This window comes from Mesoplodon densirostris, chromosome 3 (assembly GCF_025265405.1).
Source record: "Mesoplodon densirostris isolate mMesDen1 chromosome 3, mMesDen1 primary haplotype, whole genome shotgun sequence".
In the NCBI taxonomy this organism is placed as follows: domain Eukaryota; kingdom Metazoa; phylum Chordata; class Mammalia; order Artiodactyla; family Ziphiidae; genus Mesoplodon; species Mesoplodon densirostris.
Window position 1 is genome coordinate 115,811,753 of NC_082663.1, and position 70,699 is coordinate 115,882,451.

At 50.3% G+C, this 70,699-nt stretch overlaps 1 protein-coding gene across 1 annotated transcript; it reads left to right on the forward strand.

Annotated features, from left to right (window-relative positions):
• Nucleotides 1-19,577: 19,577 nt before the first annotated feature.
• TGFBI (transforming growth factor beta induced) lies at nucleotides 19,578-52,637 on the forward strand. The gene is made up of 17 exons (XM_060093388.1): nucleotides 19,578-19,775; nucleotides 24,415-24,513; nucleotides 33,966-34,030; nucleotides 35,259-35,419; nucleotides 35,735-35,899; nucleotides 36,146-36,292; nucleotides 38,353-38,494; nucleotides 41,047-41,259; nucleotides 42,101-42,238; nucleotides 42,803-42,948; nucleotides 44,019-44,155; nucleotides 45,000-45,130; nucleotides 47,743-47,867; nucleotides 49,339-49,441; nucleotides 50,026-50,105; nucleotides 51,497-51,521; nucleotides 51,996-52,637. Exons 1-17 carry the CDS (start codon nucleotides 19,642-19,644, stop codon nucleotides 52,034-52,036), a joined length of 2,052 nt encoding a protein of 683 aa, XP_059949371.1. The 5' UTR covers nucleotides 19,578-19,641; the 3' UTR covers nucleotides 52,037-52,637.
• The last annotated feature ends 18,062 nt before the right edge of the window (nucleotides 52,638-70,699 follow it).

The following is a 70,699-nucleotide window of genomic DNA, read 5'->3' on the forward strand; positions in this document are numbered from 1 at the left end:
CTTGAAATGAAACTACTATGAATTGAGATGTACTTTAAGTGTAATATCCACACAGGATTTTGAAGACTTGTTATTAAAAAAAAAGATATGTAAAATATCTGATTAATAATTTTTTATATTGAGTACATGTTGAAATGTTAATATTTTTTAAATATTGCTTTATAAGTTATATATTTTAAATTAATTTTGCTTGTCTCTTTTTGCTTTTTTGATACGGCTACTAGAAAATTTTTAATTTCATGTTTATTTTATGTTTATTACATATTTATAAATATAGCTCTTATTATATTTCTTTTGGACACACTGAGTCAGATCAATGAAGACTTCCTAGTTTTCTCCTTTTCCTCCTGCTTCTGTGGTTCTTTTTTTCCTTGCTCTGATATTTTGATTCAAAAACATGAAAGTTCCAATAAGTGGTGGGGCAGAAATGAAACTCTCCTCAGATGGAGCTGTCAAAGGGCAAAGGTTCTAAGAGATACAAATACATTAATCATCTTTGCCTCATCACACATAGGTTAAATAACATTAGGATCAAAATAGACATTTTAGGGGGCTTTCCTGGTGGCGCAGTGGTTGAGAGTCCGCCTGCCGATGCAGGGGACACGAGTTCGTGCCCCGGTCTGGGAAGATCCCACGTGCCGCGGAGCGGCTGGGCCCGTGAGCCACGGCCACTGAGCCTGCGCGTCCGGAGCCTGTGCTCCGCAATGGGAGAGGCCACAGCAGTGGGAGGCCTGCGTACCACAAAAAAATAGACATTTTAGGAAATAACTGACTTCACTGTTTATTGAACTTGCCATCATAAAACTTTACCACACAGAAAACAACATTGGATGGAGGAAAGACACTCAATTTTTTTTCCCCTAAAACTCTTACCAGTCCACGTTTTGCTCAAGTTTAAATTCTTTCATTCATAAGAGTGCTCCTCTCCAACTTGTGTTCTCTCCAGGCTCTGCCACCATCCCATACTTCTTAGCTGACACAACTAATATAAGACAGTTAGTTCTTTTGATTTAAAATTAGCAGGCAACATTTTCCTATTTCGTTTTTCTTCACTTGGATAAATGTCTAGTTCCCAATGCATCATCACCAATCACTTAAGACTGCCATTTATTCTTCACTCCAAGGAGACTGTCCCAAACATTGAAAGCAATGCCGCTATGACTCACACTTCACATAAAATATGTCTGGGTGTTTGGGAAAACGGCCAAAAGGATTGTTTAATTTAACCTTGTGATAAGAGATATAAAGTAGTTGGTAATACAATGAGAGGATTTGTTTTAAGCTTTGAAGTTTTTTTTTATTTGATAATCTTTTAAATCTCTTTTTTTTATTGAAAAGCAGTGCACAGTGACAGCTAACAGGAAACGTATCCAATATCTAAGTATTTACATGTGTAAAAAATTGAATGTGGAACTGAATAGATGCATTTGAAACAAATCATGGTCGAGAAATAACAGAGGATCTTTTATTAGATAATTATTCTCTCTAGGTTAATAAAGGAGCAATTTACTCTGGGTGGGTTGTAGCCAAAGATTTAAAAGCTAACTATTGTTATCATCCTTTGGTTTTGAAAATTAGAAGTGAACTTGGAAAATGGTTTTCTAGAATCTCCAAGGAACTCGGGGAAGGTGAGGAGTCTCTCCCTTGTCTTTTCTTCCTATAATGCCATATGCTTTTCTTTGCCCATAAAGAGCACACGTATATAATTTTAGGATTTATCATTTAGCATTTGCTGTGGTTTTGTGTATTTAATATTTCAGACAACTGCTTGTTCACATTAGTTGAAGAAGAGAGGAAGTGGAGTATTGTGTAATTAAACGGAATCTCGAGAATTAACGCTGGTATTTGGTAAGCCATTTCCTCTTCTTACTATAAGGGTCTAATTCATGCTTTTCTGGATAAATAGCAAAATTGCAGTTCTCATCAGAAACCTTGAACTCAAAATATAAATCTCTAAGTGCCTAGTGAACTTTGAGGTGGCATTTTCTTAAAAATTTTTTGGAAACAAGGGGGAGTTCAGAATTTAGATCTTTGGTGATTCTGTTACCTGTGAAGAGCTGAATGTAACAGACACGTGCAAACAAAAGTTTCTCAGTGTTTGGCCCAGAGAAAAAAGCTCATTTTTTCCCCCCTCTGGGCTGAAGTGTCTGTGTAGAGTGGAAGTTATACAGTGTGCTGAAAACCCTTGTTGAGATACAGGCACTTAAGCAAAAGTTGGAGAAGAACAGCAGCTTCACCTGGCTCTGGATGAGGCCAGCAGCACATGTCACAAAGTCCCTGGCTAGAAGCAGCTTTCAAAGCTTTCCCCACCCCTCTGCTCTCTGTGCTTGTCCTCAGCCAAGGGTAATAGACGGTTGTATGTTCCTAAAGATCTCCTCAGGACACCTCCCAGCAGCTTCTGCAATCCATTCCAAGCCTAACACTGAAGATAATCTTTTAAACATGTAATCCCAATTTGCCAGGCTCTAGCCTGGGGCCCTGGGGGTTGCTGCCTTAATACCACAAGTCTAGGTCAGGCACAGGGAGAGACTGACTCATTTCAGTCTCTGTCAAAAGTCCTCCTCTTAAGTAATATGCACTAAGGAACCAACACTTTGTAAAATATCTCTTGAGACCTCTGGTTTGGTGCTAAGAAGATAAGAATGCGAAAAATTGCTGGCTCTTTAGTAAATCCTACTGTACAGTTGCAACCTTGTCAGTACAAATTTGCATCTCAGAGACAAAGTGAACTTTGAGAAATCCTGCCATTTGTGAAAATGTGCATGGACCTCAAGGGCATTATGCTAAGTGAAATAAGACAGAGAAAGACAAATACTGTATGATCTTGCTTATATGTAGTATCTTTAAAAAAAAAACAACCAATTCCTAGAAACAGAATAGATTGGTGGTTGCCAAACAGGGGAGTAGAGGTAGAGGTAAAAGGGGTCAAAAGATGGGCAGGATTGGGGCGAGAAATAATACAGAAGATAGATCGAAGGGGGTCAAAAGGTACAAACTTCCAGTTGTAAAATAAGTAAGTCCTGGAGATCTAATGTACAGCACGGTGACTATAGTTAACAATACTATATTGTATATTTGAAAGTTGCTGAGAGAGTAGATCTGAAAAGTTCTTATCTCAAGAAAAAAAATTGTAACTATGAGTGGTGATGGGTGTTAAATAGACTTACTGTGGTGATCGTTTAACAATATATATCAAATCACGTTGTACACCTAAAGCTTATACATTGTCATAAGTCAAGTATAGCTCAAAAAAAAAAAAAAGTGGGTGCCTAGCAACGGGCAGGAGATGAAGGGTAGAAGGCCACCAACACTAAAGAAGCAGCAGCTTGGATCCCAGATTCCCTGGGGAAGAAAGTGCATGGTCAGCCCTGCTCAGAAGCACAGGGACGACAGTGATGTGAGGTGAAGTCTTCCCTGCATCCTGTTTCTAGACATTGAATATCTGGTTCCCTGCCTGAATTTTATAAGAGCAAATTACTAAATGATTCCCATAACATGAAGGGAAAACAGGAGAGCAGTCCAAGCCCAAATGCTAATGCAAGTTTCTGCATCAAAAGAGCATTTATTAGGGGCTTGAACCAAGGCCAGGCCCAGGCTGCCAGAGTAAGCTGGAGGGAGAGATGGAGAATGTTTCCTTTGAAGTTTGGTGGTCAGGTCTCTGCTGGCTGTGGTAGTGAACCTATCTTGTCCCACCAAAGAGTAAGGCTATTATTTAGAAGGGAGAGGGCCCACATTTGAAGTTCTGCATTAACATTGCTACAAATGATAGAAAACTTTTTATTTCTAGGCAACTTTTATGTTGCAGAGACCAACGCAACTTGCCTAATGTGGATTTTGCCCACTCCCCTTAGAGTAGTAATTTTAAAAGAGCTTTAATTTAGGGGAACAAATTGGCAAGCCAGATAATCCCCAGTGGTGGTGGAGATGGTCTGCAGCGCTACAGGGGCTCTCAGGCCCTGCCTGAATTTTCCAGGCTCTGGAGTTGTCCTGGGCCTGCCCTCTGCCTGGGGAAGGAACAGGGCAGGGGACGCAGTTGTGTGTGAGTAGCTCTCGTGTGCCAAGCTGAGAGCCGGGATAAACAAGGATACGTGGGACCCCAGTCTGCCCTTGAAGCCTTCAGCCTCAGGGGGCGGCTTGGAAAGGGGAAAGAAGATGCCCAGTGTGAGTCCAGAGTAGAAAACAGTAAGGGCCATGAGAAAGTCAGATAAAACATGATGGGGAGGTTACCACCAGGCGGAGGGGATCATATTTCAGATGTGCCTCAAAAGATGGGCAGGATTGGAGTGAGAAATAGTACAGAAGATAGATAGAAGGGGGTGAGCATGTGGGAAACTTTGAGGCGTGCTTGGGGAAGAGCAAGTCCTCCAGTTTGATTGGAAAGTGGGGGAGCCTTTGGAGCCAAGGTTGGGAAGAGTATGTAGGGCTAAGGTTGGGAGGATCTGGCTTAGGGAAAGGGCTAGGGGCTGCCAGAGTAGCCCCTGGGAGAGGAGGTGAGTGTGCAGCTGTGAAGGGGGTACTGAAGACATGCCGATGCGTCCGCGACAGTAGCTCTCAGCATTGGCTGCACACGGGATCACCCTGGGAGCTGAGAAACTGCTGCTGGGACCACAGGACTGGAGCTCTGGTTTAAATGGTCTGAGGTGTGGCCCCGGGCAACAGGATTTGTGAAAAGCTCCCCGTGAGCGGTGATTCTAAGATGCTGCCAACGTTAAGCACCTCTGGTTTGTGGCAGAGTCTGGTTCAGTAGGGTGGGGCTGAATCACAGTCTTTGAGTGGCAAAGGTCTGTAGGACTTGGCCATGCCACGCCAGCAGAGCACCTGCCTGCAACTTAACCCTTCTGCAAGGAAAAAGTGAGAAAACCTTTGGCCTTTTTCATCTGGTTTGCTCTGGGATGCTGGGCCCCTGCTGAGGGAGGGCAGCCTTGTTCACTAGTGGTCGCTGACCTTCAAGGGCAAATGGAGACTTTAAACTGAAACACACATACCCCTGGGGCTCTAGGAAGCCCTGCAGGGGGTGTGTGGACAAACAGTTTTTAGCAGAATCAGTTTTCTCAGCTTCCACGCATACGCTCTTCTACAGCAGATCTGCCTGAGCGACCCCTCCTCCATACTGATTCACCCATGCCACCTCCTCTCTCCCACTGTCCCGCATGTACTCAAAATACAGTATTCTGCATCTTTGGCAGTTACTTAAACGTATGATAGAAAAAATCTATATATCAAGTTTAAAATTTGGCTCCGTGACTATGCGGTCTTGGCCCAATCCCACCCCTTCTGAGGTTCAGTGCCTCCTCTGTAAAAACGGGGCCAACCAGTTCCACTCAGCAGGGTTGTTGAAAGATCAAATGAGGGAGCCCCAGAAGTAGCCTGGCCTGCAGCCAGCTCTGGGTGAATGGCAGATATTAATAACGGAAAACCGTCTTGGCATGTGGATGAGCTCCTTGAATGTGAATGCCCTTCCTCCTTATTATTGGGTCCCAGATTTTATTCCCATGGAAGCCCAGACCTCTCATGGAGGGTGGAGTGTGATGCAGTGAGGTTCTGTGCCTCTCTTGTCTTCCCTTCTCCAACTTTCTTGAAGAAGACCTCCCAATGCACCTCCTCCAACTGGCCTTCCCTGACTAATGAAGCCTCATGACAGATGACTTTTCTCTTCTTTGATCGTTTGACTGGCTCACTCTAGGTATGACATAAATGAGTTAATGCATCAATGAATGAATGCCGGGAATAGGGTAGTGAATGAGGCAGGCATTTTCCCCACCCTTTCCAAACTCGAGGTCTAGATGTCACCAGACAGTTACAACACTGACAGATGCCACAGTAGTAAAAAGAAAAGAGGCCAATGCAAGCCCAGAAAAAGGGCGTGAAGGAAGGGAAGGCTTCCAGGAGGAAGCGTTGTCTAAACTAAAATCAAATGGGCAACTGGAAGTCAAGCAGCAGGCTTGCCTCTGACCAGTGGGTTCAAGGGCCTGGAGGTAAGAAAGAGCATGCTTGGCTCTGAGAACAGAAAAGACTTAGTAAATTTGGCCATGGAGATGAAGGTTTCCCAGTGTCTTTCTTCCCTTTTCTTGGCCCTCCCAGATGATGGTATGCTCTGGAAAACACAAAGGATCTTCTACATCTTTTATGTTTATCCCCATATTTGCTCCACTCTGCAGAACCCACTACTGACACTTTAATAAATGCTTACTAGGCATTGAACTTACTAGAAAAGGAGGCCTCCTAGAGCTTCTCTGGAGCTCTTCTCATACCTCCCTGGCTCTGGGCAGCAGTGCATGGAACCCAGTCTAGCCAGGGAAAGGGCTAACAGAACCCCATCTGCTGGCCCTTAAGACATGAATCCCTGGGAAGCCATGCTCTGAAATATCTTTTCATGCATTATTCCAAAATCGGGATTATGGAGGAGCATTTCATCTTCAAGGGCTGTGCACCCCAGTGGCCCTGGGGCTGAGGCCAGGGGCCTGGGGGATGGATGAAATGTGTGGCTTGTGTCAGCCTGCCTTTCACGTCCGAGCCTAGGGAAGGGCAGAGAGACAGCAACAGGGACGGGAGGGTAGGGTCATTCATTTACACTCTGGCTCTGTCACTGGCCCATCGAGTCCCATCACCAGCAGACAGATTCAGCCTTGCTTGCTACCCCACAGTGGCCCTGGCGAGCCACATCCTCCACCTTCTCCCTCACACCCTTCGGGGCTTCCTGTTCAAGGGTACACAGGTTACTCCTGCAGATGACTCGGGCACAAGCTCTGGTCCCTGACAAAACCAACTGAGATCAGATATATCTTTTGAGGCACGAAAGCGGGAATTGTCTGTGATCTTTCGGCGCGGTATTTTCCTGGAAATCCACAGCTAAGTGCCGCTTGTGGTCTAGAAAGCAATGAAATTCATTCTTATGGTTGGCTCCAAGCTGGTCAATGACCACACAGGCCAGCTTACTCCCTATCTGATGTCTGCAGGACAAGGCCACATGTATGTCAAACCAGTTTATATGCTTCTAGTTTTAAATATTCAGAGTTGATTTTCCCTGTGGTTGGATGAGCAGATTGGCAAATAAAAATCAACAGAAGAAGGAGGCTTTCCCAAAAGGCGGAGGAGGACAGAAGCAGAATGTGAGAAGCCTGGGCTCCGTTGGCCTGACCTCACGGCCTTGGGCCTCTTGGAACCTGACTGATACCTTGACCACGGTCTGAGGTCCAGGGTGAAGTTCCCCATGTGCGGACACTGGCCACTTGCTCTGTGCCAGAACTTGCCATTTCCTAAGAGCACCCCTTTTTGCTACTGAAAGCAGGCCCAGCTGTCCTTTATGAGTCCTTTCATGGGCATGTTCTATAGGATGTCTTTCCTGACAAATCTCATCTGGCCCCAGTCACTCCTGGCTTTGTTTCATGCGTGTGTGCCCTGCCTCAGGTTGTAAGTGCCCTGAAGCCAGAAGCAAGCCTGCCTTCTCACCTCTCCTCTCGGGAACTGTAGAGGGACATTTCATCAATGGTAAGGACAGGGTCCTGGGCTAACGACTACACATGTACCATTTCCCTAGTGATGTGATGTTTGCCCCCAGTTCAGCCCCCATCTTTCTCCATCATTTAGGGCTACTGTTATAAGGATATGATTCTTTCAGGAGATGCCTTGCACTGAGGTTCTTGCGTTTGACTGGAATCAATTCCATGACCTGTGCCCACTAAACACTCAGCAAGGGCCATGCTTCCAGCCGAGCAAGTCCTCTGAAATGAAAACACAGAGAGGCCATTTTGCTGGGACCAGTAGCCACCTGCTGTTAGCTGGAGAGGAGGGACTTTCGGTGGTTACTGTCACCAGGCTGACACTGTGCCAGACCCCACATCTGGAAACAGCTATGACCCTGCAGTCTTCCTTTCTGCTCCTCCATTTGTTAATTTGCTGGTTTGGAATGATCAACTCAGGTCCCCGGTGTAAATTGTAGGAACCAAAGTTAAAAAAGAGGCCATGACTATCACAATACTCTTTGAAAACAGCCCAAGGTCTTTTTATGGGGTCTTAGATGAACTTTGTATCTAAATAAATATGTTTTTGAAGTTGCGTATTGTGTTGGACTTTAACCACCAAGCCAAGCCTTTATAAACTCTGCCTTGAGCCTCATACCCCTCCCCGACTCAACACAACTTGGCCCCATCTGTCTCAAGGGCTCCATAGGATTTGCACTTGGTGGATTTGGACCCACACAGTCCGCTGTTTGCATGTACATCATACAGACACACACAGAGATGTACACTTCTTGGCCTACCCCACCCCCTTTAAAATGTAAGCAAGTAGAAGGCTTGGAAGGAGCCTGAACATGTTTGCACGCCAGCAGCACGACATGCCATTAGTTGCTGATGGTGTCCTGCAGATGAAATAGAGCCCAAAAGGCTTAGGGGCCTGCTTCAGTGCTTATTGCTTTTGGAGTGGAAAGTGCTCACATAGAAGACCTGGGTCTATTTTTGAGAGAAACCAAAAATTAAGCCTTAGGATATTTAGTAGATTTCTAAACAATGGAGGAAAAAAACCCTGGATGATCTTGGGAAGATGGCGTTTTCCTTGGCCATGAAGAGTGGATGCACAGAAAAGCAATTCTTTCAGGCTCTTCTGTCTCGGGAACTATAAAGCCCTAACGAGAACCAGAAACACAGACCAGCAAGTATGTCTCTGGTACTAACCCTGTCTCCGGTTTCTGGTTTGATGAGTTGCAGTCTACCTTGCTGACTTGGCCTCTTTTTCAACCAGATGATGAATCACCTTTTCTGGGAAGAATCCCAGTCCCCCGTCACCCCTCCCACCCTCCGCTACCCACCCCATCCTCCCTCTTCTTCCCCGTTCTCCGCCCCGACACCCCCCCCCCCCCCCCGCAGCAACAGAGTTGTTGGGTACTTCCCTTTGGAGTTCCTTTCATATCAAGCCATGTATTCGGCGCTTATTTCATCGTATGTGCGCCTGGCTCCCCAACCAGACTCAGTGCCTCGTGTTTAGAGAATGACTGCCTCATCCATGCTGGGCTTATAGCATGAGCTTAGGGAGTGTTTGTATTAGAGTCCGTCCAGAACCACTCTCTGGAGCAATTTGGTTGTCCATATGTTGTTGGCAGTATTTTTGTAGATGATGTAGACCAGCAGGACTAACTCAAACTCTCGTTCAACTGTAACTTCAGAAATGTGCCAGTTAATGTAGGCAGATCTTTTCTACAGACACCGGGGGTCATTTTAATTCTTTCATCGTCCTGGAATTTTGTTGTATTAAATGTTAATTAAAGTGCCTATGCCATTCGTTTGAAGAAATCTTGGGCACAGATACTTAATATTTGATCAGTAATTTAAAAAGGAATAAAAGGAAAGTTTTTTAAAATGTGCCTTGCCAAGGTGTTGTCGCAGGTGGGGTCATGCCAATTACCAGGAGAAAATTACCTTTGACTTATTTTACGTCTTTTCATGGTGCTTTCAGAGAAACAATGACCGCCAGGTATAGATTAGTCCATCACCAATGTGAAATACATTAGAAAAGAAAGTGACCCATCTTGCCAACCAAAGAGTCAGACAGAGGTCACTGTGGAAGCACAGAAGGCTGTGAGAGGCTCCTAGATAGTTAAGGAGGAATGGTGGGACCTTGCCAGCTCCTGCTGCAGTATGTTGAAGAATCCCACGTGAGCTGAGCCTGTAAATTGGCCCTTGGAGCCCAGGGGTGTGAATGGGGTGTGGCTCGGGGGATGTTCTCTTCGGGAGGTCCCAGGCCCCAGGGAGCCCAGGGTCAGTGATGCGGACTCCCTCGGGTATCTACCCAAACCCCGGGGAAAAGACAGGTCTGTGCTTCCCACACATTCAAGGAGACAATTCCCCTCTTGCCCAGGCTAGCTGAGGAGCATTTTTATTTGTTTAACTCAAATTCTAGAGACTTCATCAGAGGGGGGTCCTGCAACTGGATGATTTGGAGGAGCTGAAAGTCAGGGCTGCCGAAGCATCAGTGGCCCTGGGCTCATCGTCCGACCCCCACCCCTTGTGCCTGGGAGGTACTGGCCCCCACAGATTCACTGAGCAGTCGATACAGAACATTCTATTTGCAGGCTGGGAGTGGCCATGGCAAGGTTGTTAAGGATTGCTAAATAAGTCTAGCTGATCCGTTCAAGGAATACTGATTTCCTGGTGAAAATAAATTGCGGTTCCAGCAGCTCAGTTCCCCCACCTGTCTAGGGTAGGGGGGCAGTGACTGTGCCAGCTGCTTTCCTCACCAAGGCTGCCTCGTTCTCCAGAGTGGCTCCTGGGGACTTGCAGGGGTTTGCTCTCCCTTGCTGTGCGAGGGAGAGAAAGTTCCAGGGCTCTCCAAAAATGAGCAGCTACACTACCTGGAGAGGGGCGTAGAGCAGTGATACAGGTAGGGCAGGCGCTGGGAGCTGGGCTGTTTCCATTCAAACCCTGACTCTTCTGCTTTCTGGCTTCCTCACTACTCTGGCAAGTTGCTTCACCTCTCCTGGCCTTGCCTTCCTCATCCGTAAAACAGGAAAAATAACAATACCCAACCCACAGGATGACTTTAAGGATGGAATGACTTAATGCATGGAAAGTACTTAGAATAGCACCTGCCGTCGGTAAGCTCTAGCTCTCCTTTCCTAGGCTCTGACTGTGTGTGTGCGCGTGCAGGAACACATCCGCTCTCTTCCCTGATGGCTTCCGTGCATCACTCTCAGGCTCACAGCCTTTCCTAGACACAGCCTCACCTGGGGGAACCACAGAGGCAGTTTGCTTTGGCTGTCCTTAGAAGCAGCCCTCCGAGTCCCTTTAAGTGCCTCCTCTTATTGCAGCATTTACCCCATTCATGTCCAGTAAAACATCAGGAGGCCTCTGAAGGAAAGAATGAGGAGGAAAATGCTGGAAGAGGCTGGGGAAGGGGTGTTGCACTAGCTGATGCTGACAGGTGTGCCCTTGGGCCTGCCTGCTGGGTGAGGGGGAGTGGAGGGTGCAGAGAAGTTGGGGTGGATATCATGGGGCACGCACATGGGTTTAATTTTGCCCTTTCGTTCCAGGGTAAAGGAGAATGAGCTTGTTCCACAGTGTTAAAACCAACAGGCTAAATTTTGTGGCTCTCATCTCACAAGCTCCCCAGCCTACACAGATTGCCTGCTATACCCTGGATTCAAATGTCCAGAGCTTTTTGGTAGAGGCAGGGTGGTGTCAGGTTAGAAGCAATTTCTTGGGCACTTTTTTTTTAAATAAATGTATTTATTTATATTTGGCTGCGTTGGGTCTTCGTTGCTGCACGCGGGCTTTCTCTAGTTGCAGAGAGCAGGGGCTACTCTTCGTTGTGGTGTGCGGGCTTCTCATTGAGGTGTCTTCTCTTGTTGCAGACCATAGGCTCTAGATGTGCGGGCTTCAGTAGTTGTGGCATGCGGGCTCAGTAGTTGTGGTTCACGGGCTCTAGAGCGCAGGCTCAGTAGTTGTGGCACATGGGCTTAGTTGCTCCGCGGCATGTGAGATCTTCCCAGACCAGGGCTCGAAACCTGTGCCCCCTGCATTGGCAGGCGGATTCTTAACCACTGCACTACCAGGGAAGCCCTCTTGAGCACTTTTTTTTTTTTTTTTTTTTGCAGTACGCGGGCCTCTCACTGTTGTGGCCTCTCCCGTTACGGAGCACAGGCTCCGGACGCGCAGGCTCAGCGGCCATGGCTCACGGGCCTAGCTGCTCCGCGGCATGTGGGATCTTCCGGGACCAGGGCATGAACCCGTGTCCCCCTGCATCGGCAGGCGGACTCTCAACCACTGCGCCACCAGGGAAGCCCCTCTTGAGCACTTTTAATGTGGCTCTCAGAATGGCTGCTACAGAGCCAGCAGCTTCCCCTTTCTGCTTTCTGATGCTGGCACAGCTCTGCAGCTGAGGAAGTGGAGCCTTTCTTTTCAGCTAACATGGGGGAACCTTCCGTGAATTGGGGAGTACCGGCCCCAGAGACGCTGACGCCTTCCTGCTAGGGAACTGAACACCCGGCTAGGGAGGGTGGGGAGACGAGCCAGGACCAATGTTCCTTAAGGCCCATCAGAGTCTCTGCCTGACCCGGAAGGCCACACAAGTCAGTCTAGCCCAGGGTGTGGGGTGGAACACCCACCTAAAGCAGTGCCAGTCTCTGTCTAGAATCCACTGGAAGAGGTGTGAATTGCACCAGCAGGGATTTAGGCTAGACCTTTCAAAACACAGTCAATTAATGAATCTATAAATGTTAACTGGGTTCCTTGCTGAGTTAGGATGAAGTTATAAAAGAAGCACAGGTATAAATACGTGGGCCAACTGTGATGGCAGACCCAAGGGCTAAAGGCTAGAGCTGGTGGACATGGCAAAGGAGAATCTCCATGAAGTGGGAAGGTCATGGAAGGGAGACCAGCTGAAAGAACAGTAGCCCAGAAAGGTTAAGGAATTTGCCTGAAGACACACAGCTTCTCAGTAACAAAGCTGGGTTTAAAGGGAGAGTATTTTACAGGTAAGTGGAAGCAAAGAGGTAGCCCAGGGCTCTGCACAGAGGAGGCAGAAGTGGGCTGTGTGAACTGTGTGTGGGGAGGGTAGAGGAAGCATGTGCCCTGCAGGAGCCAGAGCTGACCCTGGGACACATGGGAGAGCAGGCGAGATGGATGACAGAGGAATTCTACGAAGGACTTAGAAGCCAGGCGCAACAGAGGGAGGGCAACACCTTGGAAGTGTTTTGGTGTAGGGTGGATAACTTTTATGCCCTAATGTAGCCTTTTCAGTGTGTTCCAAGCTTTGTTCAGTGTTCATGTATTTCTTTTTAAATCAGTGGCAAAAAAAGATGTTCATTTAAAAAAAAGAAGAAGGGCTTCCCTGGTGGCGCAGTGGTTGAGAGTCCGCCTGCCGATGCAGGGGACACGGGTTCGTGCCCCGATCCCGGAAGATCCCACATGCCGCGGAGCGGCTGGGCCCGCGAGCCATGGCTGCGGAGCCTGTGTGTCCGGAGCCTGTGCTCCGCAACGGGAGAGGCCACAGCAGTGAGAGGCCCGCGTACAGCAAAAAAAAATAAAATAAATAAAAAAATAAAAAAAAGAAGAAGAAGAAAATAGGCAGAGAAGTCTGGATTTTCTCTCATAAACAATAAAAGCCATTGGTAGCGTCTTAGGAAAGCAGTGCTTTGGTGAAAGTGGTGTTTGGGGAAGATAAGACCAGTAGTGGTGGGATAGATGGATGGCTGCGGGTCAGAGGAAGGGTGTGGTCTGCTGGTGGTGAGAGGTGAGGCCTTGGGGATCTGGGGTATTTGAGTGGTCGATGGGGAAACAGAAACATCTAGGAGCGTTTTAGAAAGAGCACTTGTAGGGTCTTGGTGACCGATCGCATGTGGTGGGGTGAGGGGCGGGGGGAGAGGCAAAACTGGAAGCAGTCTTTCCAGCCTTGGGCAGTGCCATGCAAGAATACAGAAATGGAGAGGAGCTGGACAGAGGCAGTATGAGGACTAGTGGACTTGGGAAGGCGTTGTTTCTCTGAGGCCTTTGCTCTCCATGCAGGAAAACTTGAGGGGAGCAGAGGAAAGGCATGAGTAAGCTTGCTTCTCAGGCCAACAATCGTCTGGTAGGTTCCCCACAGTGGCCATCACTCCATAAGAGTATTTGAGGTCAGGCAATTGAAGCAACCTCAAAAGTGCCTCTGGATTCTTCTCTTGTAAGATATTTTATCTGAGCCAAATCAGTGCAACTTTCTTGTGAAAAATCAGTTTCCCTGGAAAATAAAGCTGGGTTCTAGCCAACAAGTAGCATTTGGCAAGCCCTGATTAAGAAAGCCAGTGTTCAGAGAAGTTGTGAAAATAGCAAGTCATTTAGGAAGGTAAACACTGGGTACCTAATGCCATTTTAGGGCTGTGACAGCTGTTCTGTCTCCATCAATTGTAGAGCCTGAAACTGCAGGTTTATTTTAAGTTCTTGCTGTTACAAACCTGTAGACCACCCACGCCCCCTTGGCAGGCTTTGAAAGGGGAGACCAATTGAAGATGACCTGGACTGAACACAATTTCCTTTCCCAGTTCAGTGAGTAGAAGCCACCAAATACCCAACAGCTGGACCTAGAGAAAAAGCCACTTGCCAGTCACCCAGGCACCTTGACTGTCACTCACAGTGTGAGCTGGGCTTCCATGAGAGCAAAGATTTCCAGTGTGGTCCTTGGTACAAATTTTCAGGTGTTTTTTTTTTTTTTTTTTTTTCGGTCAATGGCTATGTTTCTTGAAAAGTTTTATGTAAATTGAATCCTATTTTAAACTCATCTGAGCTTTAGGTATTTAACAGAAACCTGTAGGCCTGTGCTTCTCAAACTTTAAGGTACACACAGATGACCTGGTAATCTTATTTAAAATGCAGAGTCTGATTCAGTGCGGGGGGTGGGGGGGGCGGGGGCACGCAGAGGGCAGTATCTAAGATTCTGCATTACTAATAAGTTCCAGGCTGCTGCTGCTGCTGCTGTTTGCAGATCACATTTTGAGTGGCAAAGTTATGGAAAATTCTTGAAAAACCAAATCTGAATCCCCTAAATGGCACTATAATCACCCCTTAATTTTAATAAGTGGGGATGTTGCTTGCATTTGTTTGTTGGGTGGATGGAATAATTGCAGTGTGTAAAGTACCATTCTGAGTGCTGTGTATTGTACAAGGAATGGAAAATTTCTCCCAAATTTGATTCGAGTACTCTTAAAAATTGGATATCTCATGCCAAAACCCACCCTTCTTTCTCCCTGACAAGTAGTAGGGAACTGAATTGTAAGAGCTTTCTCATTCACTACATGGTAGCAGGTTAGAAAGGCCAAGTGTCCTCTGGGAATTATTTTGACTGTGTCATCTATCTTCACTGATGCCTGGCATCACCCAGAACACCACCCAGGGAGGATGGCAAAAGGGAGGCATGAAGTTGGTCAAGCGGCAATTGCCAGCTCTCCTGCCGGCAGACCCAGAACCAGTTTCTTTCTGTGTTTCCTTTGCGGAGAGCTTGTTGGAACTACTCACTCATCTTGATGTTGAAGCCCTGTTGTCAAGCACAACTGGGTTATTTTCAAAAACTAAACTGTTTTTGGTGATCTCGTAAGAGCCACAAAATGAGAAAGTAGTCATTTTTATAAAGTGTCTGAAAAAGTCTAGTAATTATTGTTCCAAACAAGCCTCTCTGTCCCTTTAGTTGGTCTAACATGGAAAGAAAAGGGAAATCTTTCCCAAATGAAAGTGAGCGGGGCTAGCCCCAGTTGGTGGCAGGAGATCTGGGATGGAGGACCCCTGTTCCCTTCCTCAGCAACATCTTTGCCTGTGGAAAAACACCCCTCCCACAAAGCAGCAATCTGTGGTGGAAGAACGTGTTTACATTCACAGAGCTCTGCATTTTCTGGTTTTGGAGGGAGGTGAGTGGTGGGACACAGAGGTGGAATTTTTTTACATCTAAACAGTAAATGAAGTATTACTATAATCTCTTTCCTGAGCTCATGGAAAAACTCAAGTCATCGAATGTTAGTTTTACAGATCAGGGAAGTTTTACAACGAGATTACCTGCCTTGTCCCGGAGCCTATAAATCTTGCTAGAGGGAGAGCTGGGCTGGGGAAGGCACAGCTCCCAGGCTCTTACACACACAGGGGTATCTTTCCTAAAACTGTGATGCAGCCAATGCTCCATCCCCAGGGGAGAGATCAAGCCCAAGCTTGAATCTCTTTGAGCCCTTCCCAGTGTCCTATGCCAAGCAGTCCTGTTGAAACAGAGAAATGTTTTGTTTTCAATCAATTAAATGATTATTTTCAGATGATTACACTTCTGTACGTGCTAACCTATCATATCTTTTCAGTGATCTCTGTTATATAGTGCAATTACTGGGAGAGGTAATCGACTCGTATCTTTTGGCCACTTTACATGAATTATATCATGTAATCTATGCTAGAGGCCTGTGAGGTTGGTTTTGTTATCAACTCTATGGGAAAAGTAGCAACTGAGGCTCAGAGGGGTTGAACAACTTGCCCAAGACCACACAGCTTGTAAGTAGTAGGACTGGGATTTGAACCCAGGTCCCCTGCCTCCAGAGCCTGCACTCAGCAGCTTTGTTTTACCAATGCCATCACTCTGGCAAGGCTGGCAATCTACCTGATGGATCCTGGCTTGGGCACCCAAGCTTTAAACCTAAACCATCAAGCAAAGTTGCCAAAGGCTACTTCCTCACTTCTCGGCATGTATCCTTCCCAGAAACTTCCTTTCATTGCTTACCCTACCCTTCTGGTCGGGACCACCTCGATTTTATAAAGGAGTTATTTTACAGCAGCTTAGACTAGACAATCCATGGAGGCTGCCGTGTTCTTAGACCTCAGCCCAGCTTTCCAGCTCATGATCTTAGCAGCCATCCACCTTGACTCACTGAGTAGTCATTGCCAAAGACACCTCTTTCTTTGCACGAGGACTGTCTGAGAACAAAGTCAGCAGATAGGATTTTTGATGTGGAAATCATCAAAACAGTTCTTCCCATCCCCTGGCTTTTCTTCTTGAGGCTCCAGAAAAAAAAAGAAAATGATAAACCCTACAGTGAGGAAAAGGACTCATAGATAAAGTGGAGCTAAATCCCAGGCGCCTGAATGCTGAACTTAAAGCCACTGGCGAGGCATCCTCCTCCCTCAGAAAGTTGTTTTCAGGAAAGTCCACTCATTCCAGACTGAAGTATGTGTTTGACAGTCCTCACCAGCCGGCAGAATGAGCCCCATCTGAACGGAGGCAGGGAAAGGGATCATCTCCCCCAAAGTGGCAGAAGTCCCAGCCCGGGGAGCAGCCCCCCACAGCTAGCCAGGGGAGAGACTGTCCCAACCCTCCCTCCAGAGGAGATGGGAGGAGAGGAACGAGCAAGGAGATCAGGGAAGGACCTGGCTCTCCCCAAGGTCAAAACCACCCCAGAACATCCCCTAGTCTTCAATGAGGAAGGTACAAGCTGGGGTTACAACGTTCCAGAAAACATTCCGTAGTCTTGTGGTCTTTAGTTTCCTGAGCGCCAACCGTAGTCTAGGAACCGCTCAGTGACAGCGTCCAGCTTGGGTCCTCTGCCCCACCTGGCAGTGATGGTGGCTCTCTGAAATCCTCCTCTCCCGTGGCCTCTCAGGGTCTCCCTGGGCCTCGGTTCTGTCAGGGTTCCTGCTCTGTTTCCCCTCAATCTCTCCAGATGGGTGCTCCCCAGGGCCTGCCATCTCCTCCTCTTCTCCAACACGCACGCCCGAGGGAGACTGCCCAAGTCCAGGGCTTTAGCCACCACCTGCTAGTGTGATGACTCCAATCTACATCTTCAGTGCTCACACCTCCCGTGAACTTCAGACCTTCAAAGGCAGCTCCCTCTTGCACATCGCCACCCGGAAATGTGGGTGTCTTGTCAGGCATGATATGAACGCACCTGGAGTCACGCCTCCCTACCCACGTGCAACCCAATGGGCACCTTCACCAGCGCAGCGTGCCCGTCCTGCATCTGATCATCCCAGCTAGAGACCTTGAGGTTGTCCTTGACTCCCCGCCCCCCTCCCCTCCATGCCCTCGGGTTTCCCAGTCTAGTCCCTGCTACCACTGAAATCTCCCTGACACCTGAGCCACCCTCTCCTCTCCCTCCGCCACACTCCCAGCTCAGGCCCGCAATAGCTTTTACTCCCTCTGCGCTCTGCCCCTCCTCCAGCCCCGGACTGCTCTGCTCCAGCCTCTCCTTGCTTCCCTTCCCCTTACTCAGATGATCCCCTCCTCCCTCCCTCCTTTCCAGCAATGTCCTAGCATGTCCAAGCCTCTGTAGACTGTGTCCCCTGTCTTCCACACTGACTCTCCCCTTCCTTTCTCATCTAATCTTCTTGGAAGAATCGTCCACGCCCTCTACTGCTCCATCACTTCATCAAACCACCATCATCTGGCTTCTCCCTCCTGCTCCCATAGCCAAGTCCCCAGCGCCTGTTTCCCACAAAGCAGATAAGCTACAGATCTGTGTGCAGCGGTACTCGCTGCTCACAGCCCCCCTCCTTCTGGGGTTGCCCATTGCCTCCTGCTCTCTGTCAGCTCTCCTTCACCCCTTGCTGGCTGCTCTCTGCCATGCCTCCTTTCCATCATCTGTCATCACCCACCTCTTGCTCCACACGCCCAACCAGAGAATCCATCCGCTCCCACGCCTTCAGCTGCCTACAGCTAAGGAGGACTCCCCTGTTTGGATCTGCATCCCAGAATCCTCGATGGAGCCCCAGATCTTTACATACAACTGCCCACAAGACAGCTGGATGAGTCGCAAGCACTTAAAGTCAGTATGTCCAAAACCACTGACCCTCTCCTGGCAAATCTGCACCTCCCTCCATATCCCTCATTCTGAGAATGGTGCTACCATGCAACAAGATGTCCCTGCCAATAGCACCTTAGATATCCCTGGCTCCTGCCGCTCCACCCCCCGCCACTCTCTGTTACCCCCTAGACACCCCCCGGTGTGCCACCCTTCTTCACGCCCACCTCCACTTCCACGGAGCAAGCTCTTGGTCCCCTCCTGGTCACCTGACCTTCCTGCCTCCAGCCTTGCTTATTTTATGTTGTCCTCTCCTAGCCTGCTCCTGCCCCTGGCCTGCTTCTCCATCACCTGCAGGACTCTTAGCTTGGGTCTGGGTCCTGTGACATGCCTTCCCTTCTCTCTCTCCTTGACTCTGCCTCCCCGGGCTTCAGCCAGCCGGACACTTTGAGGGCCCAGAACGCCCTCGCTTTGCCTGGCTAACTCCTTCTCACCCTTCCAGCCTAGAGCAGGTGTCACCTCCTGTCAGGCCGGTGCTTCCTCCAGGTTCCCAAGGCCCCAGCTGCCCCTCCCCACAGCAGCTGGTTTTCTGGCCCCCGGGTCTGTGAACTTTTTCAGAAAGAGCCTGGATCTCACTCACTCATCTATCTTTGTCTCCCCAGGCTAGCAGTGCCAGGTAATTGGTGGGTGAGTAATAGGTGCTTGAGTGAATACTTATCTCCCTCCCAGGTGACTATTTGTTTACTTGCTCTGAGCTCCTCCAGGGCAAAAATCTTGTCTTTGCTATCTTTTTGCAGCATCTTTCTCACAGTGCTATACTGATGTTAATTAAAAGAGACAATGAGTGTGTACCAAGGTGGCGGACCCCACGCTTCTCCATGGCTTCCAAGAGTAGCTTGGAGTCTAACAAAACCTGCTATATATATATACATATATACATATACATATACACACACATATACATTTATACATATACATATATATATATTGTCTTCTGTCAATCATAAGATTTATTCCCTATCCATCTTAAAGTTAGCAAGCTGGGGGAGGAGAGGGGTGCGCGTGGAATGCAAAGGCAAGTGTGATGGGTAGAATATTGTGGGAATCAGCATGGCCTGAGACCGGTGAGGCATGTTTGGGCTCAGGACCCTGCAGACCTCGAAGAGGGAGTGAAGGAGTGAGGCCCCGTAGGCCCGTTGGTGGACGCTGGGGAGCACGGGAGACAGGGGCTGGTTGTGAACCATCTTGGGCCGCGGAGGGGGAGTGGGCGGGGCGCGGGGCGTCCGCAGCCCGCCCTCCGCCCGCTCCCCGCCCCTCGGGCGGCTCCCTGCGCTCCGCTTATTTAACCTGCCGGCGGCGACGGCGCTCGCACTCCCGCACCGCTCGCCAGCCCGCTCCGCGCGTCTTCTTGCTCCATGGCGCTCCTCGGGCAGCTACTGCCCCTCGCCCTGGCACTGGCCCTGGGCCCCGCCGCCACGCCGGCGAGCCCCGCCAAGTCTCCCTACCAGATGGTGCTGCAGCACAGCCGCCTCCGGGGTCGGCAGCACGGGTAAGAGGGCGCCCCCATGGGGGGCGGAGGGACTGGGCGTCGGGGCCGTCGGAGCGGGCTGGGGGCACCGGAGACAAAGCCCGAGACTAAAGCAGGTTGTGTGGGAAGCTCGGAGGGACCAGCCTTGCAGGAGGTGGAGGGAGGGAGGCGGGGACGATGGAGGAAAGTCAGCAGGAGGCACTGTGTAGAGGAAGCGGATGGGAGAGCTGACCCGTCACCCCAACTCAGGCCAAGAGCGTGAGAGGGATCCCGGGCTTTGAGCTTCTCCCAGCGGAGAGCGCTTGGCAGCTCTCTGCCCCGAATCACTGTGGGAAGGTGGCCAGGGCAGAGAGGGAGCCCACCCAGCAGGGCACAGATTCCAGCCCAGCCAGGTCCTTGTCTAGTACCTTCAGACGTGTCGCTGGGGCCACACAAGCTGGCAGCAACCAAGGCCCCCAGGCTTCTGTTCACCTGTCCAGGCCTACACCCGCGACCTGGCACCAGACAGTGCTCTCCGGGCATAGCAAGGGCAGTGTGGCATCTGCTCCCCGAGCAGATGAAGAGCAGGAGAGTGTGCCGAGCCTCGCACACATTGTACAGATGGGGAAACAGTCTGGAGAAGGCACACCACTTCCCCAGGGACCTTCAGTATGTACTGGAGCTGGGGTTGGAATCGCTCTTAAAACACTGGCTGGGCTTGTAAACTTGGAACATTATCATTGCATATATTCCTTTGAGACACTGAAGATGTGTTGGTTTTAGGGGGCAAACCCAGGCAAAATGTCTGACCTGGTAAAGACCCTGGCCCAGACCCAGGCAGAGGTGGGCAGTGTTTCTACATCCCAAACTAGGCCCTCCCGCTTCACACATAGCCAGGCTTTGCTGCAGCTTCCAGCCTACCTGGGTGCACCGACTGTTTTTTCACAACTAGGTAGAACTGTATGTGGATAGTCGTGTCACAGCCCAAATGCCATTGGGTCTGGCGTTTGCTCCCAGGTGGTTCCCAAACCACCATGTGACTGGGCAGATCTGTACTCAGATCAAAACTCACAGTTGGAAGTGATCAGACTTGTCTTCATAGGGCTTTACAAAGCCTTGGCTCCCCGCCCTTCGAAGCGCCCCCTCCCTGGGAGCAGTCATCCTTGTACCCTCTGCCTGTGTGTGGCCTTGTGGCCTTACGTGGCCTTTCAGGTGCCCAGGGCTGTGGGGAGGGGACTGAGGGGAGTGAGTCTGACCCCTCTTCAGAGTGAAGCCATCCAGGCCATGCTGCAGCCTCAGCCCCCTGCAAGAGATAGGAGAGCACAGGGAATGTCCCAGGATCTTTCGGGAAGTGAAAGGTGCCCCTTTGACTTAGGCCGGGTACAGAAGGGTGAGGGGACAGGGCAGAAAGACGAGGGGGAGACCAGGCATAAAGTCAAAATGTGAGCACCTGGCATTTTCATTGTCTCTGCCCAGCTCACCATTGTCCCTCTGCCTTTCTTACCAATGGAGCATGTCCTGTTTGGGTGCTGCAGTCCTCCTGGGAGGTTTCTGTTCCTGTTGTATCTTCTTAGGCACTAAGTCAAGAAAAAAATCCCAATAGCATGCCCTGTGGCACTGTTACCCGGAATGGTGGCTCTGTGCGCTCCACAGTGAAGCTTCCCCAATGGTGCTGACAGGGTTCCAGCAGGAGCCACCTCTGCAGCAAGCCTCCTTCCTGTCAAAGCCCAGAAAAGCCACAGACCAGCTGGAAAATAGGTTTTCTTTTTCTTTTTTAAATGCAAATGCTCTTTATTATAAAGTTCAGACATGAGATCAATGAACTCCCTCCCCGCCCTCCCCCCACCCCTGCAGGCTAATCCTCTTGATTAGCTGCTTCCAGTGCAGTTGGAAAGGCCTATAGTGATCTGTGATGGACAGGACGGTGTAAGCAGTCCCTGGTGTGCACCCTCCCCCAATAAAGTCTGGACACACAGGCAGGTGAACTGTGACAAACAGTTGCAGACACAGTTGCGTTTACTCTGATCTGACTGTCCCTGAAAACCTCACAGGGCTGCCTGACTTTGCCCTTGGGGTGGCACCCTGTGCAAAATGGATAACCTTGTTCAAACTCCGGCCATCTTTTAAAGTGAGATCTGGTGGGAAGGGAAAGGTAAGCTCTTTTTTAAAGGAAATGTTGTATGTGTGCTTCACACGACGTGAAGGAAGAAATAATAAGCAGGCCCTGCTCACCCTTTATCACCGTCACCACTTTTGCTTTCATCTTCACCACAACACAGTGAGCTCTGTAGTGTGCGTTCCCATTTTACAGATGGAGAAACTGTGGCTTAGTGAGGTGGAGTGACTTAGTCCAAACACAGAAAGATGTTGGGAAGGTAGTGACTATGAGGTGGTCTCTTGACACCTGGCTGTTATCTGTGTTGCTATAAGGAAGGAAAAAAACAGTACTGAAAGAGAAGTAAAAATGCAGTCACCCTTCCAAATATCAACAACCAAACTGGACTGAATTTTCTGAAGCACTTGATTTTCAAATCCAAGTTGAACAGCAGAGCTGTTGTGCTTGAGGTAGAAGGCCCAGAAATGGGGTGCTCATTTTGATTAAACTTCAGCATAAATTTCCTGTGTGCACAGCCCACCCCTCCCACCCCGATGTGAGAGGGAGTGCGTCACAGAGACCCCCAGCCTCCGCTCCTGTCTCAAAGGGCAGCAGCAGTGGAAACTCGCTCCGCAGAGGAATGTTGGAGCCACATCCACAAGAGACACTGAAGATTTTGCCAAACGCCTACGGAAAGTTGCAGGGAATTCATCAACAGTAATTGTTTCCTGCTTGGTCAGATAGAAGAACTTCTGAAATTGTACAGCAATTAACAGCACCTATGGCTGGAGTGTGGCCAGCGGGGACTCTCTCAGGGTTATCTGGGGACTGCTGTAACCTATGAATGCCGAGCAGCAAACTGAGAAACAAGTTGGCTTCTGTAAAAATCCTCTGGAGGCTGTGGGCATCCCCAGCCAGGAGCAAGGGGATAAGGGCTGTTCTCCCTGCTGGCCCGCGGTTTCCTCTCTAGCCTCAGCTTCTCTCACCCTCAGGTTCTTAACAGTAACTCAGTAATATTTACTGGGCTTCCTTGGCCCACTCACCTTTGCCTGCTGAACCACAAACTGGACAAGAGGTGACATCCAGGTGGTAGAAGAGACAGGGCAGAGAGGTAAAGGGTCAGTGTGCCCTCACACCCAATAACCTGACTCAGTATTTGAAAACGGACCAAGTTCCTGTAGCCATCCGACGGGGATGGCAGGTGCTGCCCTCACTGCAGTATCAGTGTCTTCCCTAAAAATACCATATGCATCTCACATGATGGCAATTGATTATATTTGTAAGGTATCAGAGGAGATGATATTTAGAATTGATACCTGAGGTTCTCTGGGAATAGAGGTTTTGTGAAAGCCCTTCGTCTCTTCGCTTGCTTTTCTCTGGTTTGTGATGCAGCCAGGTGAACTGCCTGCCTTTGGCTCAGGAAGACTGCCTCCCACTTGTCTGCCTCCTTCCCCAGGGGCTCCCAGTCACTGTCCTGCCACCACATGGCCTGAGCATGGTTTGGGTCAGAACTTGGTACACTGGGTAAAATACACAAAAACAAAACCCCACGTCTCTGGGAAAGCAGACTTCTCAGCAGAACCTGGGTGTTTGCACAGGGTTGCTCAGGATGCTTCTGAGCTGGGTGGTCCTGGGAGCAGGTCATTCCAAGCCCCTCTGCACCTGATCTGGTGCTCAGCCGCATCTAGAACATGAAAGAAAGAACAAGGCAGAACACCTGCCCTCAGGGTTCTTTGGAGGGTAGTTGAAGAGAAGACATACACGCCCTGATCAGTTTTGGGTTCTGTTTGGTAACCAGCATCAAACAAGGGCTGTTATCAAAGGTCAGAGGTGGACAGAAGTATGTCCCCTGGGGCACTGGAAGAAGGCTTTCTGCGGGGAGTGGGATGCAAGCCGGGGCCTAAGTAGTAAACGACTGAGTTCAGTGAGTGAGCATCTCCTTCCAAGGTCCTGACAGCAGCTGGCCATGACCCCTAGTTTCCAGGGTGGACACTTTAGATAGGCCGTGTTTGGGAGCCAGACAACTGCCTAGGGACGCAGAGGATGTCTGTGTGTGGAGCTGCCTGGGAGGTGCTGGGGCCCAGACCTCGTGACCACAGGACCAGCAATGCCCACAGGGAGGCCAGGTTAAAGCCTGTGGATGTTTGGGCTCAGTGTGGAGTAGAGGTATAGAGAAAGGCTGGGGGGCCTCTCAGAGCTGCCGTCCTTAGCAAGCACTCCACTTTTACTTAGCTGATATTCTCCATCTATAACACGGAGTCTAAAATTTTTAAGATGTTTGTAGTTACACTTACCAAATGTCTGTGTCAAAGAAGAATGCTTAAATGAAATTACATCACTGTATGAGATATACTTTGACAATTTTTAAATCGGGGGAGGGGGATATTTTCAGGGGGATGCTGGAAATCTAGGTCATGAGGGCCAGAATGTACCCCCAAGCCAGCCCCTGGAACCAAGACCGAAATGACTGTATCTTCTCCATATCTAGAACATTCTGGTGACCCAGGAGGGCCCACATGGTGGGAAGGATGTGGAGGTGGGTAGACATGCTGACCATCTTGCTAACACGGCAGCTTTTGTTTTCAGCCCCAACGTGTGCGCTGTGCAGAAGGTCATTGGCACCAACAAGAAGTACTTCACCAACTGCAAGCAGTGGTACCAGAGAAAGATCTGCGGCAAATCCACGTGAGTATCCGGAACTACCCGAGACCGCCAGCCGCTGGGGAGGCTGCCCTTGATATGCACGGGCTGCAGTTGCCCCTGGGCGTGGGCCAGCCTTCTGGAGCCATGAAGATGCGTGTGCAAACATGTCAGGGGACTGTGTGCTTGGGAGTGGTGTTTTTTGTAGGCTGGCCAATTTTGTTTTTCATTTTTAAGGCCCCTGACAATACTTGGATACATTTTTCAGGGCTGACTTGGGATTGCAAGAAACCTGAAACATGGTGTGGGTATGTGTGTGTGTGTCTCTCTGTGTGTGTGTGTGTGTGTGTGTGCGCGCGCGTGCTTCCTAATCCTCACTAAGTGATACAAACACAAATATTCAGTGGAGAAGCCATCAGCCTCTGACTCTGGGAAAGAAAGCCCATTGGTGAACTTATACCCGGTTCCTGCTCTGCAATCCAAGGTAAATGCCCCCAAAAGACTTAGAGTGCCTAGAAATATGCACATAATAAGACAGCGTAGCATATTAAGAGCACAGGCTCAGACTCCCTGGTTCAAGGGCTGGCTCTGCCACTTACCTGGGCAGGTGGCTTCACCTTTGGAATCCTCAATTGCCTCATCTGTAAAGTGGGAATAACAATAGGACTACCTTATGTGATTGTTATGAGGATTGAATGAAATAATGCACAGAAGAGGCTAAATTAGGTACCTGGCACATAGTAAGTGCTCAGTAAATGCCACCTGCTGTTATTTGCAAATCTCAGCCCCTCAAACAGAAGTGCAAATCTCAGCCCCTCAAACAGAAGTGAGACACCGGGGGTGTGGACACCTGTGGTTACAGGAGGCCTTGCTGGTGCCTCCGTCAACACAATCAGCACGGAGGGAGATGGCATTCACCCCAACTGCCCTGCAGCCTGCATGTTCTGACAGAATTCTGGGGAAACCTAATCTATTTTGGCATCAACCATCAAAAGATCTCAAAGCTGGCTCTCTCCTGCAGACGGGAAGATGTGCCGTGCATAACTCCCTGAGCCACTTGTGAGGAACTGACCTTCTTCTCATCTGTGTAATGAGAGGATTAAGAGATGCTAAGCCATGATCTTGAAGCCTTCCCCATGTTAGGGATTTTTAAATGTATTGCTCGTGACTTGCCTTTGAGCAGATGTCTCCTCTAACTGAAGGAAGGGAAAACACTCTTTTCTTGAGATGTACATGGAAATAAATATCCCAACTTGTGACCCTGACTGTGTCCTAACACAGTTATCAACTCTAGTATGGATCAGGGAAATTGTAGATCAGGGCAGAGGTGGGGAGAGACCAGTAGCTCCCTGGGAGCCTGTCGAGGGCAGGGCCATGACAGTTGGTTCCCCACTTGACCAAGCCCAGCCACAAAGGCAAGAGTTGAGTGAGCTAAGAGGACCCACCTCCCAGGTTTAGGGAGCAAACAAACCCCCAGCCAGAATTCTTGCTGCTGTGGACAAAAAGAGATTATGCAAATAATATACCACATGTCCTTACCTGGAACCCAAGTTAAAAAAAAAAAAGAAGACCTTCAGTACTCTTTGACTTTTCCCATGTGTGTATATTATCTACTAAAATAAGCAATTAATTACTTAATTAAACACAGAGCCAGGCCTCACATAATTGCTTCTTGGAAGATGACCAAAGCCCTGGTATCAAGCATCTCAGAGCCCTGGGTTTCAAGATGCCACCTTTTTGTTCTTTCTGGTTTCCCTAAAAATGGGACCCACTTAGGATGTCAAGCTGGCAACAGGGTGGCATTGGCCGTGGTATTTCAGGGTGGCCCGTGTTGAAGCATTTGTCTGACTAGTAGCTTGGGAATATTCCCCAGCAGTTCCCAGGTTGACGCTGCTGTGGGTGATGAGTCGCCTTGGCTTAGTGGCTCTTGGTACCTGCATCATTCTCCACTGATGTGCCAGGATGGGTGCAGACGGCACAGCTGGATGTTGGCCAGATGTTCTTGATAAGGGGTCATTAAGATGTGATGGTGCAGCACCAGTGAGCACAGGGAGAGCCCAGGTACTGGGGGAAGGAATAGACAGGTAGGTGTGGGTGGGGAAATGGAGGTGTAGAGCAGGGCCAAGCAGAGCCCAGGGCCCAGTCCCAGCCACTGAGCTGGTTTTACAAAGCCAGAGGGGATGACCTGCACCTACAACTCTGCAATGTGCTATTGCTTTGGGCAGCTTCAAAAAGAGGAAATGGGGACAGAAAATCATGAGTTGATAAAAAAAAAACTTCACGATCCAGGATAAGAAGGTCCCTTCCTGGAACATTGCGTGCAGCATCAGGAAGGTGAAGCTGACCGGGGAGAAATCCAGAGAATTCAGGGAGGGAAAGGGGAAGTGGTTGGATTCATCTCCACTGTCCCCGAGAGAGCTGAGAAGGAGCAGCCTTGTAGTTTGCTTGTGCCCGGGATTAAGACCCATGAAGGGGCTGCCATCTGGGCACCAGGAATTCAGTGCCATAGCTGGTCAGGAGAGGAGAGGGTTGTGCTGGCTGGAGTTGATGTCATCCTGGTGACAATGGGTCCCTTGGTGCATGTATTTGGGAGATGACCAGACTAGGAAACCGCAAGCATGGTTGTGGTTGGAGCAAAGAGGGCCTTCTCAGCATGGGGTCAGCCTGGGCAGTGGGGATCTTCCCAGCATGACTCCAGGGAAGAGGCTGGAGCAGAGGTGTGCACTGGGATGCACAGGAGCAAAGGTCACCAGGGGGCCCAGGACCCACAGGAGAATTTGAACTTGAAAGCAGATAATTGACACTAAGTACAGAACCAAGGGATAAAGGCTTTGCCTGGTCAGGTCACACAGAGACCCAGGTGCCTGGAGCCAAATGTCTGCTGCAGTGAGGCCCCAACTCCCCCTCCACAGAGGGAGGGAGGGGAATGGCCACATTCAGCACTCAGCACTCCCATCAGGCCACTGCATCCATCATCTTTAGACCATAGCTTTTCTGTATTACCAAAAAGAGTCTTGGTGCTGTTCGTCAAGCCTGATGCATGGATTTTATTATAGGAAGTAGTTACCAGTGGGCCCCTATTTAGTGACTTGAGTGAATTTTATTACTTAGAAATTCATTTAATTTCAGATCCTAAAGAGCACCAGTGTGATACAACAGCTAATCAAGCAAAGAGGGTCATTTCAGTCCTCGGTCTGATCAGTAACCATAACATTTTTACATACAGCAGCTGAAGCAATGGTGTAGGAAATTGTGCTCAGGAAGCCTGGCTGCCTCTGACAGGCCTTCTTTGTAGAAGCCCCAGCAAGAGGGAGGCCCATTTAACAGCCAAGTCAGAGCTGACATCATGGGGATGTAATGAATCATAGCAGGAGCTCAGGCATCCTCAGTGTGGCACAGGGAAGGCCAGCGCAGGAGCTAGCAGGTAGGGGTGGCAGCTGCCCATTCCAAAAGGCTTGATGTTGTTTCACAAGCAATGCAGTTCACAAGCACAGTAGCCAAGATGACCTGGCAGGGCATTCCCCCTTCTCTAGTAGCAAGCATCGCTTTGCCCAAGGGCTGAAATATTAATACTTCTTCAGCACTGCCTTCAAGTTTAGACATTTCACTTCTACCAAAGCCAGCTGGTGTATGGTCGAGATTTTCCATCATTTGGCAAAGCTATTTCCTTTAGATCTCATTCGGGCAGGGCACCCAGGGACATCTGCAGTGAAGCTGAGGAAGAGCCTTCCTTTCCTCCCTCTCGTGTATCCCACAGCCTCGGTCCCAAGAGGAAAAAGAAGAGGATGGTGAGAAGCCATCTAGGGATGACAGGCTATCCTCAGACCCACACCAGCACCTCCTTCCCTGTTACATATTCCCTGTGCAGCCCCCTGGGACCGCGTGGCTAACCTGCTCTGAAATAACTCAGGTTTGACATATGCCAAACACCTCTGTTGTGCAGTGCTTCCTGAAGGTTCTGTCCCATTCTGTAGACTCCTAGGAGTCAGCTTAGCTGACAGGGAATCTTGTTCTGTTGAGTATTTACATGAACCCATGTACCATTTGGGGTAAGACCCTATGGTGGGCAGAATAATGACCCCCTAAAGCTGTCTACATCCTCACCCCTGAACCTGTGAATATGTTACCTTACAAAGGAAAAGAGACTTTGCGGATATGGTTAAGTTAAGGATCTTGGAGGGGGTCGGGGGGGAATGATTATCCTGAATTATCTGATGAGTCTAATATAATCATAAGGGTCCTTGTAAGAGGAAAGCAGGAGGGTCAGAGTCAGAGAAGGAGATATGACAATGAAAACTGAAGTTGGAGTGATGTGACCACAAGCCAAGAAATGCAGGCAGCCTCTAGAAGCTGGAGAAGACAAGGAGTAGGTTCTCCCCTAGAACCTCTGGAAGGAATACAGCCTTTGGTTTTAGCCTCGTAAGGCCAACTTCTGACTCTAGCATCCAGAATTGTAAGATAATAAATTTTGTGGTTTTAAGTCACTAAATTTGTGATGATTTGTTCTAACCACAATGGACCCTATCTATTATCGTTTATAGCTGTGTTATGGGGAATTTATTACATGTGATTTGATCAGTGGTCTCCTGCAGGGCATGGCTTTCAATGAAGTTATTAACCTAACTTCAGTTTAAAGTTTATACCTGGAATTTTTTAGGAAGAAGCTCCACAACTGAGTGCTTAGTAAATATCAAGTAGCTGGTAAGTGCTTTTCATAGGTTAGCTTGTTCAGTTCTCACAATCATCCCTTAAGATCAGTGTGATCATTAGCCCATTTACAGAGGGGAAGACTGAGGCTCAGAAAGCCTAAGAAACCTGCTCAAAGTCATCCGCTGGCAAGCGGGAGAGGTCCAGTTATTCTACATGCTGCCTCCGGGGGAGAACCAAGCCCAGCAGCTAGTTTTGGTGACATGGGGGGAGCCCAAGTGAGCAGCCCTCGAGCGCCTGGGTCAACTGCCCCAGATCTCTCTCTTCAGCCCTAAAACCTGTGACTCTAAGTCCCAGGGAGAAGGCCTCCTCGGGATCAACAGAGGCCCTTTGGCCCAGAGCCACCAACCTTTTCCTGGTTGCTCACCCGCAGCCTGGTGGTCATTGAGGACCCCTGTTGCAAGGGGGCTCCCTCCCTAGTCAGATGGAGAGCATGGGAACTGAGGAGACACAGCCAGCATCCAGGAGCACCCCCACCCACCCAAATACCCTCACAAACCATGTGCAAGCAGATGTCACCAAAAAATGTAAGTGTATTTTCCCAAGGTTCCGTCTCATCACTCGCCAAGCTGGACCCTGGTGAATGGGATAGTGGTGGAGTCTTTAGTGGTAGACAGTAGGTTAAAACAAGCCCTTTTTTACCAGGGGGCTCAAGATTTTCATTTTCTCCTGGGAGGCTTAAGAGAGCTCAGCTGAGTGCAGAAAATGACCCCATCCAGGCAGGCGCCTGTCTAGACGACGTCAGTCTGTGTTTGTTCAGTGATTCCCTTGGAAATCATGACACGCTGGATGGTTTACCTTCGGTCACAGGAAGCTGGCTCTCAGGCTGCATTCCTTACTGCACTGCTTCAGAGTCAGGTTAATCCCTAGGTGTTTACAGCCGTCACAGCGGCCAAAATCGTGAAGCATGCTTGGGAGAGAGTGATTGTTTTAACTTATTATATTACCTCCTTGAAAAATTATTTTGGACAGAGAAAAACCAATGCTTCTCTCTCTATCCAGTCGTGAGTAAAACTTTGGAGGGGAATGGAGGAGAGCTTTGAGACTGTTTCAATTCTTTAGGCCTTGGATTGACACTACCTTTTGCACCCCACCCCTGCCTCTTTCACACGCCCTTCTAAGTCAGGCAGCTTCTCTGACTTTCTTCCTCAAATTGCTCTTCTGACCTGGGAAGTTGGAATAAGAAAATTAGTGTCTCATTACCCTAGAGGATATACTTTTTCTGAGGTTTTTGCCTATTGGACTGTGTCAGGCCAAGGAGAAGCCAGGAGCCTTTACTCAGAGCAGCTTTTGCTGTTAAAATCCGATCCAGAGACCAGCAGATTGGTTCTCTCTGTGCAGGGAAGCCAGGGAACCAGGGAGGCACGGATGGGGGCTCCCTGTGTCCATCCTTTCCTGCGTTCATCCTGGAGAGATGAACCTCTCTGTCAGAACCACGACTCTGTGATTGCCCCAGGGGCCCGTCTCCCCACGGCATGTGTGTTCTCCCCAGGGCCAGAGCCCAAGGAAGGTGGCACACGGGGCTGAGAAAAGGGCGTGTGAGTCCTGAAGGGTTTGGTCAGGATCACCTCAATGGGCTGTCTTCTTGGTCTGCAATTTATAGCTGCCCTCTGCTTCTCCAGGGCCAGGCAGGCTGGTTCTGAAAAGACCTGGTATTTTTGGGACAGTTGAGCAGGGTAACAGCCAGCTCTGGAAGCGTTTCAACCCATAAGGCTACCAGGCTGAGGGTGAGAGGCTTGGGTCACCCCATGCACCTAGAGAGTGCTGGGAATGCTAGAATATGGGTAGCACGAGGGAAGAGGAGGGAGAGGCCAGCAGGGCGAGAGGATTAGGAGAAGGCTTCCTGGCAGGGAGCCACACTCAGCTAACCAGGAAAAAGCCTTTGGCTAGGGGGCTGAGCCCCTGCAGGGGGTGGCATGTCCCCCACGTCCAGCCTCTGTGGGACACGGGTACAGAAAGCCCACCTGGAGAGAAGGGGCAGTGAGTGCTGACAGGGGTTAACTCTGATCACATTGGAGAGACCACCTGCGTCCTTTTGATGTCAGACTTTCCAAATCAGTCCACTTTCCCCAAAATATGTGCACTGTCAAGAGCAATGGAAAAGGGTCTGAACTTGATGAAATGTGGGGAGAGTCCTCGATCTGCCCCTCCCCAGCTGTGATCCTAAGAAACCCCTTTGCCCCCAGAGCCCTTTCCGCTTTCTGATTCCATTCTGCATTTCCTTCTCCACGCGGAGACGTCCCTGCTTACGTCTGTCCCTGCTCCCCTGCCCGGCAGCCTCCGTTTCTCCTGTCATTCTCCCCATCTCTCCCCGCCTCCACACACACGTGGCCACAGGAACCAGTAAATTCACACTTGGGGGGCTGACTTTCTGTTGTCCTCAGGGAAATCCTGGTGAGGCCCCCTGAGCTATTGAGCTCTCTTGTGGCTTTGTAGGATGGAACTCAGACGCTGACACCCTGGAAGAAGCGTCTTTGGCCAGAAAAGTCTTTGGCTGGGGGCTCCAAGGCATGGAGTGTCAGCACCATGTGCATGGGGGGCCCCAGAGATGATGAAGGCTTTGAGGAGAAGATGCCTCCTCCAACTGTGCTTCTCCAACTCCAGGGAAGGTCACCCAGGCACTTTTAGAAAGAAGCTAAGCTTTGGGGGACTTGACCGAATCCCACTTCCTCAACCCCAGCCACAGAGCCCTGGCATTTATCAGAGAAAGCCTGAGATTCCATGCATGCGTGTTCCCAGTCCTATGGGCTCAAGGCTTGCGGCTCTCCCTAGGTTTAGCTACGAGAAGCTGGCAGACACTCTCCACTTTGAAAAAGTGCTTCTCTACCCCCTAGAAATAATCCCATTGGCTGGAATTGTGAGTGTGAAATTGGAAGTAACCTTAGAGATCATCTCTTTTATCTTCACCTTATTTTACAAAAGATCAGGAAGCTGAGACCCAGAGAGAGAAATGGACTTTCAAGGCCACCCTGCTAGTTACTGATGGATGACAAGCCTAGTCTCCTGATTCTAATACTGTTTAGTTACATCATGTTGTCTTTGAAAGGTTGTGTGTCAGTCAAATCTCACGTTTGCTGCAGAAGATGACTAGTTTTCAAAGAGAAAACCGTGGGTTGGTCAAGATCAGTCCTGAGACCACCAGCCTGTTTAACCCTTTTAAATAGGGCTGAAAAGTTAGAAAGGAAAGGGATGGGAGGAAGGCTGGGAGACAAGGGGGAAGAGGAAGTCAGGAGGATGGAGAGAGCAGGGCAGAGAAGAACGTGCATGGTGTCACTCCTCCGAAATGTCCTGGGGGCTCATTTCTGGCACAGTGACACCCATAGCTCCCTAGCAGCCTGAGCATCCTAACTAATCTGCCTCTGAAAGATTAGTTAACAGAAGATGAAGCCTGGATAACAGAGGAACCAGGCTTCATCTTCACGTAGCTCACCCGGGCTTCCCTGAGACAACTCCAGTGGAATTAGTAAGAGCAGAATGTCCTGGGCTCTCTGAGAGCACCCTCCCCCCTTCCAAAGCCCAGACTTCTGTCTGATCTGCCTGCTTCTCTTCTGATGATGTCATTAAACATCCTGTGAGTGGCCGCAGTGAGCGGTTCTGTGGTAAACCCGCTGCAATTCAAGGCTGAGTTCTTTCCTGTCCTGAAGGGCACATCCATGTGAAAGAAAGGATGGGGCAGGACAGGGCTGGTGGCTTCTGGTTCCAGGAGGGAACTGTGCTCACGCTGCTGGTGCAGGGGTGGCATTCGATGGGACGGGGATTTGATGTGAAGCAAGTCTTTCTTAGAACACTTCCTTCCTTGTGATGTTCTTGGAAATTCTCAGTCTTCTGGGTTTCACCAGGATGTTGGGTTAGCTGAAGCTTTGCGTTTCAGACCTCCAGAAGGTGGTGAGTGTTCCACAGTGGACCAGTCTGAGTTAGAAGAGGAGGCTTTAAGTTTTTCTGCCAAATGACTTCAAAGTTTAAAACCATAAACTGCCAGTCTTGTTCATCCAAATACAAAGAATCTCGCAAACTGGCAATATCAGTTGCCTCCTGGAAGGACAAGGAGATGGTTAAGGGATGAGGGTGGATAGGGAGCATTTTACTATAGAATCCTTTGTAGATTTTGAAACCATATAATGTTTTCATTGATAAAAAATTTGTTTTTAATTTAAAGAAACAGAAGAACAAGCATCTTGATAAAAAAGGGCTCTGTCTTTATTTTAAAGTGTGATCGTGAAGATTGAGAAAAACTTGATCATATATATAATACACTACCCTTCTTGGTTAGTACGTCAGAGAACCAGAAGACCATGGGCTGTTTAATCCAATGACCATTGCACAATACATGCATACATCTTACAGATGAGGAAACTGAGGCCCAGAGAGAGACGGGACTGGCTGGCGTGGTCTGGTTTGGTTAGTGGCAGACTCGGAGCCAGAAAGGTCCAGGGTTCCTCCTTCTCCTCCCTGCTGCCTCTCGGGAATGCTGCCCACTGGGTTCCCCATGAATTGTGTTGGGGATAAATTTTTGGTGAGGATGTTTTCTAATGCCACCGCGGATATGCTGCCGCCATCCTCTGACTGTATCCCGGTTGCATTGCTATAGGTGATGGCAACTGCTGGGCACCTTGTACAAAGCTGGAGAGGCGTGACAAGCTTCTTGCCAATGAAAGGCACAAAGATGACTGAGCGTGTGGTCTCCTCTGAGAGCAGGCTATGTGTCCCATCGTGTCCCTTCCCAGAGCGAGGGCTGATGACACGGGATGGGGAGGGAAGTCCTACTAATACACGTGTGTGTCTCGTTACAGAGTCATCAGCTACGAGTGCTGTCCCGGATATGAGAAGGTCCCGGGAGAGAAGGGCTGTCCAGCAGGTGAATAAGCCTTGCCTGTTGGCATGGATGGAAAGGAAGGAGGGAGAGCACCCATGTGATGGGCAGCAGAGTCTGAATGGGGGTCCAAGGGATGGGGCTCCATGACAGGGCCAGAGGATGGAAGCTGGAAACAGCGGGTTTCCTGCGCTGCTTCTTCCTGTACAAGCCGACTGCTTAACACGCTGGGGGAACAGACTCCGATCCTGACCTGCCTGTGCCCTCTGCACCAGGCACAGGCTCCTGGCCTTGCTGTCTCTGGCTGGGAGTGATTCTAAACACATCCAGCATTTCTCATTAGCCCTGCTGGAGAGTGGATGGTGTGGGCCTGGTCTCTGGCTGGGCTGGGAACACCAGGCCACCCCACCTCACTCTGTTGGAAGCCGTCCCAGTGGAGCTCGTAGGGTCCCATGATGGCCATGCAGGTCCACAGACAACGTGGTACCTGTGAATTTCCTAGATCCTTTCCTTTAGTCCCACACACTCCTGGGGACTATACAGAGGAGGATTTTTTTGTTTGTTTTAACTTTGAAATCTTCGCTATTTCATTAGTTGAGAACGTGAGACTGAGACTTAAAAGGAAGGGGGTGATTTGGTTGGTGCCATGGTCACGAAGGGGGTGTGGTCGGCATGGGCTGGAGCCGCGGCCTTCCTGACTTAAGTGGCAGGACGGGTGGGAAATGTGGGATGGGGAAGGAGATGGCCTGGAAGGTGGGACCCAGCCTCTGGGTCTTAGTTTCAGGCCCTTTAAAAGGAACACGAAGCTCCCTGTGTGAGGAGAAGGGCCTCCTGAGCTTCTGGCTATTTTCAGGAAATAACATTTTATTACTTATAAATACCTAAAGTACTTCCAAGATCTGTTTCATTCTGGTGGAGGCCTTTAGGGAACCAGTTTCCAAAACAGCTAGATAGATCCGTAAGGCTAGCTTGTAATTGGGATATCTGTTTCTGGTGTATGTTCCCACCTGTGTTATCTAAATGTCTATGAACAAAAGCTTTGCTCTGCTTTAGTTAAAAGTGATTAAGAATGACCAATCAGTTGAGTTCAAGTAGGGAGGCACTTGGCCTGTGGAGTTGTTCTAAGAAGCACGTGACCAGCCTTTTGGGCTCCCCGACAGCAGGCTGTCTTCGGCCTTTTCCAGCGGGTGTGCCATCCCATCTCAGACAAGGGTGTGGTCTGGTTGGAGGGGCATCCCACAGGCCAGCCCCGCTCTGTCCTCTGCCCCTGCAGCCCTGCCGCTCTCCAACTTGTACGAGACCCTCGGAGTCGTTGGTGCTACCACGTCTCAGCTGTACACGGACCGCACGGAGAAGCTGAGGCCCGAGATGGAAGGGCCCGGCAGCTTCACCATCTTCGCCCCCAGCAACGAGGCCTGGGCTTCCTTGCCAGCTGTGAGATGACCTCCTTCTGCCCAGGGACCCGTACTGGGGATGCTCTTACTGAGGCTCCATAGTGATTTCCCATCGTCTCAGGAAATGTCTTCCTTAAGGCCTCACATAAAGCCATGGCACTTGAGCTAAAATACGCCTCCCCCGGTGGCTTCCAATGACCCATCCATTTAAGTGTCCAGACAGACCTTGGTGCTCACGGGTGGGGGTCCTTGGCAGAATGGGGGTCCCCGGGGAACCTTTCCCAGGGTGGCAGGGACCCCTGTCTTGAACGTGGGACCTGCAGCCCCCTCACTGCCGCACTGACCCTCCTCCTAGGAAGTACTGGACTCACTGGTGAGCAACGTTAACATCGAGCTGCTCAACGCCCTCCGCTACCACATGGTGGACAGACGGGTCCTGACGGACGAGCTGAAACACGGCATGGCCCTCACCTCCATGTACCAGAATTCCAACATCCAGATCCACCACTATCCCAATGGGGTAGGGAATCCCGCTTCCACAGCTCTGCCCCGTGCCCACCCTGAGCCCACGCCCGGTCCACGTGTGGGGCTGGCTTCTCGGGTGGTGTCCCGCAGGTGAGGTCAGCTGTGCATAGTCCTCTGCCTCCTGCACCTGCTTCTCCACCGCTCGTGGATGCCACATTGTGTCCTGTGTTTTCCCCGCCTGGGCCTTCGAGGCTGTGCCTCCGAGGTGTTAACTGCTCACGCTTGCTTCTTCTCTGGGCAGATCGTGACTGTCAACTGTGCCCGGCTGCTGAAAGCCGACCACCATGCGACCAATGGTGTGGTGCACCTCATCGATAAGGTCATCTCCACCATCTCCAACAACATCCAGCAGATCATCGAGATCGAGGACACCTTCGAGACCCTTCGGGTGAGGGACTGCCTCCGGGGAGGCCCAGCTGGGGACCCACCACCTCCCAAGAGGCCCTTCTTCTGCGGGAGGGGTGGAGGGTGTCTCCGTATTTGTTGGCGCTTAGGTGACATGGAGCAAGTTCCTTGAGATGCCCATGAACATGGCGAGTCCACTAATCAGGCTGTCAGCTTGACCCCAAGGAGGCATCATAATTCTCTGCTAGGAACTTGCCCCTGCTGGTCTTCTCCTATGTACTTTCCTTGACTCCCCTGGGAAGCTCAGAGGTGGTGGCTGCAGCAGGACGGCTGCCTGGGCATGCTCTGTGGGTTCCAATGGTGGGAGAGCCCTTCCTCCCAGTTGCTGGTTCTCTCATGTGGGACTAGATAAATGGCCTTTCAGCCTGCATGATCTTCTGGACCACACGTCCCCATCATGGGACCCCTGATGTAGCCATACCCCTGTTTCCTTGGAGCCCTGACCATCAGAGAGGACACAAGTATAGACACAGACACGGAGTCTGGGATTTGGCTTCTGGCCTGGCTTCTGCCTGCCCTGGGGCCCCAGAACCCCTCTGGGGCTGTTCCTGCCCCCCTGCCCAGCAGGCATTTATCTTCCTACTGGGGTGGCAAATGGGCCTTCCTCTTGGCACCGGCTGCTCAGAGGAAGTTAGCACAGGCTGCCCTGTCAGGGTTTTTGCCCTGATTCAAGGAGAACTTCCTGACCACAAAGGATACCAAGTGGGCGTGGGATGGTTCTTCCCCTGGAGATCGCCAACACAGAGAGACAAACATCCCCGGGCTGGGCGGGCACTCAGGTGTCCTCAGGAAGTGGCTCTGGAGGGCCCTAGGGAACCTGCCCTCTAAGCTCTTCCCATGCTTTCCTTCTGGGTCACTCAAAGGTCAGGGGTCTGCAGGGGGACGATGTTCCCACAAAGTTGGTGGCACATCTTTTGATTAATGGCAGCTGATCCCCACTGAGTAACCTCCTCTTACTGCTCAGGTTTGGTACATATTCCTTCCTTTTTTCTTCCCTTTGGCTCTTTCGAATGCCCACCTGTCCTTCTGCTAACACATACTCGTTAAGCACCTGCTACTTCCCAGGTGTGCTCTATGTGCCAGAGGAATAGAGGAGAACAAGACAAAGTTCTGTCCCCACTGGCAATGGTATTCTTCTGGGGGACACAGATAAGAAACAGACAAGGCAGTCACAGATCATGCTAAGTGCTGTGAAGTCAGGCAGTAAGTGGTGAGCAGAGGAGGCCCGTGGGGACTGGCTGGTCCGGGAAGGGTCTGTCTGGAAGAGGTGACCTTTCAGCCAAGGCCTAAATATTGGGAATGGCCAGTTATACAAGACACAGGGGCAAGAGCTAAGCTGGCAGAAGGCAGATCGAGAGTAAGGGTCAGAAGCAGGATGAGCAAGAAGGAGGCCTGCAGGGCTGAGTGAAGAGCACTAGGCAGCCAACAGGTGAGGTGGGAGTGGCCAGGCTGGTGAGGCCAGATCCTACGGGGCCTTGCAGACCCGGCAAGGAGTGTGTCTCATCCTGGGAGCAGCAGGATGCTTTTAGAAGATCATTTTCCTGCTCTGTGGAGAAGGGGTTATGTCATCCTTATGCTCACGGAGCCCACACAAATAATTATCGCCAATAACGATTGAATTGCACGACGAGAGAAGGACAGCAAGCTGTGCAAGGGTGTCTAATAGACTCATTTTCATCTGGGGGCAGGGGCAGGGGGTGGGCAACGCCAAGTTGACTACCTAGAAAAACGACATTTTCGTCAAGGCCCAAGGAACGAATAGGAGTCAGAGAAGCAAGGAAGCGGGGAAGGGCAGCGGGAACAGCAGGACAACAGCCCAGGGGTGGAAAGGAGGAAGGTAGAGCAGCAGCTAAGAGGTGGTCAGAGTGGGCGGAGCTCAGGCTGGCAAGGCTCCTGGAGGCCGTGGGAAGAAGTAAGCCTTGGTTCAGCCTATCTTTTCATCCAGGGCTTCTACAGAAGTCTGGAGCCCTCCAGAGGAGCACTGGCGAGAGCACGTGTGCCCAGAGCCTTCAGGGAACGCTGCCTCTTCTCCCCTCCCCACAGGCTGCCGTGGCTGCATCGGGGCTCAACACCCTGCTCGAAGGTGATGGCCAGTACACACTCCTGGCCCCGACCAATGAGGCCTTCGAGAAAATCCCCGCTGAGACCTTGAACCGGGTCCTGGGAGACCCAGAGGCCCTGAGAGGTGAGCACCCCTGGGCCTCTGCTGCTGCCTCATTGGAGTGGCCAGACTAAGCCCAAGGCCTGCTCTGGTCCAAGATGGACACGCTGCCTGCCATCCTGTCCCATTGCTCCCAACTGGCTGTGTCTCTGCAGAGGCCACAGCAGAACCCTGGTCAGAGGGGCGGGGGAGGAATCCAGCAGCCTTTTTCTAGGGACACAGCTGGGCTGAGGAGGGCGGTGGAGCTGGAGGTCCAAAGCAAGCTGTGGCCAGAGTCTGGAAGAGTTAAAGGCCCAAATGATCAAAGCTAGAGTGAGGCTGCCGGAGTGGGCAGTAGCTTGGAGGTGCGGGGAGGGGGTGGCAGGTGCTGGCATCCTCAAAATGGAATCATCATGTTGACCCTTGAACTCTTCCTGTGTCTGGCCGGGGGCCTCAGGGATAATCCAAAATTACAATGAAAAACCCGAAACAGTCAACTCTTGACTCTTCATGGCTGGGTCCTTCCTCACCTTCTCAGTGAGCTGATAAGTTAGGAGGAGTATTGATTATTGCTGGAGGAGAGGGAAGGACCATGGGAGGGCACGTGAGGGAGATTAGGAGGGGAGGCCAGGCTCTGCCACCCCAGCTCCCCAACTCCAGGACCACTGAGATGCTGCCTGCGGGTCCCTGGGTCCCTTGCCCTGGGTCCCCTTCAAAGGCCCCAGGTCCCCTGTGCACTCCAACCCTGCAATCACACTTACTCCTCCCAGATATAATCCAGGGATGACTTCATTTCTTTTGAATCTATTTAAACCCACCTTCGAAATGCCTAATGCATTTCAGACACCCCATAAATGTAAAACGTTCTCCTTGCAGCTATGCAGGGATGGGAAAGGGCACATTTCTGAAAGCACAGATGGGGATCTATTATGTCCAGATATTGTGGTGCCAGGAACCCAGGCCGCAAAAGAGAACATGGTGCAATCAAGGAAGTTTAAACCTAGTTGGTGTAACAGGCTTAAAAACAGGTCATTGGGGATCTGATGTGCTGAGCGTAGTACTCAGAGATACTCCCAAGGTCATGGGGATGAGGGCAGGGATGGGCACCCGCAGCCTAAGGAGATGAGACTTGGGTGCATCGCAGCATTTTAGCTTTTTATTTAGAGCTGTTTTCCCCCTAAAACATGTTTTGTACGGAACACATTTTTATCTTTGTAGCTATCAGAACACCTTATTATAAAGTGAAAAAAACACCCCAAGTGTATCCCTTTTGCACATCTGCCTTTTCCCACTTTAAGCTGTTCGCTCAAAGCGAGGGCCCTCTGTGTGGGGCTGCCACTGCAGGCTGGAGGGCGGGTGGCCACGCTCCACCTGACAGTCTCCTGGTTGCTAGCGGGTCGGCAGATGGACAAGAAGTGCCCGTTCGCAGACCGGCTTCCAGCCCTGGCCTGGCTCACCCTCTGAGGGGCCCTGGCAGGTCACCCACCTCCCCACCCCCGGCCTTCGGCTTCCTTCCCTGAGAAACTAAATCCCCAAGGCCTCATTCCCACAGCGGTCTTGCCGCCCTTTGTCTTCCCCACCAGCTGAATTGGGTCAGCACTGGCCTTCAAGGCCCTCAGCACTTCTGCGGGGCCTCAGAGCTTCCTCCTGCCTGTGACAGTGCGGTTTTGGTTCCCACACTCAGGACACATTGGAACTCGCCTCTGTGGTGAGCACGCAAGACAAAGGGCCCCGGGGACCCTGGTGAGCGACAGTCCCGGAACAGCTCTGCCTGGCTGGGGCTGGGCCACGTCCCCTCCACTGCTCCTGCAGCCTCAGCACCCCCAGCCCCTGCCCTGTCCCTAAAGCAGCACTTGGGCAAGTAATTAAACGATTCTATTTATGATTTACGGGTGGGGTGAATGGGGCTGCAGAGACCATGTCTTACTGATCACCATCCCCAGCCTCTAAAGGGCCCTGGCAACTAAGTAGACCCTTGGGGTAAAATGAACAAAAATAAAATCTATAAATAATTCAGAACTTTCATTTGCTACAGTTTTCATCTTTTCCTACCACACTTTACATTTTCATAAAGGTCAGTAGATAAAAAAAATCCCAAGGTAAACTCATTTGAGTTTTTCCCGTATCTGGGAAGTTCAGATACAAATAAGAGAATTCACCCTGAAGTTCAGGTACTAAGAAGCTAATCACTAGCATTTGTTGGGCGTTTACTCTGTCGTCAGCCGCTGTGCTGGGTGCTTACATTCAGAGTTTCATGTCATCCTTACATCAGCCCTAGGAGATGAATGCTGTGATTATCTCCACTTGACCGATGAGGAAGTTGAGACTCAAAGAGGCTCAGTGACTCGCCCAGGGTCCCAGAGCTGCTAAGTGGCCGAGCTGGGATTCAAACTCAGGTAGACAGCACAGAGCCCAACTAGTTTTAGAGGCTCGGAGGAGGAGAGGAAGAAGAGGATCCAGGCCACGTGGTACCCCAGGCTCGTCTGATTGTTAGCCTCAGAGAGAAAGGAATCCTCCTAGCCGGGGCAGGCGGCGAACTGGCGCCTCAGGTCAGCCCGGCTGGCACTGACTTGACCTGTGTCCTGTTCGGCCCCCAGACCTGCTAAACAACCACATCCTGAAGTCGGCCATGTGTGCCGAAGCCATCGTGGCGGGGCTGTCCTTGGAGACCCTGGAGGGCACCACGCTGGAGGTGGGCTGCAGCGGGGACACGCTCACCATCAACGGGAAGCCCATCATCTCCAACAAAGACGTCGTGGCCACCAACGGTGTGATCCACTTCATGGATGAGCTGCTCATTCCAGACTCAGGTGATCCAGGCCTCGGGGGCCTTGGGCCTGCCGGCTCTGCTGTCCCCTGTGCCGTCCGTGGTGGCGTGGCTGGGGGAATTCGGGGGTCTTGGGAGCCGCTTCCCTGTCTGCACCCAACTCACAGCCTTCCAGGAGAGACAGCCTGGGCACCTGGCAGGTTGCAGCCGGATTATGAAGAGTCTTGAGCTGCAAGCTTGGGAGTCCAGGCCTTACCTTGTGGGCAGGGGGGAGAGCCACTGGAGGTGTCTGGGGAGGGAGCGACTCAATCACAGAAGCCTTTCAGATCTGCCCGCGCTGGTTGGGCACAGAGGGCCATTTGCTGACTTCAGAGCATTTGCTTTCTCAATCATGCCCAAGGATCCCAGGGTCGCTGACCCAGGGGAAAATGACTGAATGGACTTTGGCTTGGGTCCCATTCAGCATCCTTGCCCCATCCTGGATTTCCAGGGAGTTCTACTGCTAATGAGTGAGGGAATTTCACAGGGAAAAAAAAACCCAGAAGAAAACTTTCTGTGGGTGTGGTCACTGGCGTTGTCAACTCTTCAGAAGCCATGACACAGACAAATGCTTTCTTCCTCCCCAGCACTGGACAGGACCCTGACCAAGGGCTGGGACAGAGGCCCTCTGCCCAAGTGAGCCTCACCTCACTTCCCCAACCGGTGAGGTTTTCTGGGGGACCATTCCCCTGATGACACAAACCCGCTGTGCCCCAGCAGTGTTTAGAGGGGTTGTTGACTCAAGAGATGACATTCCTGCTGATGTGTGTCATGCTCTGGGATGGACGAATGATACATGAAAACAGTACTTTTAACTTTTGAACCCACTTTCTCCTTCCTTATAGCCAAGACGCTGTTTGAGTTGGCTGCGGACTCCGACGTTTCCACAGCTGTCGACCTTTTCAGACAAGCTGGCCTTGGCGCTCACCTCTCAGGAACTGAGCGATTGACTCTCCTGGCCCCCATGAATTCTGTCTTCAAAGGTATCGTGGGGAAGGCATCCCTGTGCGTTTGTCTCTGGGGGCAGCTGCCCCACCGCTGTCACCTCCACAGCACCCTCCCCAATTGACAGCTCCCCGTGGACCATTCGTGCTTCCACCCAGCTCAGCCCGAAGCAGATGTGACTTCACCAGAAAGTGAAGAGGCTCTGCTGTTTCATTTGGTAGAGCAGAGGATGCACGTGGCACTCTTGTCCTCAGAATTCAAGAGTGTGCATCTGTTGGGAGAACAGAGCACTCCCTTGTCTTGTTATTTGTGGGGTCAATTGCCAGTGTGATAGACAGGAGGTCAGAGTGAGGATACAGCTGAGCCATGGCCATGGGGAAGGCAGAGAAGGGCCAAGTTGTGTCTGTGCCTACCCCTCCCTCTTAGGGCAAAATTCCAAACACCCTTGATTATCTAGACATTTTTTTTTTTAATTCTCAGAAGATGCCAGATGTTAAGGAATATTGGCAGCCTTGCTTGATTTCTCAATTTCTATTTCCAAATGGAAGGAGGGACCGGCTTTCTGCTGCATTGTCTGGACCTGACCACGCCTTCTCTTGCAGATGGAACCCCTCCAATTGATGCCCGGATGAAGAATTTGCTTCTGAACCACATGATTAAAGATCAGCTGGCCTCCAAGTATCTGTACCACGGACAGATCCTAGAAACTCTGGGCGGCAAAAAACTGAGAGTTTTTGTTTACCGTAATGTAAGTTCTGGGTCCTAAATCATGCTCTTTCTTTGTCTCAGCTCCAAGAAATGCAAGCTATATTAGTGTTAAAAAAAAAAAAAAAGTGTTCAATAAGCAGGAGCTTGCCTGAGAACTGTTTTCTAATAAGGAAGGAAGGAATTTTAGAAAGAATATCTGATATCAAAGGATTGAAATGGGGGTCTTGCCAAAAGAGTCAAACCTCCTTTTCCGGAGGCCTTTGGGAATAAACTGAACACCTGTCTGGCCTGGCTGGGTAAGCAGCCATCCACCCTGAACCCAGAGTGAGGAACGAAGGGAGGAGGGATGCAGGTTTTGCATCCTTCTTAGCTCCCGTGAAGAGAAGCCTTGCCTGAACTGACACTCAGCCCTCCTTGGCCCAAAAGCTTCTCTTCCCTCTTCTCCTGTTTCTTCTCTCTCTTCAAACCCAATAGTTACCCTGGAATATCAAATAGGAAGTACAACACAACATAGCCCTTGCTCGGGACCAGCCAGCACCAATTTGGCTAAAGACGGTTGTCAATTTGTTAAATAAATAATTGAAGAGACTCGATCTCTTTATTTGATCATTGTCAATGGCCCTCTCGTGTCACGTGATAATCTCATTATGGGCCCTCTCTGTACATTTATTGGGGCCTCTATAGCTCTTCTTTCCTTAAGGAACGCCATTTTTATTTTTTTCTTTCCTGGAGGAAACACATGCTTTTATCCTAGTCTTTTTTTTTTTTTTTTTTTGCGGTATGTGGGCCTCTCACTGTTGTGGCCTCTCCCATTGCGGAGCACAGGCTCCGGACGCGCAGGCTCAACGGCCATGGCTCACGGGCCCAGCTGCTCCGCGGCATGTGGGATCTTCCCAGACTGGGGCACGAACCCGTGTCCCCTGCATCGGCAGGTGGACTCTCAACCACTGCGCCACCAGGGAAGCCCTATCCTAGTCTTAACACTGCAGCCCCGTATACATTCACTGATCTCTGCGGATGAAGCCATCAGCACATGCCCTGAACAAATCGGGAGGCCCCTGCTTTGGGTTGGGGGGTAACCTGGCCTTTCTCTGCCCCTCTTTTGTACAGAGCCTGTGCATTGAGAACAGCTGCATCGCCGCCCACGACAAGAGGGGCAGGTACGGGACCCTGTTCACCATGGACCGGGTGCTGACACCCCCAGTGGGCACCGTCATGGACGTGCTGAAGGGGGACAGTCGCTTCAGGTAACCGGCCCCATCCCGGGGCGGTGCTTCTGCAATTGGCCATGCTGGGGCAGGACGGTGGCCTCAGGTGTCTGTCGAGCTCCCCACTTCCTCGGGGCTCCAGTGAATACTGGCCGTGCGCCCGTGTGATCTCCCAAGCCGGGGATTCGGAAAGGACGAGGGTCACCTTGAAAACTTAGGTTGAGAAGAAGGGTCGCTTCTGGAAGTGTAACCCTCACACCCGTGGGAACAGGGAGGGAGCTGCACTTGTATTCCTGAAGGGCAAGGGAAACATCCTGCTCTCCTTTTAAAGTCCCAGGGAAGCTGAGAACACCCGGCTTTGCGCGCGTGATGAGTCTCACTCTGTGTAGTGTCTGCTTATTGCCCCCGAAGTTTCCTTCCTTCTCAGGCTCCTGATGTCCCTTTGTTTTCTTGCCTTGCTCTCTCCATTTCTGGTTTGCCCACTCACCACTGGGTGCTGTGACATCGAGCATTTCCTGTCACTGAATTCAGCCATCTGCACAAGAGCCTAGGAGACCACCCACCCTCTGCCCCCACCCCCCACCCCCCGGAATCACATCCCTCAGGCCCTGGGGCTCAGTCAGTCTCTGGGTCAGCCATGGCACTGACCTCTCCCTACCTCCTTCCGCCTCTGGCCACTGACTTCTGGCTTTTAACTGAGCTTAGCATTTATGGAGAGAAGATGCAGACCGGAATCGTTCACTGTCTGTAGGAAAACCAGCAAGGGGTATGAATGCCAGTGCTCTGGGCTCCACCTACCCACAGCGGTGTGGTATTTGGGCAAATGACAACCCCCCCTCACACACAGACAGGGAGGTGACCTTTTCCGTGTATGTATCCACAGCATGCTGGTAGCCGCCATCCAGTCTGCAGGGCTGACCGAGACCCTCAACCGGGAAGGGGTCTACACGGTCTTCGCCCCTACCAATGAAGCCTTCCAAGCCTTGCCACCGGGAGAACTGAACAAACTCTTGGGTAAAGACCAACCTAAGTACATTTTTCAGCTTCTCTAAAGTAACTGTATCGGTCAGGGTTTCAGCAGGAAACAGTTGGCACATTATGAAGGGTTTGAGTGAGAGGAATTTAATGACAAGACTATGTGCAGAGGTGTGGGCAGGGTTAAGGAACCAGCAAAGGGTGATGGTACCCAGTGTGTACTGCTCCAGGCCTGGGGGTCCTGGGGGCAGGGGATGGTGGGGTGAGGCCCAGTCCAGGGAGACCCTAGGAGGAGGGGCATAGCACAGTGGCTAGAGCCACATGCAGCTGCTGTCAGAACCATGGCAAGGAGGCCACTAGATGCCTTGGCCCTCCTTCAGCGGCCTCCTGGCAGCTGATCACAGGAGGGTGAGGGAGCCTGGATGATGCACTTCACGGTGGTCAGCTTCCCCGGGCAGTGAACAAGGCAGAGAAGAGTAGAAGGGAATTGAGGGTAGATGACAACCAGCCCAGTCAACAAGGCATGGCTTCCCCTGCGGACCTGTGAGAACCTGCTCATGAAGCCATTTACCTGCATCACATGTACCTCGGGATGAAAGCTTTACCGAGAAGCTCATCAAGGCCCTGAGCAATTAAGTTGAGTATGTTTGAGAGACAATCTAGTGATGAAGAGCTTGGGCTCCCAGATTACCTGAAAGCAGACCAAACCCTGGCTCTGGCATTTACCACCTGAGTGACCTCTTGCAGGTTGCTTAACCTCTCCGGGCCTCGGTTTTCCCATTAGTAAAATAGGGGTGGTAAGAGTACCTTGCTCAGAGTGTTAATAAGGATTAAATGAGCATTGCCCACAATGCTGGGCACACGTCCCCCGTCGATAATGGGATAATGGCTATGATGGTGCGGAGGTAGGATGGGCCTGCGGTGTTTACTCTGACGCATGCCTGTGAACGACGCATCCACCCAGTGCAGAAAGGTGAGTCTGAGGAGGAGGAGGAGGAAGGATCTTGGCTAAGCCTTGGGACCCAAATCGTCTACACCTCCCTTCCCGCTCTGGAGTACAGAACAAAAAGCTCGGGTAGCTGTGAACTGAATTTGTGTCCTGTTTAATTTTCCTTATTGGTAAATGAATGCCTGTGTCTGTGGTGCTGACGTAGGTTCCTGAGGAGAGGGGAGGCATTCATTCTGGACATAAACTTTCCATTCTCTCTCTGCTCAGGAGGAACGGAATATTCCCCAGGTGTCCCACGCCTGCTTGGCTTGCCTTTCATTTTCAGCTGTGCGAGAGCTGAGGGAGGGCTTGGGCAAAGCTCCCCCAACACGCCCTCCCTCAGGCCTGCGGGCAGGATTAGACCCCAGCACGCCTGGGGCATGGAGCCTGTCCCCCGTGTTAGAGGTCGATCCAGATGTTAGAGATCTCAGAAGGAGACCCTTCCCATCCTGGGGGCTGGCTTGGCTCAGCACCTCCAGGCCATATTATTTAATTTCTTTTTTTTTTTCTTTTTTTTTTTTTTTTGGCGGTACACGGGCCTCTCACTGCTGTGGCCTCTCTTGTTGCGGAGCACAGGCTCCGGACGCGCAGGCTCAGCAACCATGGCTCACGGGCCCAGCCGCTCCGCAGCATGTGGGATCCTCCCGGACCGGGGCACGAACCCGTGTCCCCTGCATCGGCAGGCGGACTCTCAACCACTGCACCACCAGAGAAGCCCCTGGCCGTATTTTGGTGGAAGGGAAACTCTTGCCAGCTCCAAGCTGTGGATGTTTGGAAATCCCTTTGTACCTGGTGGCTCCATCCCATGGCACTCATGGGGATTCATCCATAACCAAGTGAACTCCCCAAAATACTTTAAAGCTTCCTCTGTTCTCAGTTTCAACTTGCTGAAAATAGCCGTCCATAAGCCCTGGGGATACCCAGCCATTTGGCTGGTAACATGAGTATCAGGGGCAGCCTCGATGCAGAGGAGAGGGCAGCTGGCAGCCTTAAGATTGCCTCCCACACTTAATTTGGGGACCGCCTGTGCACCTTTATGAGCAATTGGCTGCTTTCCCCAGTGGGCGGAGGAGCTGATGTGGGCCGGAAGGAATGCTGAGACGTGATGAGGAGGGACACTGGAGGGATCCCCCCTTTGGCCCTGACCTCATTGGCTCCATAGCTCCTCCAGACCGCAGCTGTCGACTCTTTTAAGTTCTCCCTTCAGGAAACAGCCGTCTCAAAAATATGCATTTGAGGGCAGAATGTAAATATTTCACTACTGTGTTATAACTATTGGGAGCCATGCTGATGATGAAATGTCTCAGATGCCAGTGCTGGAAAGGCCCCTGGCTTTCCAAGCAAATATTTAGTCATGGAAACATGAGTCATACTCACAGAAGAGTATAGATTAACTCCTTCTCAGCATCACAGAAGCGTGTACTTAACCTAGCAGCCCATCCAGTGCACAGATAGAGTCATATGCCTTGTTCCCCTGACCATTATGCTCATGGTGGGTCGGAGGGCTGAGCACACAGTAGGTGCTGAATAAGTGCTTATTACCTGGGCAGGGGTTCCTCCATCTCGGGGGTGACTGCTTACATCTTCTACTTTGGGCCCTCCCTGACCACACCAGTTACCAGCCTTAGGATTAACTCTGCTTTCTTTTCCCACAAACATGCAGGCAATGCCAAGGAGCTTGCCAACCTCCTGAAATACCACGTTGGTGATGAAATCCTGGTTAGCGGAGGCATCGGGGCCCTGGTGCGGCTGAAGTCTCTCCAAGGCGACAAGTTGGAAGTCAGCTCGGTGAGTACGTTTAACAATTAAAAGGCTGGCCATGCCCTACCACTGGGATTTAGGGCACATCTCGTCCCTAGGATGGCATTAGACACACACTCCGTGTTTAAGAAGCATCTTGAATCTCTGAGTGCATTTTGAAAGAAACGAGAAGAAAAAAGGAAACAAAAGAAAAAAAAAAAGGAGGGGCTTCCCTGGTGGCACAGTGGTAGAGAGTCCGCCTGCCGATGCAGGGGACACGGGTTCGTGCCCTGATCCGGGAGGATCCCACATGCCGCGGAGCGGCTGGGTCCGTGAGCCGTGGCCGCTGAGCCTGCGCGTCCGGAGCCTGTGCTCCGCAGCAGGGGAGGCCACAACAGTGAGAGGCCCGCGTACCGCAAAAAAAAAAAAAAAGAAAAGAAAAGAAAAAAGGAAAGGAAAAGAAAAAGAGTCTTCAGGGAAATCAAGGGAGATTGTGGTTAGACCAGAATAAGAACTTCCAGATCTGCAGGGGAATAAAGCATCTGACTGGCATCTGGGAGAAGCTATTAAATCTCCCTTTCCTTAAGGAAATGATAGTTACTTACAAGTCTTGAAAGATCAATTCCCAATCCTCTTCCCACTCTATCCCCCCCAAGTCCAGGGGTTCACTGAGCTGTACCATGAACCAGACCAGCCCAGGAGGCTTTTTCTTCTGACGCTTGTTCTGTGAACCTTCCCTTACTCTGCACATTCCACTTTGGAGGTGCCTCCGATGGTCCCTACCTTGAAGAGAGGGAACAGATAGGCAGCCCAGCTCTGCAAAGCTGCCTGTGGCCTCCCTGGCTGTACCAGCCAAGGCCACTGACACCCCGTGGAGGGACCACCCTTGCAGCATGTGGCTGGCTCAGCTTCTGCTCCCTCCGCCTCTCTCCTGGCCTCCAGCCATCCCTGTGCTCATCAGCTTCTCCCGGGAGCACAGGAAGGCAGGCAGGGATGGCATGACTTGTTTGACTTCTGCAGGTCACCTGAGAATCTCCCAGCTCCTAGTCTGGGGTGTCAGGGTCCTGTCGGTCTCAGGCTCCAGTTCCCCCTTCCCCCTTGGGTCGTTCAGGAAAGCCTGAGACAGATTTACCCTATGAGAAACTCTGAAGCCAGGCATGGAGGAAAAGTAGAAAGAGCCCTTCACCCAGAGCTGGACGCCTGGCTTCTGTTGCCAGCTGTCCCACCTGCTAAGCTTAAAGGAGGCCATAATATCGACCTCCTCACCTCGCACTGCTGTGAGGATAAGAGAATCACACAAAAGAGCACTTTGTAAATTGCAACATGCTGGATCCACACAGGGATTAAATTGAGTCTACCAGACCGAAGGTCTGTAGCTGACAGGGTCTGTTCCAGTCACCAGAGTATCTCCAGCACTTAGCACAGGATCTGGCATCCAGAAGTGCTCAGTAAACATTTGCTATAGGTTTAAGAATGGATAAGGTGCTTGGTGTTCAACAATTGTCTCTTTTTCTCCCAGAAAAACAACATGGTGAATGTCAATAAGGAACCTGTTACTGAGGTTGACATCATGGCCACCAATGGCGTGGTCCACGCCATCTCCAGTGTCCTGCAGCCTCCGGGTAAGGCCCTAAAGAACCACGTCCCCGCTCATCCTGCTGCTGGCCCTTCTCGACACACAGCCGTTGGTGCTCTATAGAAACCCTGCTGTAAGCAAAGATGAGAATGATGTGGGATGTGTGGACTGAGCATCTGTGGACGGCATCGCTGGGTCTGGTTGAAAAGTAACTTAGGAACTCTTGGTTCAAATGCACTACACCCAGTAACTCAAGGACAGATTTCTCTTTGCTGAATTGCCTGGCTGGCCTAGCCCTGTTCGAACAGAGCCCAGTTGTTTGTTACATGTGAATGCTGTGAACATGGGTCAAAGCACCCCTCCTGCAGCATCCCGCCCTGGGTGAGCTCTCTTTACCTCCAGCAAAGCTGCAGTGGAGCCTAGTCTCTCTCCTCAACCTGTGCATTCACCTTTCTTTGAGCTCTCTCCCCACGGGCCAAATTCCACCACGAGTTATGGAAAGTTATAAAGGAAAACTTCATCTGAGAATGTGAGCCAGAAAACCCAACAGTGCCCCCTCAGTCCTGGTGGTTATGAATGACTCGCTAATCATTTCTCTCTCATTGAAGCTGCCTTTCCTTTTATCTGCAGCCAACAGACCCCAGGAACGGGGGGACGAGCTCGCAGACTCTGCGCTTGAAATCTTCAAACAGGCGTCTGCATTCTCCAGGGTAAGATGCCTGCTTACGCTGGCCCCTGCCCTGAACAGCCTTGGGTCCTGTACTTGGGCTCATGGAGGGGACTCTCCTGTCTTCCTTGGCTGTCCTCCCAGGGCTCTCCCATAATTTCTCTCCACTCCCATGGGGGCATCCTTAGCCTTGGCCTGTGTGGAGTTCGGAGCAAAGAACCCAGGCATCCCCGGCTTCCTTTGTGGGTGACAGCCGAGGCCTGCCAAGCGAGGCCTCTGAGCCTCAGTGCGTGGGGAAGCCGTAGCTGGTGAGAACAGACACAGCTCTGGAATCCAGCTGACTGAGAAGGGCACGCCATCTTGAATTTTCCTTACAGCGGACTGGCCTGCCCTGAGCCTGGGCTCTGAGTCACTCTTCTGTTTTCCGTGATGCAGCCCGCCATGGCCAGTGCTGGGGCCCTGCTGGGCAGAGGTGTGGGTGCTGGATCCAGGGCCCTCTGTGTGTGGGGAACCTCCCTTCCTTGCCTCAGCCCCACCTCCCTCTCAGAACCTCTTGGACTTTCTGTACTTCTCCTCCTGTTCCCCAGCTTGCCCAGGGCCCAGGGGTCCCACTCAGGCTCCCCTCAGGTCAGGTGGAGCCCCTTGGGAATACGGGTCATGTTACAGAAGGTTTGCATTCCCACAGAAGAGCCTGCAGGAGGTAGTCTTAAACCCAGAGGTATGGAGCTGGAATACGTTCCTTTACTTTTGGACATAGGGCTCTCCTTCGCGCCCCTTGAGGAGGGTTCTTGGCCCAGAGTTCCTATTCCTGAAAGCCACCCCCTGTGCGGTCCCAGCCCCGGAAGCTCCAGCTGATAGTCTGGGGGGAAGCCTGACTTTGGGGCATCCCAGGAATGTCCGCCTCAGAGTCCCCTTGGTTGGGGCTAGCACATCATCACTTGGGGCTGCCACGACTGACTGAGTGGCTCCCAGGGGCCCAGCAGTTCCACATTCCCCTTCCTCTTCCTCATTCCCACCATTTTTTTTTTTAAGATGTTGGGGGTAGGAGTTTATTAATTAATTTATTTATTTTTGCTGTGTTGGGTCTTTGTTTCTGTGCGAGGGCTTTCTCTAGTTGCGGCGAGCGGGGGCCACTCTTCATCGCGGTGCGCGAGCCTCTCACTATCGCGGCCTCTCTTGTTGCGGAGCACAGGCTCTGGACACGCAGGCTCAGTAGTTGTGGCTCACGGGCCTAGTCGCTCCGCGACATGTGGGATCCTCCCAGACCAGGGCTCAAACCCGTGGCAGGCAGATTCTCAACCACTGCGCCACCAGGGAAGCCCCCATCCCCACCATTTTTTTCTGAGCAAGGATGGCAATGGGCAAAGCCACTGCCATGAGCAGGTGTAGGTATTACATCCACTAGAAAACTTGACACCTTGTGTTTTCTTTCAGGCTACCCAGAGCTCTGTGAAACTAGGTAAGTCTGGTCTGGGTTTGAAGTCCTTGTAGATTTGTTTGGGTCTTACCCCCAGGCAAGCCCAAACCTGCCATCTGCTGTCTATAGCTAAGAACATCATGGTGCAATGAAACATGGCCTTTGGGGTCAGACACAGAACACGTAGTTTCCTTCTCCCTAAGATGGAAATAATAAGAGTGCCAACCTTTTTAGGGTTGATATGAGTTTTTAGGTTTGAGAACCTGGGAATATTGCACAGGGGCTTGGCAGGAGCCCATGATGAGATCGTGGCCCCAAGCTGGTAGACGTAGAAAATCTCAGTTCAGAACATCACTGAGTAAGATACGAAGTTTCACAAGCCAGAAAGCATCTGCTCTGTGCAGGAGAGGATGGCAGAAGAAGGCTGCTTGGCCCTCGTGCTCGTGATTCTGACAGTATCCTAGACAGACATGGGAAGCCTGCACCTTTTTCACCTTTCAAACCTCTCTCTTTCAGCCCCTGTCTATCAGCGGTTATTAGAGAGGATGAAACATTAGTGCAAAGGACCACAGGAGGAATGCATTTCGGCAGCTCCCCACCAACTTCTCTCAGTTTGCCAAAGAGACTGAATGTTTTTGAAACCAAATATCGCACTTCAGTGTACCTGGGCCATAATGTACACCGTAATGAGATCTGAGCCTTGGGAGGGTGGAGGGAGGAGGGAGAGAGAGAGACTTTTTAATTTTTTCCCCCTAAACGTGACTGTTAGCCCATTGCATGCAGAGACCTGGATGTCACTGCCTGACATTCACTTCCAGGCAGGACCTGTCCCAAATGTGGAACTTCCTGCCTATGCTACTTACTCTGGAAAAGGGAGCCAAAGTTTCTGAAGCTCACAAAACATGAATCAAGCAATCCAGCACCATGGGGGTGTCGTGGCACTGTGTTTGTAAAGCTCTTTCACAGTTGGAGAAATAGAAATGGCATCTTATAAGCTATGCGTTGAACTGCTGTGTCAAATATTTCTTGCACCTGCATGTGGCTTGGACCCTTCTGTCCAGGTAGAAAAGAGAGGGTAGGTAGAGAACCCAGAGCTCAGGATTCCCCGGTTGTGGTAGAGACATGGTGTGTCTGTAATAATAAAACCAAAGAAACGTGTGCCGCTGTGGATGGGAACTGTGTGCTGGCTTGGGTATTTTACAGGGTTGGGTTTCTGTTTCTTGGGGCTGTGATGTGCCTTCCACGGGAATTCCACCAGGAGCAGCTAGGCAAGAAGCCCTGAGGGATGGTCTGTAGGGATGACCATAGCATTAGCTTCGTAGGTCCATCGCGAGGATGAAGGGACATGATTCTTGTAAAGCACTCGGCACAGCATTAAGTATCCTTATTCTTATCACGCTGTCTGGAGCTGCTCAGGATCATTGCAGCTGAGAGCCTTTTTTTAGTGTCTTTCCCACAGGCAGCCCACTTTCCTGGAGACTGGAATGCCCCGCCTTCCCCCACATCACTGCCAAAGCTCACTTAGGGGACCAACTACCCAAAGATGGTGCTGCCGGGAATAGAGCAGTGGCGCAGCAGACAGCCCCTCCCTGGTGTGGCTTCCGGTCTGGGGAAAGACAGCCGTTAACACGGCATCCAATACAATCGTTCATCCATCCATTCCTCAGATGTGAGTGTTAGGCCCTGGGGAGCAGACATGGCCCTGTTCTCATGGGGAAGAGACTCATTCGTCAGCTAATGGCAGTGCTGACTGCCCAGCCACGTGGACTCGGAAGGACAGCACCGTGGTTCTGTGACAGACAGGAGGGAATCTGAGCACGTGGGGGCTGGAGGAAGGGACACCCAGGAGCTCCTGGACGTGGGAGGAGGTAAGAGGAGTTGAGGGAGCTGACCTGGAGGGGTGGAGGTCAGGCTGCGGGGGGGGGCTCGGGAGACGTCCCAAGAGGTGAGGTTTAGCCTTCTGCACGCTCCCACCACTTTCCCACCACTCTGCCAGACTCACCCGCCCCCAGGGGCTCGTACAGGCTCGGGCTGCCCGGGATGCCCTGCTCCTGCTAGAGGTGCTGCTCTCTGAGCACCCAGAATTGCACACGCCTGGACTCTGCAGGATGCCGTCAGAGCCCAAAGAGGTGATTAGTATAACTTCTAAAGATCCTTTCATTGAAAACAAAAGTCACCACACATTTCCTTAAAAATGCCAAAGCCCCTCCATCTGTCCCTGTGACCCCAGCCCTGTCCCTACCCCAGCCTCCCCAATACGGGGGGCTCCACCCATTCTTTCAGCTGGAGAGTCCCCCTTGGGACTGAGAGCCATGCACCGTCATGGCCCTGCCTCCCCCTCCCAGCCAAAGAGGATTGAGTTCCCTTTTGGGGTCCTAAACATCCCCACCTCTGTTTTTCCTGGAGACTCAGGCTAAGCATTAGGTGCTGCCATCTGACGATGGACGCCCAGGGCCAAGGGGTCGACCACTGGATGTCTCCAGGGAGGGGTGATCGCTGGAGGGAGGTGTGTGCTGCCTTATGTTGCATCAGAAGGTCAGAGAGTAGCCCAAGCCAGGAGGTTGCCCAGGCCTCTCTGAGCACTGCCTGCTGAGCGCCAGCCAGGTAAAGGAAGGCGAAGGAGAAGGGAAAGGGGCTCTGCTTGGTTCCCTTCGCTCCCTGCTGTCACTCTTGGGCTCCCAGGCCTCGGCTAGAGAGGACCACAAAGACCCTCAGCACTGGGGCCCCAGGGCCTTCCAGGCTGGGGCGTGCGTTTCCCACACAGAGGCCAGCTCAGTGATGGAGCCAGGGCCACTGCGTTGGGCTATGCTCCTAAATGCATTATCTTTTCTGTTTCTTACATCAGTCCTCCTGTGAAATGGGTAAGTACTCGTAGAATCTCTATTTCACTGCTGTCGAAGTGGAAGGTTAAAGAGGTAAGGTAGTTTGCCAGGTACCAGAATAGGAAGAGGCTGGCACACAAACCCTACACTCTTAACCATCCCTTGTGTCCCACCCACCCCAATGTCCATTGAGGAGGAGCCCCGGCAGCCCCAGGCCTGCAGACATGGGTGCTGGGGTGGCCTCCTGAGAAGTCCCGGCAGGCCGGAACTCTGCTTGCACAGGCTAGACCGTAGCTTGTTTACGTGCTGCTGGGGAGCCAGGAGTGGGGTCAGCACCAGCCATGGACACCCCAGACACATGGATGTCAGCAAAGAAGGGAGAGAAGAGGGATTTCTCATGCAGAGGAAAATACCTCTGTGCTTGAAACCGTAATTCAGTGTCATGGTCTGAGAGGAGCTGCCCGGAATATTGTGCTCAGAAATCTTTCTAAAGCCAGGAAAGAAGGCCACGGAATGAGGGTTGGGCGCGGTGCCCTGTCCTGAAAAGTCAGATGGGGCCACCTCCCTGGCTGTCCCTGCCTGGCGAGGAAAGGAACACACCCGCTCCACGGGATCCTTTGTTCAAATCCCAGATTGAACCAGTTCAGAGAATAAGCGGAGTAGCCATGGGAGTCTGGTACAGCCCTCTACACACACACACACACACACACACACACACACACACACACACACACACACACACACACACACACACACACACACACACACACACACACACACACACACACACACACACACACACACACACACACACACACACACACACACACACACACACACACACACACACACACACACACACACACACACACACACACACACACACACACACCCTCCAATGGCCTGAGCCGCCAAGACGGAGCCTCAGGCACAGATACCTTACCCTCCACACCTACTCCTGGGGTGGGGAGGAAGACGGCAGCTGAGGTCTGGTTGCCCCACAAGAAACTTCCAGCTCTGGCCTGCTGGGGGCGGGTTCCACAGAACCATCTGTACCCCAGGCAACGGAGCTCCTTGTGTGACGGGGGTGGTAGAGTTGACACTGAGACCTGAAAAGTGAGTGGCTGGGGAAGAGGATTTGGGCTGAAAGAACAGGAAGTGCATAAAGTCTCCAAGGCACATGCTGGAGAGAGTTGTGTGGCCAGAGTGGGGACAGGAGAGAAAACTCCTCTGCTGAGATAGATATCTGGGGTCAGACCATGCCTGGCTTTGTGGGCTGTGGTAAGGCTTTTAGACATTATCTTTCTGACAGGAGCCACAGTGGGCTTTAGCTGGGAGAGCTGCGCCATGATCAGATTTCTTTTATTGTGGTAAAATAGACATAGCATGGAGTTTACCATTTTAACCATTTTTAAGTGGACAGTCCAATGGCATTAAGTATATTCACACTGTTGTGCAACCCATCTCCAGGATTCTTTTCATCTTTCAAAACTGAAACTATATCCATTGACACGAATTCCTCATTCTCCCTTTCCCCCAGCCCCTGGTAACCACTGTTCGACTTTTTGTCTTTAGGAATTTGACTACCCTAGGTACTTCATATAAATAGAATCGTACAGCATTTTTCCTTTTGTGACCAGCTTATTTCACTTCACTTCACTTGTCTTCAAGCTTTATCCTCATCGTAGCATGTGTCAGTTTCCTTCATTTTTAAGGCTGAATAATATTCCATTGTGTATGTACCACATTTTGTTTTTTCATTCATTCATCAGTGGACAGTTGGATTGCTTCTACCTTCTGGCTATTGTGAATAATGCTGCTATGAGTGTGGGTGTACAAATATCTGAGTCCTGCCTTCAATTCTTTTGGGTATATACCCAGAAATGAATGGGGGAGAAGCTGCCAGTAGAAGAAAAGTAAGGCTTCTGCTTCGGATATTTTACATTGGAGAAGTCGTTCAACATCCAGGCGGGATGTCAGAAAGGCCTTTAGAGCTCAGGGAAGAGGTCAGGCCTGAGATGGGGTGTTTGGGTGTCATCAAATACTGTAGGTGCTATTCAAAAACACTGACTGGGTGAGATCACCTAGCGAGAGAATACAGAGAAAGGACAGTGCCTCGGACAGAGCCTGGGGCTGCTCCAGCATTTAGAAGTTTGGCGGAGGGAGAGAAAGCAGCAAAAGGGATTGAGAAGGTATGTGAGGAGGCCTGGAAGTCACCAGAGGAGAGCCTTTCAAGAAGGAGGGAGCATCAACCATGTTAAATCACTGGTGTGCCCGTTGGATTTGGCCACATGAATGTCATCAGTAACCTCGGCAAGAGGACTTGAATCTGGAGTGAGAGGGAAAGAGGGGTGAGAAGGATGCATTTTCTGGTTTGAGTGCTTGAATGGATGCCATTTTCAAGGACGGATAAGCCTGTAGGTAAATGAAAAACTGGAAATAATCTATTTGTTCAGAAAGAATCTATTTGTTCAACCTCATCCTTTATGCCTGGATCAGAAGCCCCTCCCTCCATTCCCTGTGAATCCATTATCACAGCCCTAATGACTTATTTGGAGTAATTCCCTAACTTCCTTTTCGGCTTCCCCTGCTAGTGAGTGATCTGTGAGGGAGGGACTCTGTCGCACCCCCAGGTCCTAGTGCCTAGCACAGGGCCTGGCACACAGTAAGTATTCAAATGGTGTCACCCCAGAGCCTGGTTTCCAGAGCACAAATGGTCCCTTCATTCAACGTGGCGGGCTCAGGCCCCTGTTGCTCTCTGAAAAGGAAGAGGAGGCTTCCTAGACAGTTGGGGTATCCTGGGGGGCTCTCATAGATGTAGGTTGGAGGAAGCCTGCATCCAACACCCTCCTCAGGTGTCTTCCAGAAAAGCAGACGGTGGCCTTGTGGGCATCCCTGTCCCCGAGGCAGCTTCAGTCTACTTTGGCTAAGAAGACTCCCTGAGAGAGACACCTATGGGTCACCAGGCCCCAGGTCAGGGAGAACATCTGGGTCCAGAGAACAGACATACGGCTACTTAGTCACACCGCAGGAGACTCCCCGCTCCCAATGCAGGGGGCACGGGTTCGATCCCTAGTCACGGAACTGAGATCCCACGCCGCACGGTGCAGCCAAAAAAAAAAAAAAATCACACCACAGAACCAGTAACGTCATCTCAAGCAGGTGACCTGACCTTCTAACAACTTTGGGGAGGAAGTTTCCTGCTCAGAGAGTTACTCCCCCTTTCCAGGATCCTCTTCCTCCAGTTCTGTTACAAGGAAGAAGGTCTGAGATTTGGGAGCAGCAGAGAGAGAGAGAGGAGAATTAAATATCCTTATTTGGGTGGAAATGAGTTTTTAAATGAACAGATGGAAAACTACTCTCTCCACTGTCAGGGGAGCCCGTGAGTCCCTGTGGCTTCTTGGCAACAGCTCATACATAATTCAAGTTCAAGGAAGCCATCTGCACGCAGGGCCCTTTCCCTGATGACAGCTCTCAGTCGGGCTCCCAGACGTGAGGATGAGGGAAGTGCCCTAGTGGAGGAGAAGGTCAGTCCCACCGTGGTGGGGGAGGGGAGTGAATACATGGCCAATGAGTAAGCACCCTATGACCTCAGTTCTTCAGTCATGCAGGGACAGCTCCTCCAGACATGCCTGAGAACGAAGGAAGAACAGCCTCTGAAGTGCCAAGATGCAGCTTCCAATCCCAGCCCAACTCGGAGAAGAAACACCTTCATTCAGATCCTAGTAACTTCCAGCCTAGAGCAGGGATTCCTAATCTTCCATAAACCAGGGACTCCTGACAAAAACTGGGGACCCTTTCCTCTGAGAAATGCACAGGGACCTACAACACAGTTTTGATGACCACTCCCCCTTCAGTCCTATTCTAAACACTTTCATACGGGCCTGAATTCCACAGCACTGCACGCTTCTTGGTGCGGCAAGCAGGTCTTCTGCCCCAAAGCATCTAGCTTAGATACACAGTAGGTCGTCAATAGATAGAGAATGAGTAGCCCATCAAAGCGCAACCCGTTTATGAGCCTACAGCAGGGCTTCGTGGCTGTCCCTCAATGGGACAGTGGCAGCTTGACAGCAAGCGAGGAGAGAAGTTGTAACCCAGTGTGATGTGGAAAGGGCTTCAGAGAGCATTCACAGAGCAGCCCACCTGGGCAAACCTGCAAACTCACACTGGTGAGAAACCCTGCGGGTGTCAGGAGTGTGGGAAGACCTTTACTCAGAACCTGAACAGTTTGCAACATGGGAGAATCCACACTGGTGGGAACCCCTGGGTACCTGAGTAATTTTGAAACACCTTTATTTGTGGTTTATAGTTTACATACTTGAGACATTCATCTAGGAGGAATACTCCCTACAGAAAATAGATCTTTGAAGGTATTTATCAACCATTTTTGGAGATTATGGAATTTACACTGGTGGATGATTAAAAACAAAAGCCCTTTTTCATCTTTCTAACCTTATGTTTAGCTTTAGATCTTAGTTGTACATTTAGTTTTATTTCCTAGTGTGGCTATCATTTTCATGTTAACTTTTCAATCCAATTTGAATTTGATTTGCTCTAAGATGGGAATTTCACCTCCAAATTTTTATCTCATCCCCAGGAAGCCAACAGTTCCTTCCCCAACATTTTGTTTTGCCTTCTTGGAGATACATTTGATTATTGGTATCAGCTTATGTCTCGACCACATTTTTCTGTTCCTTTGATCCACATATCTCTGCTTGTACTTGTATCACACCACTTAAATTTGTGTTAATTTAGTATCTTTTAACATCTAATAGAGTCAGATTTCTTTGCTTTTGAAGATAACTTTTTCCCTTTTGTAAAATTAACACTTTCTCCTTGCAAAAGATTCAGAAAATATAGAGAAGCAGAAAGGAAAAGTAAAGATGACTTATAACTCTAACAACTGGTGATAGTCTTTGTCAAGTTACTGGCACAGATTCTTCCGGATTTTGTCTTTGAGGAAAATATGAGCATACATCACATATTGTAATCCTCCTTTTTTGTGCCCAAATAAATTACTAATAAGTTTCAAGATAAAACAGGCATTGTGGTAGGCCAAATTATAAGACAGCCTGCGTGACCTCCTCACTCCCTTGATGGCCAAAGGGAGATTACCCAGGTGGGTCCAATGTAATCACATGCCCCTTATTTAAAAGCAGACTTTCTCCAGCTGGTGGCAGAAGAGGCAGTCAGAGGTTTGCAGCGTGAGGAGTACTCCATGCGGAGTTACTGCTTTGAGGATGGAGGGGACCAAGTGAGAAGGCACACAGGCGGCTCCTAGGAGCAGGGAGCAGCCCCACTGACAGCCAGCAGGGAAATGGAGCCCTCAGACCTTCAGCAGCCGCCACCTAAATGAGCATAGAACCCAGTTCTTCTCCAGAGCCTCCAGGTAAGAGCCCACTGACACTGTCATTTCAGCCCATGGGACCCTGAGCAGAGAATCCAGGCACGTCCACCCGGAATTCTCATAGAACCGTGAAATAGTTGGTGTTGTTTTAAGCCACTAAGTTTGCAGTAACTTGTTACAGGGCAATGGAAACTAACATAGGCATTTAAACGGGTGAACGATTAAAAAGAAAAACCCTTTGATCAACTTTCGAACCGTATTTTCAACATTAGAAAAATCATGTTTGGTGATAAGCCTGAGTTTAGTTTCATTTTCTTTACTCAGCATCTGCGGGGGCCGCTGAATTGCCCTCGCTCCGTGAAAAGCCTGTGTCCTGTACCAAGATGGGGGTCTCTGGGGCTGGGTTTCAGGACCAGGCTCTGTGAAGCCCCACCGGGCAGGTCACAGCCCTTCCTCTGGAAGTGGGGTGATCCCCTGCCTCTAAAACTGTCCCAGACCCACAAGAGACCTGCTGAGAGCTGGGGATATAGAACTACCTTGGGTTGGCCACACCCCCTCCTCACATGTTCTAGGGCATCCCCCCTGGTGAGCTAGCTGTCACCCCAAGGGCACCCACACACAGTGGAACTACACTTGACTGTCAAATGATGATGCCCATCAGCTGGGCCTGTGCGTGTTCACGGGGGCTTCTCGGAACAAGTGCCCACCTTTGCATTTTAACACCCTTAACAGTCTACAAGTTTCTATCCTATAGCAGCCAAGGGTGGCTGCAGAGCCGGCTGGTAAGAGGGAAATTGGATCACAAAGGGCCCTGGAGCTCCTCCAACACCCCGCCCCCCCACGCCAACCATAATAATTTGAATGCTAGGACGCATTCTCTTGAATTCTGACCCAACTCTGACTCAAAGCTCTTCTAACCACTACTTTGGGTAGCCAAGGGGAACCCATACATCCAGCAGAGACCCAAGACCAGTGGTTCTCAATCCTGCTGCCTGTTAGAATCCTGAGGGACTTTTAAAATCCCAAAGGCTAGACCTCATTGTCAGAGATTCTGATTTTAGTTGGTTTTGAGGGAATTGGGGCCTCAGTAGTTTCAAGACCTCCCCTGGTGATTTTAATGTGCAGAGCAATGGTTCTCTACCACTGCCCTGCCTAAGAACCCCCTAGGGACCTTGTTACAGATGCAGATTTCCATGCCCTACCCTGTGAGATTCTGTTTCAGCTGGTCCTGGAGAAGACCAGGAATTAGCATATTTAACACACAGCCCAGGTCAGTTCTTCTCAGACTTGTTAAAATGAAGACTCTGATTTAATTGTTCTAAGATGGAAGCTCAGATTCTGCATTTCAAATAAGTTTCCAGGTGACACTAATGCTACTTGACCGGGGGTTACACTTTGAGTGGCAAATGTCCCATCAGATTTGGAAGAACTGCCATAGACCAAAGATTCTAAAATCGTAGTCCTGGGAAGTGTAGTCACAGCAGCAACACCTGTGAACTGGTCAGAAATGAAAATCTGGAGGGCCTCACCTCAGACCTATTGGATTAGAAACTCAGGGGATGGAGCCAGCAATTTGAACAAGACTCCCAGGTGATTTTGATGCAGGGCAGAATTTGAGAGCCACTGTTAGGGAAATGGCCACATCTGCTGGGACAGCAGCTCAGGGCCAGCAGAGAAGTGGTGTCTGGTTCTCTCACTCTTCTCTGCTTTGGGCTCCAAAGGCAAAGCTTTGTTTCCCGAGGGGTCAGGTCAGGTTGAGCAGGAAGCAGACTAAGGTCCTGCCAGCCTCATCTGGAACCCAGCATGATTCCGCCAGTTTCCAGCCATGTTGGTATCATCATGCAAATATGCAAAAAACAACATTCTTAAAGGAAAGCCATGGACTTTATGATTTTAATGAGATCTGGCTCAGCCCTCTCTCAAGATGTCTATGTAGTGGCTCACCAACAGCTGCCAGGGAGAGGCAATACGGAGTTTGTTTGTTTTCTCAATTTAATGCATCAGTTTTTTGGAGCCTAAACATCCATCTCTGGAAAGCAAAGGGATTTCCCTGGCCTGAGGAAATAGGGAAAGTTAACACCTCCCTGAGAGGAGGGGGTGGGATTATCCATCTGAACATTCATTCTTTCAATAGATACATATCAGATGCCTGTTGCATGCCAAAAACTATGCTAGGAAGCAGGGAGACATGGCTCTGGTGTCAGGAAAGCGAGGAAATTCTCCTGGGTGTACGTGAACTTATTTTATGAAATATAAGACAGAGCCATCAGTTGGGGAGGAGGTATGAAATAATTCTCCTAGAGTTCTTTAAAAATGCAGACTCCAGAGCACCACTGAATGATCCTGATTCAGCTGTCTGAGGTGCAGCCCAGGAATGGGAAGTTTTAACAAGATCCTCTTGTGATGACTGTTGGGGGTGAGTCCTCTGAAGCATAGCAGTAAGGGTTTGCTGGTTTGTTTTGTTTTAGTTAAGTAATTTGTGTTCTTCAGGTAAAATTAGAAAATAAGGATTGAATAAGGTCCAGTTTAATCCCTCCCCCCTCCCCCATCACTGCTAATAGCTCAGCTTCCAAGCTGGACCTAGCGCAACAGTTCCCCTCTCACTCAGTTTCTACCCCTTGCAAGGTTCAAGGTCCTGTGGTTGGTGGGTGGGTGAATGGGAGGAGGGAGGGAAGCTCCTCTTTCTGCGCCAGGACTGTTTTCCCCCAGATGAGGGGTGTTTGCTTTCGGGCTGTCCGCTGCTCCCAGTCCTCTTTCAGGATCCTACTGCCGATCGGGTGGGGAGAAGAAGGGGTGCACGAGCCTCTGCTTTCTTTGTACCTGCCAGCTTGAGGCGCATCAGGGGACCACACGAGGCTTGGTCACCCATCGCCCGAGGGCGTGCAGTTCCAGGGATTCTCTCTGCCTGGGTCGCCCACAGGCTGAAGGGAGGTGCTCGGAGCCCCAGGCCTGAACCGAGCCTGCGGGCTGAGCAGTGTGAGGCGAGGAGGTGGGGGCAGCGGCCCCTGCGACGACTTGAAAGCGGGATACATGGTGGCGTGATCCAAGGCGTGCCAAGGCAGGTGGAAGGCAAGGTCGGCTGGTGTGCGGTCCCCATCCTTCAGAGCCAAGAGGAGAGTTGGAAATGTAGCCTGAGAGTGCCTCCAGGAGACCCTCTCCGTGCCCCTGGCCACCTTCCCCCAGCGCACCATCTCCTCCTCCCCGGGGTCGCTGGGATTTCCTTCCCCAAGAACCAAGGACCCTCCTCATACCAACCGGCCTTTCCGGAAGGTAGCACGTATCTAAAGCCCTGAAGAAAGCAACTCCACTTCCAGGCATTTCATCTCAAAAATACTTGTGCGCGTTTGTGAGCTCAATCTGGCCTACGAAGTGCTAGATGGGGCAGATATTACAAAGGTCGAAGGTCCTACCTGAGCGCGGCTTAACCCCACATTAAACCAAGTCACGTACAATGTCTGGAGATCATGATGGAAAACAGGTGGAGGAAAGATAAGGGCAGAGATCTTTTAATTGGGAGGGAGATGCGCAGCCGATCGTTCCACGGGCATCATTCCATGGGAGTACAACTGCGTTAGCTGCAAGGGAGGGCCAGCTGAGGTGTAAGGAACGGGAGGTCTCACTATGTGGTCCACTGACCGCAGCACACACAGAAAAAAAGTCGGCAAGGATAAGATAAATGGCAGTGATTGTATTAAAGTTGCAGAGGCGTTCTGTTTGTACTTGTATATATAGGATATCCATAATCCACACTACGGCCTCAAGGTCCGGGGGCTCTGACCTTGACTGTAAATCTCTAGTCAAGTTCATTTTTTTTTTCTTTTTTTTTGCCGGCACCTATCCAACCTTGAAGTAGATGTTGGTCAGTCGGTCATCTAGGTCCAGACTGACTCGGAACCCAAGAGTGACCTGTTCCATGCACTCCATCCAGCCATCAAAGGATTTTTAATTCAGTAGACAAAAGGGTGAGAAAGCACCCACGGGTCTCAAACCCCAATATAGGAATCAGAAATTCCGATGGAACGGAGCAACCGCTTCAGCTAAAGCCGACCTGGACGGCTAGTAGTGATTCTAACCCCTAAAGGCTTAAGGAGGGACGAGGAGGGGCCGGGCTGCATCTGCGCCACGCCCCCAAGTGGCTTGCATCACCCTGTCCTTCCCTGCCCCCAGCTCCGTGCCTGAGAGCTTGTCCCAGGCGTCGGGAGGCCTCTCAGCCCCCCACGCCCGCCCTGCTATTGGCACCAGGGAAAGGGCCGGAATCCGTGGCGAGAGGACGGGGTGGGGCAGGCTGCCGAGAAGCTCTTTCCTCCTAGAAGCCCCTCAGGGTGTCCCTGAGCAGAGGCGGGGAGCTGAAGGCCTTCCATAAAATAACCCATGAGCAGGCTCTGAGTTTGCCAAAGGCTGAGGCCAGGTTGTTTTAGCTCCGTGTCAGGCCTTGAGCTGGGCCCTGGGGACACAGAATTTGTGGTCAACAAGTGCTTTTTTCATGGAAGGTGAGTGAATTAATCAGGGTTTCGAAGTCCAGGAGAAAGCCGAGATGGGGCCCACAGGCCCAAGAGTTTAAAGACCCATAGCTCAGGAGAAAATCCGTGTCTAGGATCACGTAGCATGACTCGTTCCTCCTTTCTCCCACCCCACCCTTTTGTCTCCACTTCTTCTCTTTTGGAGGATTCGGAAGCTAGATGGAGACCTTACCATAAATTGCTAACACAGGGGCTGAGACCTCAAGGATAACAATGTCTCCGTTTACTGAGCACACACCAGGTACCAAGCTCTGGCTTAAGCATTTTCCTCATTCAATGGCCAGAAAAGCTCGGTGAGGTTGTTAATGATGGCCCATTTTGCACATGAATAAACTGAGCCACAGAGTTAAATAACTGAAACATTAGAAATTACAAAAAGTGACAGACTTATTCAGGAAGAGAACCAAAGTTTGGGCTCTCAGGAAAGGGGACGAGTTATCTGTAGAATCTGTCTTTTAAAATATTTCAAATAATTAGTAAGCTCCACTAGACAGATCTATCATTTTGCTCTTTACTGTTTCCCTGTACCTAGCAGAGTGCCAGGTCCACAGTAGACATTCAGTAAACATGTGGTGAGTGAATGAGTGAGTGAGGATAGTAGAAACCCATTATGTAAGAAACTGTGCTGCCACCAACCTGAGTTGAACCCCAGCTCCCCCTACTTCCTAGCTATGTGACTTCAAACTCACACTTTGCACTGTTTTGTTTTGTTTTTTTGCTTTTGTTTTAGTTTTTTAAAAAATTTATTTATTTTTGGCCGCATTGGGTCTTTGTTGTGGTGTGCAGGCTTCTCACTGCAGTGGCTTCTCTTGTGGCAGAGCACGGGGTCTAGGCACGTGGCCTTCAGTAGTTGTGGCACACAGGCTCAGTAGTTGTGGCGCAGGGGCTTAGTTGCTCCACGGCATGTGGGATCTTCCTGGACCAGGGCTCGAACTCGTGTCCCCTGCATTGGCAGACGGATTCTTAACCAGTGTGCCACCGGGGAAGTCCCTGCACTGTTTTTTTGTTTGTTTTTTTTTTTATTTTACAAATTTAATCAGTTATACATATACATATGTTCCCATATCCCCTCCCTTTTGCGTCTCCCTCCCACCCTCCCTATCCCACCCCTCCAGGCGGTCACAAAGCACCGAGCTGATCTCCCTGTGCTATGCGGCTGCTTCCCACTATCTATCTACCTTACGTTTGGTAGTGTATATATGTCCATGCCGCTCTTTCACTTTGTCACAGCTTACCCTTCCCCCTCCCCATATCCTCAAGTCCATTCTCTAGTAGGTCTGTGTCTTTATTCCTGTCTTACCCCTAGGTTCTTCATGACATTTTTTTTCTTAAATTCCATATATATGTGTCAGCATACAGTATTTGTCTTTCTCTTTCTGACTTACTTCACTCTGTATGACAGACTCTAGATCCATCCACCTCATTACAAATAGCTCAATTTCATTTCTTTTTATGGCTGAGTAATATTCCATTGTATATATGTGCCACATCTTCTTTACCCATTCATCCGATGATGGACAGTTAGGTTGTTTCCATCTCCGGGCTATTGTAAATAGGGCTGCTATGAACATTTTGGTACATGTCTCTTTTTGAATTATGGTTTTCTCAGGGTATATGCCCAGTAGTGGGATTGCTGCACTGTTTTTTATATTCATGCTATATGAAACAAAAACCACATGAAAACTTAAAACCATTACAGGCAATAAAAGCCATACTTGACATATTCCCGGCTACCAATCCAAACGCCTCCCCAGAAGTGACAGCTATATTTAAAAAGTTTATTGTGCCTCCTTCTAGTCCTCTTTCTGTAAATTTACATATAGTAATAAATAAAAACACATAGCTTTGTTTGGGTTATGGCTCTGTTTTGCTTTATATGATAGGACTGTACTGCACCCGCTTTGTGGGAAACTTCACTGTGTGTTGGGAGATGTTCCCACAACAGCATCTGGAGATTTCTCATTATTTATAATAGTTCCCCAAGAGTACATGAACTGTGATTTATGTTGCCATTCGCCTTGTAGGACTGGACATTGAAGTTGTTTCTGTTTTCTTCACCAGTTTACAAATACTGTTCCAGTGAACATGTTTGCCCAAGCCTCTTCACGAACAGAGACAAATGCATCTTGAGGATGAATTCCCAGAAGTGGAATTGCTGGGCTAACATACACATTTAAAATTGTAATTGCCGTGTTGCCAACCAAAAATGGCCTACTAATAGTATTTACCGGATGGAGGCCTGGGAAGATACACTGTAATAATGTGCTTCATTCAGGCCAGGCACGCGGTAGGCTCGGTAAGCATTTACCAAAGCAATTGCCAGCGTTCGCTTCTATCCATTCCCAGCCCCTAATCTGAGCCAGCCCTGGCTGTGGTGCCCTGAGCCAGGTTGGGGAATGAGAACTGCCAGCAGAAAGAGGAGGACTCAGAGGCTGCGTTCCAGGCGCTCCCCCTGGTGGGCAAATGTCCCTGGACAGTAAGAAATCCCCCATCTTTGTAAACCCTAAAGCAGATGATACTCATTCCCGCTCAGAACCCTGATAGACCTCCTCTCATTCTTAGAATCCCGCCCAGACTTCATTTTGCTGGCTGCTCTGGTGCCTTCGTGCCTGTCTCATAGGAACTCGTGCCACTCTCCTCTTCCCTTGTTTTGTTGCAAAACCACATTGCCTCCTCTAGTCCCTCAAGCATGCCCTTTCTACCTCCTTCATTCTTTCTCAGAGATCTCCCCACCCTACAAGCTCATCTCTAATACTCAGTTCATATGCCACCTCTTCAGAGGGCCCTTCTGTATACACGCTGTCTAAAGAGCCATCTCTCTACTCTCCACATCCCCGTTCCCCACCCCTTACTCTTTGTCTAATCAGCCTGTGTTTTTCCTGTGCTAGCAAGTTCACGCCTAAATAAACCCAGACATTTCCAAGTGTGGCAGAGTGCAGTGTCATGAGGACAGGGACCATATCTGTCTAACATGTGATCCCCGTCTCCCAACGCCTGCCAACAGCACTTGGCAGTAGCAAGCACTCAACATTTGTAGAATGAATAATAACTAACAATATAACTAAATAATACTAACAAGTAGGAATAGAATTGACATTGAGAGCTAACGGGCTGAGGCAGAACCCACTTCCCAGGGTTTTGGTTCCGTTTCTCTTTTAGATGCCCTTTATGATCCATAAGCAACAATTTTCCTGGGGTAGGTTTTAGCCAGAGCTATCATCCTGAGTGCTGTGCGTTAGAGTGAAGAGGCCAAAAGGCAGGGGTGGTTTGGACACCTTTGCCTCAATAATCCTTGCCTAGACTACAAGGTAGACCATATTTTCTGGATGAGCAAACTGACGCTCAGAGAGGCAGAGTAGAATTCACAGCTGGTATCAGCTCAAAGGATGGGAGTGTCTGGTGAGAGGAGGGTTAGCAAACAACCTTTTCCTCTAGTCCAAAAGGACACATTGTCTAAAGGAAGTACAGCCCCCCACTTATGGCATGGTGGCCCTTGTCAGTGGAGAGATCTACCCTGGCTGGGATTGGGTGGTGGACACACCCTTAAAATCATCTACTGTGTGCCAGGCCCCTCAGACATGATTAAGAGGTGAATTCAGCTTTCAAAAACCTCACAGCCAAGAGATGTAATAGACCATTGTTCTATAAGATGTCAAGTGGTATGTTTGGACTGTGGACAAGCAGGGAAGCCACATGGCCATGTTGTGCATACTTCAAACCTGGGCATTGCCTTTCAGAGTGACCACAATGTGAATGGTGCTCTCTGGAGATGAGCAGTGTACAACCTGAGCAAATGTATGTAGCTCCTGATGGGGATGGGGTAAGTCTTCTGGAACTAGGTTATCACTCTGAGAAGAGAGACTAGATCTCAGGGGAGCACCAGTATGTAGGAGTCTGTGGAAGAAGCAAAAGCCAGGGAGGCAGGAGGAAGACCAGGCTGTTAGAGAAATCAACAGAAGAGGGATCAAGATGGAGAGGTAGCTAACAGCACCAAAGGCCCTGAAGAGTCAAGCAGAGAAGGGCTCCCAAGTGACTGGCAACAAGGAGTTCGTTGGTGACCTTGGCAGGAGTGACGAGGATGAGAGTCAGAGTCATGTTTATTGAGAGGTGAATAGGCTATGCGGACAGAGTGAGGGTGTTAAGTTCTTTCTGGAAGTTGGGCTGTGAAAGGAGACAGGAAGCAAGGGTGGTGAGGGCCTTCAGGAGTGAGGAGAGCTTTGTTTTATTGTTGGGCTTTCAGATGAGAGCCTTGTGCGTGTCTCAATGCTGTTGGGGAGGAGACGGTAGCAAGGAGAAGTTGAACACTCCTCAGAGAGCGTCTTTACCTGCATGATTCACAGAGGACAGTGGGAGGCGGGTGAGATTCAAAGTGGGCGAAGGTTCCAGATGATGGCTAGTCAGGATCCCAGAAGACTTCTTGGAGGTGGTGTTAAAACTCAAAATTCTAAAAAGAAAAGGCAAATTTATCCATTTTGGCAGAAAGCAGAACAGCGGTTGCCTGAGAATGGTGGGGGGTGGAGTGGGAGGTATAGGAGGGTGGAACTATAAAGGGCGGAAATCTTTGGGGAGTATTAGATGTTTTCACTATGTGATTGTGGTTCCATGGGTGTATGCATATTTCAGAACCTATCCTGTGGAGTTTATTGTGTCAATTATACCTCAATAAAGCTGTTTAGTATATAGGCCCATAGTATACGGACTTCCCTTAATACTCTGCCTTTTGGTCCACGAATATTAGGAACGAGCTTAATGATAGCCCATCAAAAGATAAGAGTGAAACATTTAGAAGGATGAGGAGCATATAGCCTTTTCTAAGCGTGTATCTGTGAGTGCGCTGTGCTTGTGAGTGACAGAAAAAGACATTTTTCTCAATTGCCCAAAAGCAGCCAGAGATTTCAAATAGTTACCAGATAAACATAACTTAGAGCAAGTATTTTTTATTGAAGTATAGTTGATTTACAGTGTTATATTAATTTCTGCTATATAGCAAAGTGATTCAGTTATACATATATATATATATATATATATATATATTCATATTCTTTTCCATTATGGTTTAGCACAAGATATTGGATATTGTTCCCTGTGCTATACAGTAGGTCCTCATTGTTTATCCATCCTATATATAATAGTTTGCATCTGCTAACCCCAAACTCCCACTCCATCCCTCCACACCCCACCACTTGGCATCCACAAGTCTAACAGCAAGTATTTATTTAGCAACCACCATAACGCCAGGCTTGAGTTTGATTCTTGACAAATATGTACAGTAATCCTTTTGACCCTCCCAGCAAATTTACAATATTTTGACGGTTTAGAAAACTGAGGCTCAGAGATCTCAAGTCAACTCTCCAAAATTACCCAGCAAAGAAGCAGCAGGACCAGGACATGTGGGGCCTGAAATGGCTGGACTGGTTCCCTCGCTTTCTTTGTGGACCCCTCCCTGCAGGCAGTTCCCAGTTGGGTGGCTGTGGCTTGTGGCTGCATGTGGGCGGGTGTTAAGACAATAGACCAAGCCTGTCCAAGGCTTCAGCCCTTCAAGGTTAGCTATTGTACGTGGAGCTATATATAGCCAACGGTGGGGAAGAAAGAGAAAATAAGATTTACTTTTTGGAGGCTCAGAGGTTTTAAGCAACTTGTAGGTTCCTGACAGCTTTTGCAGACAGGAACTGGAAGGTCTTTGGCTAAGCACTCTAGGAGTGTGGTGTTTTGGCAAGGGGGGAGATGTCCTGGCCCTGAGGTGTGACACGTCCCTCTGCTCAAAATAGAGACCAGCCATTTCCCAGATCAGAGTCAGCTGGGGGTGGGAAGGCAGGCCCAGCCCTAAGGCCTCTGACCATTGGAGGGTCTGGCAGCCCTGCTGGAGAGTGGGAAATGGGGTGAACATTCAGGGCCCCTGAGGGCCTCAGGCTGGGTTTAGGGGATGGCAGGCAAGGGCAGTGAGAAGGCTGTTGTGTTGCAGATGAGGGAGGGGCTGGTTCTTCCTCCGCCTGGTATGGGGGGTGGGGAGAGAGGGGAACATGGAGAGAGCCTCGAGGACTGGGAAGGGTTTCCAGGGAGAGGCCAGTCCCTGCCAAAGTACGATGGTGGAGGTGTTGCTGAGGCTACAGCTCGCTGGGTGTGGAGGGAGATGATGTTTTCTACGCAGGTAGTGAACAAAGAAGGGTCCAGAGGCTGGACGGATGATGACCCTAGAGGTGTGAGTGAGTATTCAGAGGTGATTTTCTAACTGGGCGAGAGTCAGCAGTGCCTTTGGGTTGAGATCCCCCGCGAGATCTAAGAATAGCTAAGCAGTATTGGGTGATCGTTAGGTGCCAGGATTATGCTAGGTGCTTTGCTTTGATTATGACGTTTTAATGCCCACTCATGAACTGTAACCCTACATGGTAGGTTCTGATATTATTCCTGATATTATATTATTCCTTCCTCCATCTTAGAAGGAAAAAGACAAAACCCCCAAGGCCCAGAGAGGTTAAGTAACTTGCTTTGGGTCACATAGCTAGTAACTGGCAGGTCTCGATTCAAACCCAG

Bases quoted from the DNA above. Each gene is read 5' to 3' on its own strand.
- TGFBI (XM_060093388.1), top strand. From the start codon at position 19,642: ATGGCGCTCCTCGGGCAGCTACTGCCCCTCGCCCTGGCACTGGCCCTG. The intron at 38,495-41,046 runs GTGAGCACCCCT...TTCGGCCCCCAG, and splicing joins AGACCCAGAGGCCCTGAGAG to ACCTGCTAAACAACCACATC. The intron at 49,442-50,025 runs GTAAGGCCCTAA...TTTTATCTGCAG, and splicing joins CAGTGTCCTGCAGCCTCCGG to CCAACAGACCCCAGGAACGG.